This window comes from Trichosurus vulpecula, chromosome 7, assembly GCF_011100635.1.
Source record: "Trichosurus vulpecula isolate mTriVul1 chromosome 7, mTriVul1.pri, whole genome shotgun sequence".
In the NCBI taxonomy this organism is placed as follows: domain Eukaryota; kingdom Metazoa; phylum Chordata; class Mammalia; order Diprotodontia; family Phalangeridae; genus Trichosurus; species Trichosurus vulpecula.
Window position 1 is genome coordinate 10,274,772 of NC_050579.1, and position 70,886 is coordinate 10,345,657.

At 48.5% G+C, this 70,886-nt stretch overlaps 1 protein-coding gene across 1 annotated transcript; it reads right to left on the reverse strand.

Annotated features, from left to right (window-relative positions):
• Window positions 1-10,524: 10,524 nt before the first annotated feature.
• COL6A1 (collagen type VI alpha 1 chain) lies at window positions 10,525-55,688 on the reverse strand. The gene is made up of 35 exons (XM_036768069.1): window positions 55,352-55,688; window positions 54,330-54,459; window positions 49,622-49,822; window positions 44,491-44,650; window positions 43,411-43,539; window positions 43,265-43,285; window positions 43,009-43,029; window positions 42,863-42,907; window positions 41,761-41,814; window positions 39,338-39,382; window positions 39,203-39,229; window positions 38,401-38,427; window positions 38,256-38,300; window positions 37,798-37,851; window positions 36,531-36,593; window positions 34,488-34,550; window positions 34,341-34,394; window positions 34,215-34,250; window positions 33,603-33,665; window positions 30,965-31,027; window positions 25,763-25,825; window positions 25,119-25,181; window positions 23,130-23,180; window positions 22,837-22,872; window positions 22,088-22,150; window positions 21,274-21,339; window positions 19,249-19,284; window positions 18,732-18,768; window positions 17,466-17,474; window positions 16,753-16,886; window positions 15,330-15,439; window positions 13,879-14,062; window positions 13,284-13,464; window positions 12,510-12,539; window positions 10,525-12,257 (listed from the first exon to the last, which is right to left on the reverse strand). The coding sequence occupies exons 1-35, from the start codon at window positions 55,479-55,481 to the stop codon at window positions 11,635-11,637; spliced, it is 3,117 nt and encodes a 1,038-aa protein (XP_036623964.1). The 5' UTR covers window positions 55,482-55,688; the 3' UTR covers window positions 10,525-11,634.
• Between the last annotated feature and the right edge of the window lie 15,198 nt (window positions 55,689-70,886).

Sequence of the window (70,886 nt, forward strand, 5' to 3'; positions counted from 1 at the left end):
AGAAGAGATTTTATTTTCCTTTTACATACCAACTGGCCATGAAATAAACTGTAGGCTCGTTGAGGGTAGGGGCTGGCTCACCTTTGTTGATGTCTCCTCAACACTCAGCCCAGTGCTTCATGCATTCTTTTTGACTGACTGGTTGGTAGAGGATTGGGAGTGTCTCCCTTCCATCTTCATACCCTTGGCTCTGCTGCTTGTCACCTGTGTGACCTTGGGCATGCTTCTTCACCTCTCTGGGGTAGAAAGAGGGGGTGGACTAGGCAGCTCCCAAGGGCTCTTCCTGATCCCCACAGTGTGCCTGGCATCGGTGAGGTGTTGGCCAACTGTGAGTTGATGGACTGATTGAGTGACATCCCTATCAAACTTCTGATATTCAGAAACAGTGCTTGGAATTGGAGGGTATAGACTCACTGAACGGGAAGCGACCTTTGAGCTGAACTGTGCAGCTCCCTCATCTAATGGATGGGGAAACTGAGGCTCAGAGAGGGGCATGTGGCTAGTTACTGTTCAGCTTCTCAGTCTTTGTATCCTCACAAAGTAAGGAGGAGCCATTGAAATGCCTCAGAGCTGATAACATGCGGTCCATTGCAGGCCGCCCCCAGCTGCCATTTGGAATGCTTACCCTAGCCCAGTGTCCAGCATCTATGCTCTCTCCTGATCAGCTTCCAATAAGAATAATCTGAACTTTTAATTTACTGGCAATCTCAAAGTTCCTCAGAGACTTTTCAATCCAAGAGAACATAGAAACAAACAATCTCCAGGACTGGCTTCATCCAGGGGTCCAGCTGTCTGTGGTTCAGAGGCTGCACAGTCCAAGGCTGCCCATCTAATCCTTCCCAGAATTTTGTCCTCATTCTGAGGAATCTGGGTCTTCATGTCCACATTCTTTATTTTTGCTTCCCTCTCCCTCCTCCTGCCTCAGGCTGTTCCTTTCACTCCCTGTCCCCCAAACCCAAATTCCCATCTGATTTTTGATTCGTGTTTCCCTTCCTTCCTTCCACCTTCCTTCCTTCTTCCTTCCTTTCTTCCTTCCTTTCTTCCTTCCTTCTTTCCTTCCTTCCTTCCTTCCCTCCTCCCTCCCTCCCCCCCTCTTTCTTTCTTTCCCATTAGCTTCCAACCACCAGCTTTGCAGAGGTGCTCCTGGACCAAGATGAGAACAGCTAACTTTGTTGAGTTCCAAACCTTTATCAAAGGCTTTAACACAACTTTCTCCCAGTTGCTATCAACTGCCAATAAAAATTAAAAGCTAATCTTCCTTCTCTGAATTCAATGGAGACAGGCTTGGGGCTAATAAGTGCCCTAAAGAATGAAAGGGAAAAGTTAAGTCAAGCCGACTTCTTTGATCCTTTGATCTGGAATCCTGTAATATGTGTTGATGCTTCAGCAGTGCAGCAAGGCTGTTGTATCATGTGCAGCCCTTCTCTAAGCCCTCTGGGAAGGCTGATCCCCAGATCAAAGGCTGATCCCCCCAGGATGCCCTTCCTCCAGATGTACAGCATACCACAGATCCTAAGGACTTGTGACCCCTCAGGCATCCCTCATCCTCAGTCCTTAACTAGCCTGCCTCCTATTCTGTTCACACAGAACTTTGGTAGCATCTTTCACTCTGTTCCTGGTACACAGGTTTTCACTGGTAAAATACTATATCTTGTTATACTTGCCATGGGCACCATTGCTTCTTTGTCTCATCTGAAGTCTAAATCCTGAGGAATGTGGCATTCTATAGCTTTCAGCCACATCCAGAGGAATTTTGGTGTCAAAAAGCTGAGCTTTTTTTCAGGAATAAACTTGGAGTCATTGAAAGTATTGCGGGATTGCTCAATGCAAATCTAGCCCAGGTCCCTCCTCCCATTGGATTCTGGATCTAGTTCATTGTCCATTGCAGTCTCTAAGACATATGTATTTAAGGACCAACTACGTATCCTCATGTGGACAAGAGGCATTTTTCCTCCACTTGGTTTTTCCTGTGTGGATGGTCAAGTTGACAAATTTCATTGAGAAAGTGCTGCAGCATCCCAGGTCCCTTGTTCAGTCAATGCTTCCTCCAGGCATCAGCATCTAGAGAGCCTCACCCCAGAGTCTATGGTCTTCCATATGTGTTCTGTGCTGTGATGGCCAAATCAAGTGGCCTTTCTCAGTCCTCTTCACCTTGATCTCTTCATAGCTCTCAACACTTTTGAACTTTCTCTTTCTCTGCCCCTTTCCTCTCTTCTCCCTCAATCAGGGACACTGCTCTCCTCTACTTCTGCTCCTCCCTTTATGACCACTCCCTCTTCAACTCCTTCACTCCCATGTGTGGGCCTCCTCCAAGGCTCTGTCCTGAACCCTTACTTCTTCTCTCTCAACATCATCTCCCTGGAAGATGACCACTAGAGCCAAATGTCTGGCCCTAGTCTTCTTCTTGGGCTCTTCCTTTCTTCCTTCCTTCCTCCCTCCCCTCCCCCCCATTCTTTTTCTTCCTCATTTTCATGAATGGTTGAATAAGCGAAGAGAAGGGACAGAATCCAAGTGATGTTGTAGACATAGAATCAATGAGACAGCATTTTACTAAAGAAGAAAGGAGGTGAATGAGAATGAAGAGCCAGAGGTGAGTGACCGGAAGGAGGGTGGTCCCTCAATAGTATTAGGGAGGTTTGGGAGAGGGGTGGTGTTAGGGGGACAAAGACAATGAGTTCAATTACAGACATGATGAGTTTGAGGTGCTGGTGGGATGTCTAGGTGGAGATTTCCAGTGGGCAATTGAGGCTGGAGGGTTAGAGCCAGGCAGCAGATCAGTGTTGGACATTTGGCTCTGGGAGTCATCTGCCAGGGAGATGGTGTTGAGAGAGCAGAGGTGGGGGTTCAGGACAAAGCCTTGGAGGACACCTTCACATAGGGGTGAAAGAGTTAAAGAGACAGTGGTCACACAGGGAGGAGCAGAAGCAGCAGTGAGAAGTGTCCCCCGATTGAGAAGACTGAAATCAATGAGAATACAGATCCATTTGGCAGATAAAGAAACTGAGACTCAGAGCTAAAGAGACTTGTCCATGGTCACACAAGTAGTGTATGTCGGAGGCTAGATTTGATCCCAGGATGGGCAAAAGGAGGGGTTAGAGGAGGAGGAGGAGTATCTGATTATATAGATTCATGTAAAAGCATCTGAGAGCCAGAGGTAGAAAGTATGATGGGGAATATTTGGGTGAATGCTTGAAGAAAGAAGAAAAGGAGAGAAATGCTACACAATATTTGATGCACTCTAAATTAAGTACGATATACCTTGATATTTGGTGTTTTCAGTGTGAAAGTGAGAACAATAAACTATCCATCTGTCTATCTATCCACAATCATCTATCTCTCATTTATTTGTCTTGGAAAATGAAAGAAGCCAAAGGTTTCTAGGTTTTCCAGAATGTTCATATGTGTAGATCATGAAAATTTTTCTCTAGGAGTGAGTCAGAAAGAACCGGACATGGAAAAATATGTACACACGCATACACACACACACACACACACACACACACACACACACCCATAAATACACACACACCCCCATACACACACATACCCCCTATCCCCCCAAATGATTTGGCTGACTCTTCAAAGCCAGGGAACAGCTGGCCATCAATGTGGGATCCATGTCAGTCACCAAATTAGAAGAAAGGACAAGGATGGAAAGAAGATGTGGCATGCATTGTTCAAGTTGGCTCCATGCTGCTGACTCTGCAAATGAACAAATGCAAATGTATCCATTCTGATCATTACCAGTTCCCAGGGAAGTTTAGTTAGTGTAAAGTAGTTGCCAAAACAAGGAAGCCCAAAGTGCCCAGCAAATTCTCAGACAGCAAGCACTTGGTCTCCTTGCCAAGCAGAGTCATGGCAGCCAAGGGCAACACCAGTGTAGAACACAAGCTCACTTGCACAACACTCCAGAAGAGGAGGATGGAGAAAAAACAATGGAGAGGAAAACAAGTCTATGGGAAGCTCGGCATGAATCCCCAAGAAAGTCACAACATCCTCCAAATATTCACAGACCAAACCGGGAAGAGGACGACCTAGAGACACAAAAAGGAACAAAGGAATTAGTTTCTTGAGTCATCTATTTTCATCACTGATGGGACCCCCATGTCTGGACCCTCATACCTTAGTCCTGTGAGAAGGCGGCAAGGGCAGATGGGAAGATAAAGGTAGGAAGAATAGCTGATGTAACCAGAGGCAGACAGGAGAAATCCATGTTGTTATTGGTTTTAAAAAAATCATCATTTATTTTTAACATTCTTTCCTTTTTAAATTTCAAGTTCCAAAATTCTCTCCCTCCCTACCATCCCTCTCCCACCCACTGAGAAGGCAAGCAATATGATATCGATTATACATGTGAAATCATGCAAAACATATTTCCGTATCAGCCATATTGCAAAAAAGTGAGAAAATTCTACTTCCATTTGCACTCAGAGTTCATCAGTTTTCCCTCTGGAGATAGCATTTTTTTCATCGTGAGTCCTTTGGAATTGTCTTAGATGACTGAACCAATCAGAGTAGCCAAGCCTTTCCCAATTGATCACCATTACAACATGGCCGTTACTGTGCACAATGATCTCCTGGTTTTTCTCACTTGGTCTTGCCATGTTCTTCTGAAACCAACCCCGCCCTTGTCATTTCTTATACCATAGTAGTACTCTATCACAATCACATGCTACAACTTGTTCAGCCATTCCCCAATGGATAAGCATTCCCTCAATTTCTGATGCTTTGAACACCACAAAAAGAGCTGCCATGAGTATTTTTGAACATATAGTTCCTTTTCCTTCTTCTTTGATTTCTTTGGGATACAGACAGGATACTGGAACAGTGGTATTGCTGGATCAAAGGGTATGCACAGTTTTATAGCCCTTTGGGGATAGTTCCAAATTGTTCTTCAGAATGGATGGATCAGTTCACCACTCCACCAACAATGCATTAGTGTACATATTTTCCCTCGTTCACTCATTTCTGATAGGTGTAAGGTGTTACCTCAGAGTTGTTTTCATGTGCAATTCTCTAATCAATAGTGATTTAGAACATTTTTATGTAGCTATAGATAGCTTTGGTTTCTTCTCTTGAAAACTGCATCCCATTCACATTCAGATACACTGTTTCTTTCCCTCCATCTCCTTTTCTTCTGTTTATTCTTTTCTCTCTAGTTTTATTCTGTTTCTCCCCGAAAGTCTATTTTGCTTCTAACTACTGCCTCCCTTCATCTCCCCTGCCCCTTTTCTTATCTCCTTCCCCTCATATTTCTCTATTGGGTAAGATAGACTTCTATACACAACTGAGTGTACATAAATATTCTTCCCTCTTTATAACAATTCTAATGATAGTGAGATTAAAGCATTGCTTGCTTGTGTACCTCTTTTATTTATGTGAGAAAATTTTCCTCTTTGTACCTGTCTTTTCCCCCTTCTCCTCTTTCTTACCTTTTCTCACCCCTTCATTGGAGATAATTCCAACATAACATACTCACACCTGTGACCTCTGTCTATGTCAACTCCTTCTAACTGCCCTAATAATGATAAAGTTCTTAGAGATTACATGAATAATTTTTCCCATACAGGAATGTAAACAGTTTAACCTTAGTGAATCCTTTATGATTTTTCTTTCATGTCTTTACGTCTCTTGAATATTGTGTTTGTTCTATTTAGCTCTGGTCTTTTCATCATGAATGCTTGAAAGTCCTCTATTTAATTAAACATCCATTTTTTCTCCTGAAGGATTATACTCAGTTTCGCTGTAATCGTAGCTCCTTTGCCTCCCGGAATATCACATTCCAAGCCCTCCAGTACTTTAACATGGAAACTGCTAAAGCTTGGGTGATCCTGACTGAGGGTCCATAATATTTAAATTGTTGCTTTCTGGATGCTTGTAATATTTTCTTCTTGACCTGTGAGTTCTGGAATTTGGTTATAATATTCCCAAGAATTTTCATTTGGGGATCTCTTTCAGGAGGTGATCAGTGGATTCTTTCAATTTCTATTTCACCCTCTGGATCTAAGATATCAGGGCATTTTTCCTTTATAATTTCTTAAAATATGATGTTTAGGTTCTTTTTTTAAAAAAAATAATGGCTTTGTGGCAGTCCAATAATTCTTAAATTATCTTTCCTCAATCTATTTTCCAGGTCAATTGTTTTTCCTGATAAGATATTTCACATTTTCCCCTTTTTTATTCTCTTGATTTTGTTTTATTATTTCTTGGTGTCTCATGAGGTCATTAGCTACCAGTTGCCCAATTCCATTTTTAAGGAATTATATTTTTCAGTGAGCTTTTGTACCTCTTTCTTCATTTAATTTATTCTGCTTTTTAGGGAGTCCTTTATTCTGTGAAATATTTTGCATGCCTCTTTTACTATTTGGCCAATTCTGGGTTCTTTTTGGAGGTGGAAAGGCAGGGCAATTGGAGTTAAGTGACTGGCCCAAGGTCACACAGCTAGTAAATGTGTCAAGTGTCTGAGGCCGGATTTGAACTCAGGTCCTCCTGACTCTGGGGCAGTTGCTCGATTCACTATGCCACCTAGCTGCCCCAAATTCTACTTTATTTAAGGTGTTATTTTTTAAAAAAATTTTGTGCCTCTTTCTACCAAACTGTTAATTTATTTCATAATTTTCTTGCATCACTCTCATTTCTTTTCCTAACTTTCCCTTTACCACTCTTTCTTTTTTTAGCTCTTCCAAGAAGTCTTGTTAAGCTTGTGTCCAATTTGCATTTTTCTTTGAGGTTTTCCCTGTAGCTGTTTTCATATTGTTGTTTTCTTTTGACTTTGTCTTGATCTTCCCTGTCACTACAGTAATTTTAAGGTCAATTTATTTTTTGTTGCTGTTGTTTGCTCATTTTCCCAGACTATCTCTTGACTTTTAATTTTATGTTAAATTCTCCTCACCTGACAGTGGGGAGGTACTGCCACAGGCTTTGAGCTTTTTCTGCACTGCTGTTTTCAGAGCTAGTTGTGGGCAGTCTGCAAGTTTTGGTGCTTCCAAGGTGGTGTGATGCAGAGAGAGGTGTGGTCACTGATCACCTGGTTATCTGCTTTGGAAAGACTGGAAGAAACTTCTTCCTGCTTTAAAACTGTCCCCAGAAAGCTGGTTAATGTGAGGTGGTGATTTTGTGACTTATAGCACTATATGTTCAGAACTAATAGGGACTTTGAAGCCAATTTAGTCAGTTCTTTCCACTGTACATACCTGGTACCTGATTTGGTTATCCAGAGAAGTTTCTTAGTATTGTATACCAGTTCCATGATGGCATGCTTGCTTGGGTTCTGGATAATGGACGATGCTCTTGCACTTTCCCAGTCACCAATGAAGTGAAGCAAGGCTGTGTGCTTGCTTTTTAGCTGGATGCTTTCAGGGATGTTATCATATGTCTTCAACAAGGATAGAAGTGGCATCAAGGTCAGCTACCGCACTGATGGTAAATTATTTTACTTGAAAAGGCTACATAAGCCAAACCTAAAGTGGAGGGAGAGTCAGTACATGACCTTTTGTTTACAGATGATTGTGCACTCAATGCAGCCTCTGAGGCTGAAATGCAATACTTGTACTAATTTAGGCCTGACAATGAACACCAAGAAAACAGAGGTTCTCCACCAGCCAGTACCACATCATCCATATGTAGAACCATTGGTTATAGCAAATGGAGAAACTCTGAATGCTCTGGATAAAGTTCACTTACCTTTGGCAGTATACTTTTCAGGGATGGCCACATAGATGATGAGGTTGATGCACGCATTGCCAGAACTACCTCAGTGTTTGGCAGAGAAGAGCTATTGGGCTGCATTCCAGACTGAAGGTCTGCCGAGCTATTGTGCTGACCCCATTGTTGTATGCCTGTGAAACCTGGACAGTCCAACAGTGCCAGGCCAGGAAACTGCATCGCTTCCATTTGCATTGTCTTAGGAAGATTCTGCAGATCACCTGGCAGGAGAAGGTACCAGACACTGAGGTCCTTTCTCAAGTTAAACTGCCAAACATTCAAACTCTACTGTAGAGACTTCAACTCCAATAAGTTGGCCATGGTATTTAAAGACCCAATGTATGTTTGCCTAAAAGACTATTTAATGGAGAACTCACACAGGGCAAGCACTGACATGGTGGTCAGAAGAAGTGATACAAGGACACTCTCAAGGTCTCTCTTAAGAACTTCAGAATTGATTGTGTGACATGGGAGACACTGGCACAGGACAGCCCAGTGCAGCATGCCTGCATCAAAGAAGGTGCTGTGATCTATGAGCAAGGCAGAATTGCAGTAGCTCAAAAGAAACATGAGATGGACAAATTTAGAGCTGTCTCTCCTCCAAATGTCCACATAAACTATTTGCGCCCGACACGTGGTAGATCCTCCAGAGCTTGTATTGGGCTGATCAGTCACATCAGACACACTAGACCCTGACCCCAATGTAGTGATGTCAGTTTGGTCCTCTTTGAGAATGAAGGACAACGACCAACCTGGTACCCAAAGGTGCCTTCTCCCTGCTGGAGATTTTGTGACTTCCTCTTGCAGGCAGGAGGTGTTGAACTCTAGGACAGCTTCTGTAGAAGACACTATTCCCAGACTGAGGGCTGTTAAAGAAGGGAAAGGAGAGAAAGCCGCTAGCTCAGTTCTGGTCCTTTGAGGGCAGTGGCCTTGGTTAATATATACTCTCCATTAGGCCTATGAGGCAGCCTCCTCTTAAAAACTTTTTCCTCACAGAGGGTCTTGTCCCTCCCACTGCAGTGGCCCAAAGGACTGGACAGCTCTGGTGGGGAGCAGGGAGGCAGAACTGGGCTCAGGAGGGGAGGGAAGTGGATAAGACTAGGTGGAAATCTGAGTGATTCCCTCAGTCTAATCCCAAAGCTGGTCAGCACAGATGGCTGGACAGGTGCAGGGACCAGAGGTTAGAAATCCAAGGGATGGCTGGGCAGCCATCTTTTCTGGGATGCACGACCCTTGTCAGAGTATGAACTTCTTGAGAGGAAGGACTATGTCTCATTTCATCTTTGTTGAAACCCAGCACCTAGAACACATTAGGTGCTTAATAAATGTTTGAGGAAATAGTGACTCCCACATGGCTGGGTCTGGTTTCTACCTATGGGATATTGTGGATCGTAAACCCCATGAGGGCAGGTAATGTTTTTAATCATTTTTCTTTCTTCATGACACCCAGTACAGTACTTTGTGGATCAGCAGGGGTTCAAACCATGATTGTTAAATGAATGAATGTATGTGTGGGTAGCAACCCAGAGCCTTCTTCTTCCCCTCCCTCAGGGAGAGGGGATTTTTAGGACAGCAACAGGGGAGGATTATGATGGGAGAAGTAAGTAATCAGGGCACATCAAATGCCTGCCAGCTTCATCTGCATAATGAACCTGTATGGAGAAGATTGACTACAAATCCAGAGGAAGGGTCAGCTGTTTGGGCTTGACCCTTTGAGGTGTGTAGGACGATTGCGAGGGTACCCTGCCTGGGGGGAGGACTTTTATGTGCATGCGGGGTTAGAAATAATATGGATATTACTCTTTTTGTCTCCCTACTCTGGCTTTGGAGGTCCCAAGGGAATAGAAGCCACTTATGGAGATTGGGCTCTTAGGGGTCAATGACAATTAATTAGTGATAATTACATTCACCAAGGCCATTCACAGGCAGGTCCAGGACTGGGACTCTAGAGCAGCAGAAATGAAGGGTCTATTGAGGAAGATCAAGGGATCAAAAGATTCATCAAGCCTCTGGAGAGGCACCTGGATAATCCAGTGGTGACCAGGCTGCCACAGAGGATGAACAAAGGTGGCATCCACACAGCCCATCCACACTTGCAAGTACCAGGTAGCAGCACACTTTCAAAAGAAGAGGGATCATGCTGAGATTTACAAGGACTGCAGTTTTTTCAGCTGAGGAGAGGATGGGCAAATATACCTAGGCTTGTGCCAAGGGGAATAAGTAGCCGAATGCTACTGCATTGAGAGTCAGTAGGAGAGAGAATGATGCCACTTTAATGGCAGAATTCACACACTTGAACTGGACTTTGAAAGAAGGGGGAGGCCTTCCACTCCTCCTCCCCCCAAGGAAGAGACAGCTAGACTCTGTCAGCAGGCTGTAAGTACACCCAGAGAGAGGCTGGCACATCCTTTTGTCCTGCATAGGGAATCACGGAACCTTGCAGCTGGCACCAGATGGAGCCTTGAGAGGAAGGAGAGTGAGAGGGACCATTTGCACAGGCATTTGGAGCCTCAGAAGGTGGGAGAGGAGACAGAGATGCCAAATTTTCTTAGACCTGGGGAAACGTCCCCAGCCCACACCATCTGCAAGGACCCAAAGTAGATGGAACTACATGGACCGAGGAGAAACCCAGGCCTTGCCCTATGCTGGTACCATGGTCCACGGGAACCATGCCAAGGGACTGCTTGGTGTCTCCAGAGGGGGAAACCTTGAGTGCTTTCCCCAAGTTTTTAACAAATGTGTCTCCAATTCTTCCTCCCATCTCTGTGTTCATAGGTAGTGAGCATGCTGGAATCCCTAATAGACAACTCTGCAAAGAGGTTGTGGAAAAACATTTATTTGGACAAATTACTGATGTGGACACAATGGAGTAGAACACAAGAGTAACAATTAAAGTAGCAGATAAAGGGTATTTTGTTTACAGTGGAAAATGAACCATGAGTTTCAAGGGAAATGTAATATTTGATTTTGGAAATTTTTTCAAAAAGGAAACACAAAAGAAAATCCTTTTGCAGCAGGAGCACCATGGAAATGCTGGATGGCCCCATGTCGGTTCCATCAGAGCCCAGATTCTCAAGCAGATTGTGGGAAGAAGACATGTAAACAGCAAGAGTAAAATGAGCACCTTTATTTCTATGCCTAATGTGACTCCTTGTCAATGTGCACCATTCCGTGCCTTTAAAATTTGGAAAAGAAGCACTGGCAAGAAAGGGAGACATCTCTACGAAGAGCCACCTTGAATGGAGAGAGCTTGCTTTGGCCAGTGGTTCTACCAGCCTTTGGGTTTGCTTTTCCCTGAAGGTAGGAAGTGATTTTCACTGGACCTGTTTGTCCTTGTCATGAGCCATGTAGATTGTCGAGGGGAAGGGTGGGGACTTATGTGAACCCTAAGGCTCTGGAGAGTAAGTGCCAAGAGCCCCCTAGGAAGGGTGGCCATTAGAAATAGCCTATCAGGTAATCCTCCAAAGTCATTTTTCCTCCCAGGAATAACATTGACTGAGCGACTCCAAGACAATATATTTCCCAGAAAGAGAACATGGTGTATCAGGGAATATTGTTCCTTGGCTGATACAACTAAGTGCAGCAGCTTTCTGCTTTAGACATGTGAAAATGGTGGTCACTAGGCAGGGAGTTTGCTTTCCAAGCTGGCCCTGGCTGAAGACAGGGATGAGAAGCATTCTAGGCAAAGGGCTTGCATGCAGGGCTACAGATGGGGAGCTACAAGCAAGGGGGTCTGCAAGCAGGTGGAGGAGATGTGTACAAAGCAGACTCATGCTCTATTTCTCTGATCTTTTTCCTTCTCTTAAACAAGTCCATTGGGAGGCTGAGAAGATCACAAGTCACATTTTATTTCTGTTTTTAAGGGTCAGTGGGAAGAGGATTGGGATGGGAGCATGCCTCCTGGGCTAGTAAGTTCTCATCCTTCCTCCCTCAGCCAAGGGAGATCTTTCTGGAAACTGTTTGGTAGAGGACGCCCTGGAGGAGAGATTGGTAATCAGGAACACGGAAGAGGTGGCGCTCTCCATAGGCCACATCATACTCGGTGGTCTTCCCTGTGACCAAGACACGGATGTTGGGCTCGTTGACCTGTCGGCCCACCACCAACACATAGATTTCAATGCCCACTCTCTGGGCTTCCTGCACAGCCTTCTCAATGGCGCTCTCTGTGATTCCTTGGGAGTTCCCATCGGTGAAGAGGAGCACCTTCTTCTTGGCCCGGTCTGAGGATGCTCGCCGGTAGAAGGAGGTCACGTAGCGAATGGCAGCATTCACATCGGTGGCATCATTCATGAACCCCATGCTGTCGATGTTGTTGGCGACCACTGTGTAGTTGTTGAGGAACTGCAGGGAATTGGTTTCGGGCCTCTGCTGGTCCCTGCCACTGTACTGGACCACAGAGAAGCGCACCTCATAGGAGGGATCAGCCTTTTCAGCTGTGAGGAATCGTTCAGCCAGGCGCTTCACAAATTTCTTGGTGGTCTCAAAGTTGTGTCTGCCCACACTGGCTGAACTGTCCAGCAGGACTGTGATGTCTGCGGGAGCAGTGAACCGGACTGCAGAGGAGGAAGCGGGTGGTCAGGTGGTCTGTTATTCACAGAGACATTCTCTCTTCCTCCCGACACCACCCGGCCCCACTCAAAACACAGCAAAATTAGGCTGATGCTGGTGTGGGACAGTGAATGCAACAAAGCTACAGAGTCCAAGTGCACACATGTGTGCCTGCGCGTGCACGCGCGCATACACACACACACACACACACACACACACACACACACACACACTCCAAAGATGTCAGCATTACTCACTTGGACAAGTGTAGTCTGGGCACTTCTTATCTGCAAGAGAGAGAAAAAGAGCCTTAGGATATTGATCAGCTATCATACCCATCACTTTGTTGTACTTGAGGAAACCTGACTTCATCCAGAGCAGAAGACCCTCCCTGCTCACACCCATGGCCTCCCTTCTCTCATGACCTTGAACCCACTGGTAGGAGAACGAGAAGGAGGAGCATGCTCCCTGCTTGCCCCTCCCACCATTCCCTGACCTTCCCAACATCATCACTCAGCAGGGCTTCCTCCTCTCAATCTACTGCATCCTCCAGGTATCCCCAGCCCATTCCAGTGGCTGCTCCTAACTCACCCCAGGCATTTCCCCTCTTTCTCAGAGTTTGGGACATGGCTCATTCTCCCTTTCCACCCAAAACTTTGGTTTTATAGTTTACGATTTCAATGTACATGTTGATGTCTCTTTAAATACTCATCTGCCTCTCCGTGAAGCCTTGCCTCCTATGGGCTGATTCTAGTCAGGGGCAACATCCCAGATCCAAGGGGCAATACTATATCGCTGCACCATGCATGTCTGGGGCCCTCACACATCAGCACCTGGATGAGGCTGCCCTGATCCCTACTGCTATCCCTGAGGCTGACTTTGTAGTTCCCTAACCATGTCCCAGGCAATGAGTGCCAGGTGTGCTCATCACATGTTTGTTGAATGTGCAACTAAATCATTGGAGAATTGGCTGAAAGACCACTCTGAGAGCCCTGGGTTGCACAAGGCCGGCTCCCCAGGGTGACTCTCACCGATGCAGATTTGGGTGGTGATGTTCTTCAGGAAGTTGTCATCTAGGAGTTCTGCATAGTTCTCCTTGACGAGGGAAATGCCTGTCCTTCTCCCTGGGGTGCTTGACTGGCAAGAGATTTCATTCAGCTGATCCGGGCTTGCGCTGCCCCCAAAGAGATCCTTGATGCCCAGGGAAAATACCTGTGGGGACAAAGATAATTATTGAGCTTTTCCTCTTTAAAGAAACCTTATTCCTTTCTCTTAGATTTTCTCAACCCAAACTAACTTTTCAGGGAAGTCCATTTCTTTCCTGATTCCCATCCCTTCTCTACTTGAATGACCATTATCTGTGTTCATGTCTCCCCTAACAGAATGGGAACTCCTGCAGGACAAGGATGGTTTCATTTCCACCCTTGTGTTGCTAATGCTTAGTACAGCATCTGGCACAGACTAGGTGCTTAATAAAGGCTTGCTGAATTGAGGTGAAATTAGATCTTGGTCCATTTGCCCTCTTCCCCCAAATCTGCCAAAAATCAATGGTGAAGAAGACTCTCTCATTTCTCCTGATCTGTCCAATGGCCCCAGAATTCAGCCAAGTGGCATCCTTCTACTTACCACAACGTCTGCTCCACAGAGAACGGTCAGAGGGGTTGTATCTCGTTCAATGTCTGACCGCCCATCTGTGATGACAAGGGCAATCCGTTCGTTCTGGGTGGGAGGCAGCAGATTATTCCTGGTGTACTGAAGGGCCTCGCCAGTGTATGTGCCTCCGGCCATCCACTGGAGTTTCTTCACTGCCCTGAATTCACAGAGGGAGATTAGAACCCAAGCTCTCCCTCAACGAGAGAGTCTTTCCCTCAAGTTACAATGTCCTAACAGCAGCCACCATCTTACAGAAGACATCCTTGGCCCACAGGGAATACACAATCAGAATTCCCTTGGTCTATCAGCCATTCTATTTTCTCCTTGAATGGAGAATTAAGTGCACAAATTCCGTTTGCCTAAGGTAACAGATTGTCACGGTCCTACTAGGGACCAAGTGGCTGGTTTGATTAGCCCCTTGTACCCCACCTGACCCTTGCCATTTTGGCATTTGTGAAAGGGTGAGGATAAATGCTCATAGGCTGTCCTCATCCCATCTGGCAGAGTGCCTTTGGTTGGTACCAATGACATAAGATAGAGAGATAGAATGTTAACTCACTGGGGGAAGACACTGGTTTCCTTTTGTCTTTGTATCTCAGTGCCTAAAAGAATGGCTGGTACATAGTAGGCACTTAATAATTGCTTGGTGAGTGATTAATTGAAGGATAACATCATTTTCGAAGTGATTCTTTTGGACAAACACTGGTAATGAGGATGCTAGGAAGTCAACAGAAAGCCCTCAGGCTATTTCATTCTTTCTTTTTGGAGAGGGATAGATTTGTGCTTCCCTTTTTCTTATGATGTCTCTATTTGCCATTCACTTGATGACTTCTTTAGGGAAGAAAACAATCAAGGCAGAATATTTGTTTGCTTGACCCATCTTCAAAAAAAATAGAAAATGGTGTAATGGCACCACCATTTGATAATCTTTCTAAAAGGAGGTACATGTACTCTTAAGCACACCATGTTCAGAGTGGGCAGGTTAAAGATACACGATCAAAGGAGAATCGAAAGTCACTGGAGGATTCGGCTCTAGCTCTGAGAGGCTGGCCCCTCGGTCTCTGGGAGAAGCAGACAGCTGGGCCATCTTGCTGTCTCCACTCCCTGAGTGGCCTTCCTAGCCATCAAATCAAGCCTACACTCACACTTGGTCACATTTTTTTCCATTACGTAAGTCTATGGAGGAAAGTTCCCTTTTGGTTCATTCAGGCTTGGGAGAATTTCTCTCCCAGAAGGCCCATTGATGACTCCATAGAGTGACTGGTCACATGGAGGCAAAAAAAGTTTCATTTGAAATCCAATTCAATGTTAATTCAAAAATGAATACTCTTCCTTCTGCTATTAGCCTTCAACAGCTGGTGGGGCTCCAGATCCTGGTCTATTGGGCAGCCACGAAGTGGAGAGCAGGGGTGGGGGGCACTTACTCTTTCAGGTCATGGGCGTTCTGGATGTTGCTGTCACTCAAGCTCACATGCTCCTGCATTAGGTTATGGCTGTATTGGACAACGCCTGCATGGGACTCGCCAGGTTCAAACTATAAAACAGTTTATGAAGAAAATGGACAGTCAAAACCAAGCTGAAGACATTTCCCCTGAGAAAGCGAAGGTCAGGGAGTCACCAAGCTTTCTCTCTTTCTGCTTTCCAATTGCCCATTTTTAATTTAAAGACCATTTTTCTTGTTTATATTTTCCATGTGAAGTTAAGAATTTGGGCTGAATGTAAGGAAACATCCTAACAGTGAGAAGCCTGTCCCCAAGTAGAATGAGCTGCCTGTGGAGTTAGCTCCCTTTCCCTGGAGGTCTTTCAGCAAAGTCTGGGTGGCCACTTCCTGGAGATGTTGTAGAGGGGACTATAAGCTCTTTGAGGGCAAGCCTTGTTTCATTCTTGTCTTTTGCCTCAATTGCCAGCATGCAGGAAGTACTTAATTGCTATTTGATGAATTTAATGTGTCCAGTAAAGGTTAGACTAGATCATCTTTGAGGTCCTCTCCAGCTCTGAGATTCTGGGATTCTATGGTGTTCTGCACTGGTCTGGACCCAAGGTTCTCCCATCCCAGTGGCAGAAGCCATATGGGATACTTTGTGAAAGGCCATGGTAGCTCAGATTCTCCCGTGTCCATGAGCTTCCCTGAATTCTCCGACTCCCTTCCTTCTTACCATCCACCATTGTGCATTCAGCCCCAGTTTTGGAGGGAATTGGAGAATCAGTGGGGAGGAACACGGGGGTGAGGATCTCTCCTTTTCCCTCCTTTAAATGAACGTCTGATGGTGGGATGGCTGATTCATTCAAAGTGTTTAGCAATTGGCTTAGAAGGCCAGAGCTGATTTTTCTTCTGGGCATGGTGTCATGGGAACACTTCACCAACATGGTAACTATCATTTAAATGGTGGTTAAAACTTGTGCAGGTTAATTGCAATGTCCTGTAATGACAAGGCAGGGAAGTGGATGCCCTGACCATCACCGTGTATTTTGTGAAAATGACATTTGGCCTTATTATGAGTAATCTTCTGGAGCCTGCATGCAGTTGGATTGATTTATGCATATCGCTTGACATACGGGAAACATGCAGGCTAAGAAATCTTGTCTGACATCAAGGTTCCCTAGGAAAAAGGAAACCTCTTTGTGTAACAACAAAAGGGAACCTGTCAATGGGGTCACTTCAGAGGGCAAAAAAAGCTTCCCTCTTATGAGTGATGCCCCTAGGTGGGGTGGACTACCTCGGAGGGCTTCTGAGGCAGTGTGCTGTCGAAGTACCTCTTGTCAGGGTGGGGCAGTGGAAAGGCCCTGAGGCATGGTGTCTGGGCTCCTTCCACGGAGCTCTGACTCCTGGGGATTCCTGGCCCTTACCTTGACTAACTCATCTCTGGTCAGCCTGTCGATGACCTTGACAATGAAGTCTTTGGCAATCTCAAAGTTTTGAAGACCAATGCTTTCTGAACTGTCCAATACGAAGAGGATGTCGATGGGGCCACACTTACATTCTGTTCCAAAACAGGAGACACCAGAAGTGTTACCACACCTGGCAAGCCCTCACGAGGCTGTGCCCTGAGGTAGCTTGAGATGAGTCACCCTCCGAGACTCAAACCACACTATCCTTGCTGGGGCTATTTATCCACTAGTTCGAGATCTATACATTATTTATCTATTGGTTTGAGATTCCCAGCAAGCCTGAGACATAGTAGAGATGGAAAGGGAAAAGGCTTTCCTCTCCCCTTGCCCCCAGTATTATAGTAGACCCTACTTGTGGTGATGATGACATTTTCTATTGATTTGTTACCCTCTTGTAATTCTCTGTCATTCCAGATACTGCTCTTATTAACAGTTGGGAAGCCTGTCCCAGAGATGCTGTCATTGTCTCCTGGCCTTGGCATCATCATAAGGTTCTAATGTATGGATCTGAACTGTCTGTCCTAATTTATGTCTGAACCCAACAAGCCCTAAGATAGCCAAACATTGAACTCCTGCAGCCCGAATGGGGCCGACCACACTGCAGTGGCTGAAGAATAGCACAAACATAGAAGGCACATTTTAAAAAGAGTTGCAAAGTGTTCATTACTCACCACAGCAAGCTAGGGGAAAGAAAAGGAAAGAGAGGAATTAAAATACAATGAAGACTTCATGCGGCTCTTGACCAGAAAACAGGTTAAGCCCTTCATCTGAAGGAGCATGGGCATTTTTCTCTGCACCTGACCTTGACATGGGTCTCCCAGGAGTAGAGGTCCCTACTTTGAAATTCTAGGATTATTCTGCCATAGCCTGGGGAATCTTCCCATGGGGGGACAGGCTATTTGAAGAAGCTACTGGCTTCAAAGGGAGTGCTAAGTCCCCTCAGAAATAAACGTCTGGTTTGGGCTGCTAGGGAGGCAGCAGAATCGAGGCAATGCAATGCTTTGGCCTTTGCCTGTGCTTGGAGTGTCTGCATTGGACACACTGGGTAGGTTCAACAGACATGGGAATAATGGCAGCAATGTCTCCACCAAGGCTGCCAGAGATGTCAAACATATGGTGGCCCAAACCAGATTAAAGTGTAATCGGGCAATATTTAACAAAGTAAATAAAAATACAATAGAACACAGTTAATGTTCACATGTACTTTTCTGAGTCAACGTGTGGCCCACAGGGTCTTATCTATATGGTTTAGTGATCCTTGTTTCCAGTTGAGTTTGACTCTGTTGTTACCACATGGGGCCGCCATTTTGACTGAATTCAGTGCTCACCCACTTGTCACTGGGCACTCACTAATTGATGACCAACCGGTGATTAACTAGCAGGATTATCAGAACTGGTTGAGGGAACTGATCCCTTTTCATTGAACTTGCTGGTCCATTTTGTCAAAACCATCCTACTGGCATCTATAACATGCCAGCCTAGGTTACCCTTGTTCAGCAGGGGACAGGGGAAAGAGCACAGGACAGAGAGTCGGAAACCCTGGGTTCACATCCTGGCTTGGACACTTCCCGGCTGAGTGACCTTAGGCAAGTTCCCTTACCTCCCCGAGTGTCTGATCTGTAAAGTGGGGATATGAACATTTCTGCTACGTGTCTCTGGGGATGCTGCACTAGTATTACGGACATGCAAAGACATAACCTAAGGATGTTCTAAATATAAAAATCTCTGGAAGTCCATTCTCATGGAGACTGATTTTCTCAAGCACAGGGCCTGTTCCAGTTTGGTTTTTGTGTTGCGGCACAGAGTGTCATGCCGAGCACAACGGCTATAGCTTGACTGAGGGATTGGCTTGAAGAACAATGCCCCTTCCCCTACAAGAACCAAACATACCCAGACACACTTATCCGAGTTACTCCAATGCACAAGTGAATACTCACAGCACATTTTCATGATTATGTCCAGGATTTCACATTCCTGAGGAGGAAAGAGAAAAGAAGCATCAGTCTGTAGGCAGCGGAAGCCCTGGACACCCCAGTGGGAAGGTGGCCACTTGGTTGATTGCAGGCTGTGGGGTAACCAGGCCTAGCCCGAGAAAGAATGGGAGGCCAGTGAGCCTTCATCACGAATGTAGCCCCAGAAGGCACTTTAGAGCTCATGTGGTCCAATGCCCTTACAGGCTGGGAAACTGAGGGCCAGACAGGGGAACTCCTATGGTCTCCCTACATCCCTCCACCTCTTGGATTCTCAGCTCCTGGGACTCTGTCACCCTCCAGCTTGGTTCAATTCTTAGACAAGCCCTGGCTCTGGAAGCAGGGTGGTGGGTTTAAGTTCCTTGGTGACCTAAGGTCAGAGTAATTTGGCCAGAGTGAGCCCTCTCCCAAGTTCTGTGGATCAGGCCAATAGAAGGGAAGTCATCATGGGAAAGTGGACCAGTGAGGGGCTCGATTTACTCACATCTGGTCCTGGAGGCCCTGCTGGTCCCGGGGGTCCCTGGTTGAAACAAAAATACATTAAGAAGAGAAGACAATGAAAAAAGAAAGAAAATGGGAGAGGGAATGATCAAGGAGAACGTGCCATTGGCCTTTGCCTCTCTAAGGCTGAGTCACAGAGGTGAGTGGGGCAGCCTTTGCCTTCCACACTCAGAATCTGAACGATGGCTTGTCTGCATCCCCCCAGCCAGGGTCCAGAATGCTCCTGCTGATGGATGCTTGGGCAGTGATCTGGATCACCAGCCGTCCCCCTCAGGCTGCAGAATTCTCCCACTTAGTGGCTATCCTCAGGTGAATGTGCATCCACACCGAAGAAAGGCTGAATGGTAGAAAGAACTGCTGGGTTTCTACACACGGGCACAGGCCCATGTGGCTAGGCCAAGAATAAGCCAAAGGCCTGGGATTCCAGCCACCACCCCTCAGTCTGGGGGTGCGGGAGGCGACCTTTACCAGGGCTTCCCATGTTGTCCATCTTTCTCCCAGCTGCAGGGGGTTTGCTGAGCTGGCTAAAATGAGATCATGCCTGGGGGCTCTTTGCAAACCTTATGGTACCATATAAAGCCAGTTATGGTGGTGGGGGGAGGATGAGAGGGTTAGCTCCACCGACTCCCACAACTCTCCCCCTGCTCAGCTCTCACAAATGGGTTCCATGGGTCACAAGGAGGAATGGGCGAGGGTGGGTTGGGGGCACACACTGGATCCTGGCCCTGGAGCTGGAGAAGACACAGATGCCAGCTAATCTGACCCTCTCACTTTTCAGATGAGGAAACTAAGGCCCAGAAAAGGGAAATCACTTGCCCAAGGCCATACAGCGAGCCAGTGGTGGAGGTGGGATTCAGGGTCAGCACATTCTTCCTGCCCCCCCAGCCCCAGCAGTCTCTGTTCCAGAAGACAGACCGAAGCACAACCCCTCCCTCACCTCCCCTCCCCAACCAGGGTGAGGTCTCATGCCTGTAGGCTGTGCTGCACATGCCAGGGGGATGCATCCAATATCAAGTCCCCGAAAAGTGGTCCTGATATCCCAGGGGTTTGGGTTCATTGAGGCTTTTCCTAGTGGAGGGTACTGAGGGTGTCATCATTACTGTCCTTTGGAGGGGCCCAGAGATTTTTGGATATGAAAAGAACAATGCCCTTAGTTTAAAATGTTGGGGGCCCTGCTCCGTGGTGTTGCCAAGATGCTGGGGAGAAGTTTTCATGTGTGAGTCTTCATAAGAACAGTAAGTAGCATTGACACTTATTGCAAAGGCTTTAAGGCATTAATTATCTCTAGAGGCCACAGGCATCACTACTCATCTTTTAGAGATAAGGACACTGAGGCTGAGAGGTAGGGGGACTTGCTGATAAGCATCTGATCAGAATTCAAACTTGAGTCTCCCTGACTCCAGGCTCACACTCTGCTATCCCCCCAACCCCAGTCACTTTACAGGGCTCCACAGTTATGCCCCAGTCATCTCTCCCCAACTTTCCACCCCTCACAGGCTGGCAGCTCTCATTCCCATCCCTTAGATTTGTGCCTTCCCTTGGTCGGTGGTCCCCATCTGAGGTGTCCTTGGGAACCCTACAGGTCTGACGTCCTAAGGCATCCAGTGGAAAATCCTGTAACTTGGCTTCTGGCGTGGTTACTGCTTAATAGAAATTCTCTCCCAGTAGCCCAGCCAGACAGTCCACGCCAGAGGGACACGCTTTGCATCTGCTGACTCGGCCACGTCAGCCAATTCACAGAAAGCTAGAACATCCCTTCTAGATTTCACGCCCCCGTCTTAGCTGGCGAGGGGCTCCCAGACAACGTCTGGCTCCAAGGCCAGGAACCAGAACTGGTCTATTTGAAGCTGGGCTGGATGTCAAAGGGAGGAACCCCAGAGGCTGCCAAAAAAAGGGAAGAAAAAGCAAAAAGAGACAGCTGACCACCCTCAGCTCTTCCTGTCCTTCCTCTTCCCTCCCCTGAGCCTTCTGGATATTCTCGTGTCCTTTGTGCATCAGTGCTACTTACGGCGGGACCTTCTGGGCCTCTGTAACCCTTGGCCCCTTTAACTCCTGGTGGTGAGATGTCATTGTTCTGGAAGAAAGCAAGAAAATACCATCATTTATATAGAGAATGGTGAATCCATCCCACAAGAAGGTCTTTCTGCTCCAGCTAGATTTTGTGTTAGGCCAGAGGGTCCTAGTATTTCTAAACTGGTTTGTAGTTGAGAGGAAGGATCACACTCCCAGTAGCTGGTGTTTCTCTAGGAGGACAGAAGTGTCGGTGCCCCAGGAGACAATGGGAAGGACAATGGTAGGTACAAGTGGGCCACGGTATGTTATCAATGAGGGCTTACACACTAAAGGAGAAGGCACCATCAAGAACAGATGTGGCAGAACTAGGCAGTGGGCTGATCCCAGAGAAAATATGTGTGTGTGTGTGTGTGTGTGTGTGTGTGGGAGGGGGGTTCATAGATGGACAGATGGCCCAGGGAGTGTCCTGGCCCCCAGTTGCTGAGCCCGAGGAATGATCCTGTGAAGGCTGGATTGGGAATCATAGAGAAAAGGAGCCCAGGAGGAGAAGGTATAGGTGGGCTGCTGTGTGGATCACCTGAGGGCATGAAGACCCACATGGAGGAGTTCTTAAGAGTCATCACATTAGCATACTGAGAAAGAGATTGCCTGGTCCTTGATCTTTAAATTATTGGTGTCTGGAAATGGCCAGAGTTTATCTTTAAGTCACTGGTTGGGGGTGTGTGTGTGTGTGTGGCTTCTCAGGATCCTGTGTGTGTTTGGATACCTCCTAGCACCAGGGTGGCCGTCACTGTCTGGTCATTACTTACGTCCTCACCAGGGTCACCAGCCTCTCCTTCGTCTCCCTTGACCCCGGGATAGCCTTTGGTGCCCTGTTCATGGTGAGAAAAGGGCTCTGGTTAATGCCAGGATGGGCCTTGAATGATCCCATGATGTGACAGCTGCCATGGCCTGTGGCCGTGGGATGACGCTGTTGCGTGGGACCAAGGACTTCATGTGTGGTCAGGACTCCCTTGTCAGAGCAGGAAAGCAGAGAGGGTAGATAATTTGGCAAAGGGAATCTGGAATCCATAGTGTTCATCTGGAGGAAGATTAAAGCCCAAATATCCCAGAGTATGGGCAGTGGAAGATGATCCCAGCATGCCCGCATGTTCCTAGAGCTCCATGGAGCCCAATTTAGCTCTGGTCTGGGGCGGGAGGGTCCCTAGATGCAGGAAAGGAGCGGCATGTAGAGTGAAGAGGTGGATGAACTTAGCTCTGGAGACTTAAGTCACAGTCTCCCAGTGACCTTGGCTGGGTGGGACCCATGCAATGGAAGGGAATCTCCTGGAGGGCAGGATTGGGTTCCTATCTTGGCATTCCACTTTGGGTCATGGTAGACCAGAACCTTTGGCTGGAGATAAGTCCTCCAGAGCTGCCCATGCTGGGAGCCACTTTTCAGGGTTAGATGCTCCCAAAATCACAGAAGTAGAAAAGAGCCAGAGTTTCATAAGAACCCCCGACCCTCCTAGATAGGGTGTCTAGGGGGAGCCAAGGCCTGAATGTGGCCTATACTCACATTTATGCCCGGAGGACCCCTGTTCCCTGGATATCCCTGAGGGAGAGAAAAGGAGAGAGGAAATGTTTAGCCAAATTGTGAAACAGACCTTCCAGGATGGTGTGATTAGGCCCAGTGAGTGGGGCCGGCCTTGGGGGGAGGCAGACAAGGGGGCCACAGAATTGATGGGCTTGCCCAAGGTTACTGGGCTGCCAAGCCTTTTGGTTAGAGGTGGGGAAGGGCAGAAAGATTATTCTAAATTTTACAAAGAAATTTTTAAATTCTGAATTCTACAAAGAAAAAAGATTACTTACTGGAAAACCTGGGAAGCCTTCTGTTCCATTCCCAGGGGGCCCGTCTTCACCCTAGAAAAAACAGACACCCAAAAAATGTCTGAGAACTCCCTGTCACCTGAGGGAGAAGTCCTATCCTTGGTCTTGACTTTCTCTGCAGCCCTCCTAGGGGTGCTAGGTCCTCTACCTCGAATCCACACCCCCTCCTATCAGCCAAGGAAGAAGCAATTCTCCAGCTGGGTGCTCACTATGCCCAGATATCTGAATATCCCCTTTGCCTCAATCCAGAAATTGGCTTCCCTGGCCTGCAGTGAGGACAGAGCTGTCTGCTTTGCATGACCAGGGCCTCGATGGACATGCCTCGGGCAGACGGATCCATGCTTACAAAGCTCTGAACTCTCTCCCACACAAAAATGTCAAGTAGTCTAAAGTTTAGATAAACCACAAGTTATAAAAGAAGTCACAGCATCTGCCCTTTGAAGAGGGCTGGAACATCCATGTGGCCCCTTGTCAGCTCCCTGATCCAGCTCCAAGGTGCCACATGGAGAGGTGGGGGTGGGGGTGGGACGGCTTAGCCCCCTTGTTCCTCTCTGTGTGTCTTGGTGCTGATTCGTACATTGACTATGAAAATCGTGCCAAGCTCTCTAGGCAGGGCTGCTGCACCATGGCAAGCTTTTGCTTGGGGAAGCATGGATTTTACCCATGGCAAACCCCAATCCCATTCACATGGGCCCTGAGGTCATGGGGCTTCACAAAGGGGCCAAGATCTCTATTTCTTCTCATCTAACCTTAGCCCCTGGGGGCTGAGATCTACGTCATTGCTTCTGTCCCACCTGATTTCACATGTATGTAGTCCTTACTACTAACGGTCAAGAAAAGATGGCTGCTTCTCTCCTAAATGGAGACCCTCTGGATGGGAAAGGCCACGCACCCCTGACCTGCATCTTCTTTCCTGAGGTCACAGGGAATTATTCCTGCTGATCATGTTATTTCATGGATGACACCCAAGCTCGGGAGTGACCAGCTCTGTGGCCAGTCCGCTTTATTTAGGGTGGTAGTGGAGGGTCTTTACATATGTAGAATCTCCCCTATGTGTATAATAATGAGAAAGTTTGTATGTGGTGGTGCTGTCTTTAAGGTCAGAGTCTAGAGCCAGAAGGAACCTCAGAGGCCATCTTGTCTTTGCAGATGGGGAAACTGAGGACAATAGAGGGTCAGTGACTTTCCTAAGGTCACAGAGCAAATTCCTGGTAGACTTGGGATGAGAACCCAGGCAACTAGATTTCCAGCCAATTGTCCTTCCTGCTCGTTTCAATCAACTCAACTCTGTCTTTTGCCCCAGACAGTGAAGTGCAAAGTCAGATGATCCCAGTTACAGGAGCCTTGAGGAAACTGCCTTGATCCCAAGCCTTAGAAGCTGGCCTGGCTGAATTGGAAAGGGAGAAGACGGGAAACCACTCTTCTCCTCCCCCACCTCTCCTCCCTCCTTCTGTCTCCACCCCTTCTTCACCATCCATCTTTGCCCTAGGGCTTCCTGGCTTTGGGTGACAGGGCCCTTCTTGGAAGCCTCCCACCCGGTCATCCCATGTGCTGCCGGCACACTCAGTCCCTTTGGAAGCCAATAGAAGGTGCACACATGGAAGAGATTCTGTATCTGGGAGTGGGGCATGTGGGGAGGAAGAGTTTAGTCATCTGGAACTGAAGATGGAGGTGATCTGCTTTTGTGTTTTTCCTAATGGAAGGTCCAAATGCTTATTCCATCCTTCCCTCCAGCAGTCCTTTCTGTCTTTCCTTGACACTGCTGTTAGTACCTACCCACACCCTACCTAGATCAGTGAGTGGGGAGCCTCTCCCTCCAGGCTGCTGGACTCTCTGCAATGTGCACTCCTTTCCCCAGCCATTACACGAGCTCCCCATCCCTCATCTTCCAGTGCCCATCCAGGAAAACCAGAGGCAAGACCTTCCCTCCTGAGCTGGTGGCGGCCCTTAGTAACCGATGATTTCACTCACCCTTTCACCCATCAGCCCAGGATCTCCAGGGGGACCTGCGAGCCCGGGGGCTCCTCTGGGACCCTGAAAAGTAGGAGGAGGAAGAATCACCTTAGGGTAATTAGATTAGCTTTCAGGGCTTGGGGTCCCCATTAAGTTCTCATTCATCCCAGGAAAAGGAAAAATGAGATCCAGAGAATAACTAGGGTGAGAAAATATAGTTGTGTCTTTCAAATCAAAGTAGGAGAGGCTTAGAGAGGACTACGGGAAAGAGGGAGAAGGTCACATTTGTCCTGGGAAGGGAGGCTATTCTAGGGATAGCAAATGGGGAAGAATGTTTGGGGAGAGGAGAGAACCCCTTGTGTAGGATCCAGCCCCAGAATGTTACCTAGGATAGAACTCCCTATTCAATAATGGTGCTGGGAAATCTGGAAAAGGATCTGGCAAAAACTAGGCTTAAACCAGTATCTCATACCATACTTCATTCTGAATAGAGGCATGACCTTAATATTAAAGTTCTGCTATAAAACTAAATTTAGGAGAGAAGCAGTTGAGTTGGGATAATTCAGCTGCCCACCCTTGGAGAACGAGGAATTGTCTGTGACCTCGATGACATTCAGGGACAGAGCAAGGCTGGGCCAGCTGACACCTCCCCAGACACTCACCTCGATTCCTGGAGGGCCTTCATCTCCTCGGTAGCCCTTTGGTCCAACAGGTCCAGCCTCACCCTGGATGGGAACAGAACTCAATAAGTTTCTGAGGTTATGCTGTCCCAGTCAGGATGCCTCCCAACCCCAGGAGACACCGTCTTTGGCAAAATGGCTTCTGTTTGTGGTTTTGGGAGGATTGTTTGTCCAGGGAAACATAGTCAGATGCTCTTGGGAAGCCCTGGATTCCTTCAGGACTGACAATCCAGCATGACAGATGAGGTCCTAGACTGCTTTCTGTAGCCAGGGTTCTGGTCAGGTGGCATAGGAGTCAACTTACTCCAAAGGACACTGGCGTATGAAGCCCATTTGGGCATTTGGGCCTGTGCTGGTGTCATGACGGGGGCGCCCTTCTGGAGTCAAAGGATCTGGGTTCAAATTCCTCTCAATTCTCCCTCTCTAGAGTCACTGGGCTCTGCTCACTCATCGATAAGGTGAAGAGGCTGGCCAGAGGGCCTCTGAGGTTTCTTCTTGCTCTGAGCCTGGTTTTCTGGAGGTCTCCATCCCTGCCTATAAACATTGCTAACCACTGAGCTTTAGCCTAGATGCTTCTAGTACCAGCCAGGGACCAAAGGGCAGATCCTGTGCCTTTTACTGCAGATGCCTTCCAGCCAACAGGTGCAGAATGAATGCCAAGAGAAGGCTTTGACAGGGAGAAGATGGGACCCGAAGAACCCCGAGAAGATGAGCACAATGGACTGGCAGAGTGGGCCTAGCCCGTAAACCTACAGCTAGGCTCTGGGTTTTACTCCTAGACCCCTAGGGCTCCCAAACAGGAAATTGTTTGGGGTGAGGAGGCATTGTGGGGTCAAGAAAGCCTGAGTTCAAATGCTGCCTCTGATTCATACTGGTTGTGTGACCCTGGAAAAGTAACTTGGCTTCTCTGAGCCTGAGTCTCCTCATTTGTAAAATGAGACTGATGGTGGCTCTGACCCGGCAGGGCTATTGTGAAGCTCCACTGAGATAATGGCACCACACAAATATGAGTCGTTTATTGGCTGGATGTGGGAGATCAATTGGTGTGAGGACCTCCTGGAACAGAGACTCCATCCAGCAGAGGTCATAGGACCCTCCTAGCTCCGACATTTTGTAATTCAAGCACTGAGAGTGCAAGATCAAAGATGGAAGAAGAAGATCTGGACCTGGACCCATAAGTGTTACCTGCCTGCCCTTCCTGACTCCCTCCCAGATCATGAGCTGGAGGAAAATCAGAGGCTCCTTATTCTGCTCAAGAGGAAACAGGCCCAGGGAGATTAAAGTGACTCCCTTGGTTACACAGGAGGGTCCACAGACCACACAACCAGGATGCTGTGGGAGTTTGAGACCAAGAAACTAGAGATGCTTAACTTGGTAAAGGGGAAGGCTCAGAGAAGGCAAGATTGTGTTTAAGTCTCAGAAGGGATGTCCCGGGGAGGGAGGATGTCCCAGGGAGGAGAGATGTCTCAGAGAGGGGAGATGTCCTGGGGAGGAGAGATGTCACAGGAGGACGGATGAGCCTCGTTTTACTTGGCTCCAGAGAGCAGAATGAGAAAGAAACGGAGGTGGGAAAGAGGTGCATTTGGGCTGGATAATGAGAGCTATGCCAAAGTTGGGTGTCTGCTGGAGGATGGGGCATGGAGGTCTCCCAGCAGAGGTGGCCTGGCACCCTGTGGTTCAGGCACCAAGAATGCAGAAGGTCCCACAAATCCAACCTGTTGGGGCCAGGAAGCGTGCGTCTCAGGGTTTTAGAGTTTGTATTCTGAGGTAATAAGTGAAAGGCAAATGGCCTCCCATCTGACAGGGCTCCTGAGTCACTGCACAGAAGGCCCAGAGCAAAGCTGGGCAGCATCACCAGAGTTTCCCACAATACTGAGGCTGGTCCTTGGGCCGTCATGGAAGGAGCCAGGAGCGTGTCAGTTAGAGGCTCTCAAAACTGAAGCCAATGCAAATCTAAGGGGCAGGAAGGAGGCACCTGCAGAAGGGCAGGGCCGGCCCCCTGCAGTGGGTCTCTGCCCCTGGCCACTGATGCTTGACTTTTCTCTTTTTTGGGGCTCTAACTTGTTCTAGATTCTGCCTCGTTCTTACTTTTCTTCTCGTGAAAAGAGCTTCTCTCGGAGGTTGGATCTCCTTTGGCCTCTTCCCTTCTTATGTTTTTATCAGGGGTTGATGTTGAGACAAGCAAAGGAAAGCAGTGAGTTTGTGAATTTTCTTTAAGTAGAGATCAGAAGACAGGGCCTGAGGACCATGTTGAGAGCCCTGCAGGGTTTGATTTAACAGAAGCTTCGGCCTGAAGACTTGGGGACACCATCCCCCTCGGACACCAGGGTTTGGCTGCATAGGGTATATGCTGAGGCTGTGTCTACACATGCAGTCATTTTTGAGTAAAAGATCTGCTCCATTCAGATGGCTCAGTGGATTGGAAGCTCCTTGAGGACAGGATTGTCAGGAAACTTGCGTGACAGATGAGTTTAAGACTTGGGGCAGGAAGAGCAAAGAGAAAGCTATTGCAATGGACCTGCAGAGACGTGCTGAGGGCCAGCATGAGCACCTGGGGGACAGATGGTGTGAAGGCAGAAAGGATGAGATCTGGTGACAGATCAAGTGGGTAAGGTGAGAGTCAGAGAGAAGGCGGAGGAGCCTGAGGCTGAGCTTGGCCACCCGGGGCTTCTGGGGCCCTAGGCAGGGAAAGGTGAGCTGGAGACAGGAGTCAGTGGGGGCTTGGCAGCCAGGGGCTCCAGGGTGATAGGAGAGGTGAAGGACATAGATTTCAGAACATGGAGGACAGCTGCACCTAAGCTCAGAGGCAGAAGTCAGCTCCCCAAGCCGGCCATCCTGACCAAACCTCTAATACATTCCGTGCTCAGCTCTGGGGCCCCTTTTCGGAGGGAACTTGACAAGGCAGAGCAGAACGATGAAAGAGGCACTTGGACTAGGGAGTGTGCCTGAAGAAAGGGAAGGTCTAGCACTGGGAGAAGCAGGCAGAGGGAGGGTGCTGCCTTTGTCTTGAAGAGATGTCCAGAAGAAGAAGGGTTAGCTTGGCCCTGCTGGCCTCAGAGGGGAGAATGAGGGGAAGCCACAAAGATTCAGAATTGGGTTTACATCAGCAAACACTTCAGGATGATGAGAGCTATCCCAGCATGGAAAGGGCTGCCTTGAGAGGTGGTGGCTGCCCTCATTGGAGGTCTCCAAGCAGAGGCTTGATAAGGGCTTGCCAAGTATATGGGGGGGGATTCCCACTCAGACACAGGTTTGACCAGGTGGCCCAAAGTCCCTTCCAACCCCAAGATTCTGGGAAATCCCCATAGCCATTGGCTACTGTGGCCAAAAATAGCCCATCTGACACCCCATCGGAGGATGGTGCCTCTTACAGAACATTCCTGCTGTTAGTCTCCTGGCCCCTGACTATTCCACCTATGATGGAGACATGGAAGGTGTTATCCTCATTCTGTGAAGGAGGAGGCCAAGGCTTAGGAAAGTGGTCTTGTCACTAGCAGTAAATGGCAAGGCCGCTGAACCAGTCTGATCCAGGCCTCACATGGAGGCATGGGGGTGGGGGAGGAAGGCAGGGGCATTTCCATTGGGTGCAGGCCCAGTGGCCTTCAGAGCTCCCTCCAGCTCTGTCAGTCTGGGTTGGCTCCTTATTCCAATCCTGGCTCTTCTTGGCTCCAGACCCAACACTATCCTTTGAGGCCTAATTTCCTCTCTCCTTTAGACTTGAAGGCGGCTTATTTTCAAGTCAAAATCTTAGCTCCTTTGGACTCATTGGACAGTTTCAGCAAAAGGAGACAAGGGATGAACAGGCCCCTGAGGTGCCCAGACTAGGAGAGGGAGGAAAGGGGGGCTTGATTACTATGCAAACCACTCAAATCACCTCAGTGGATTTGGAACCAGCTTTCAGGCTGATGAAGGTGGGTAGGCGGGAAGCTGTTTGCATGGGCCATCATTCAGGGACCTTCCCTAGGGAAAAATTAATTCTTTCCCTTCATCTGCGCTGCAGGAAGCCAAAATAAATACCCACAACTTAAGCTGCAGCCCAAACTCCAAGTTCAAAGAAACTGGGACAGATGCTTTGGAGCCAGGGCCCCAGCTCCCTGTCACCGCCCTCACAATCCTGCAAGATGTCTGCCAGGGCCCAGCATACTCATAGCCCACGTCTCCTCGGCACTACACATAGCTCTGTTTAGAATTAGATGCCAGGGTTCAGGAGCAAGGCTGGCCACCTCCCACATGGAAGTGACCTGGCCACAATCACTTCCCTTTTCTGGGCCTCTCTCGGTTTCCTCCTCTGTGGAATGAAGGGGTCAGACCTGATGCCCTTTGGAGTGACTGCAGGAGAGACTGGTGCCTAGAGCTCTTGGACAGCTTGGAAGTCATAAGCCCCACCTCTGCCATTTTTATAGAGGAGAGTGAGGCCCAGGGTCACACAGCTAGCAAGTGTCTGAGGTGGGATTTGAACCCAGGTCTCCAGGACAGCAAGTCCAACACTCTATCCATTACACAGACCTCTGAGGACTCTTCTGGCCTGTCACTTAAATGCGAGAGAGAAGTAAAGTCCAGCAGTCCTGAAGAGAGACGTCTAATAGAGTATAGGAACATCTTCCCTCCCACGTAGACTAAACAAATGTCCCCAGGCCCTCTGTGCCCTGAATTGTCTTCCTGGACCTGTTTGGTCCTTCCTAATCCTTCTGGCCTGAGGGAAAAGTCCACAGTCTGTCCACACATGCACACATCCAGCTTTTCCAAACAGGAAATGAAAAGGAACATATGTGCGATCAAGCCAAACGTCTTTCAGAGCCCCCAGAACAATCTGGAGTGGCGAATTCCTCCCAAATATTTAGGTTTCCACATCTGTTGACTCTCTGACCTCTGCTTTAGCCCAGGAGGGTCAGGAGTGAATAGGGTGCTGAACACCTCCAACACCTACATTTGGGGAGAGTTCTCACTGGTGAATTTTTAAGAACTGCTCTTGGAAGGCCCAGCCGATAAGGAAGTCCGTTTCTAAAGCCCTCATTCAGCTGAGAGGAATAAAGGGACCAGGGAAAAATAGAACTCTGGCAAGGGGGTGGAGAGCAGAGTGGACCAAGAGTCTGGGGGAGCCAGGCTCTGGACCTGTTGAGATTGTCACCATTCACCATGGGGCAGCATCTAGATATAGAATGAGAGAGGGGTCCGGGGTCTTACTGGGTCTCCAGGGACTCCAACGGGTCCTTCTCGGCCTTGGTCACCTTGTGGCCCCTGTTCACCCTGGAAGGAGAAAAAGAAGGTTCTATAAATCCATACCAACCTCAACCCCGATGCCAAACCAACCCCAATAGCAGCACCAAACCCAGACTCTACAAGCTCTCCAAAGTCAACCCCAATGTCAACCTTCACCCCAACTATCAGTCATAATATAACCCAAACCCCAACACTAACATAACCCCAACTCAACCCCAACCCTAAACCAAACCAAACAATAGCTTCAACACCAACATCAACCACAATACCAATATTGGCTCCAATCCGAATGACAAGTGTAACCTCAACGTCAAACCCAACCCCAACACCAACCATAACACTAACCTGAACCCAGCTTCTACACCTACCCTCACACCAACAGTTATACCAACCCCGACATCTACATCTACACCAACACCTAGACCCACATTACATTCTAGTCCAGCTTATAGAACAGGCAAAAGAAAGAAGAAATGTTAAAAACCCGTGCTGTGGTCTTGAGGGAAAGCTTGAAGCTATCTCTTAAAAAACAGGTTTTCTGAATGAGTATTTATACCAAAGGTTCTTAACCTGTTTTGTGTAAAGGACCCCTTGGGAAGGCTGGTGAAGCCCATAGAACCCTCAAAATAATGTTTTAAAATGTATCAAATAAAATGCCTAGAATTTCAAAGAAAACTAAATATATTAAAATAAAGATATATTTTTTTCAGGTGGTTCATATACCCTTTGAAATCCGTCCACAGACCTTGGGTCGAGAACTCCTGATTTAGGCCCATGTGAGCCAGGATCGATGGATTCAAGGCCAGCATGTTACAATGAGCTCTTGACCTCCAGACTGATGATTCTTGGCATTTACTCAGGGAGCTTTTGCTCTCTCTTCAAACCTCGTGGTGCCTGATGAGGGACAATCCCTGACTTTGGCACCTCCTCTAGTCACTGAAACTGGGTCTCTGGCCCTTAGTTTACTTCTCTGTACAATGGGGACTAGGTGATCTCACTGGTCCCTTCCAGCTCTCACACTACAACCTGCTCCCAAGTGTCTGTTGCTACAGCCATGAAAGCTGTGTAGGCCATGGTATGGAAGACTACGGTGGCACCAGAGTTCATGTCACGGCTGACAACAGAACCCAAGAGAGAACTATCTTCAGCTCTAGTCACCCATGCCATGCTCTGCTTGTCCCTCTTGATTTGACCTTTAGAAACCCAAGCCCTGTTCCCATGCAGTGGAGAAGGCCTCCAGGAGGCAGGCAGCCCCCTCCTCATTGTCAGTGGCATTTTCCAAATAGCCAAATTAGAGCAGGCTGGCTCCCAGGAAATCCTCCATCTGCCACCACGTCCTGCTCCCCTCACCCCAAGGACATAAATGTTGCCTTGGCTGGTCTGAGTTATGGGACACTGAGTCCAGGGTCCCATCGTCACAGTGGCCCCAAAGGACACACTGTGGAACACATTCTTGTTCTCCTTGGCCGTGGTATCCCTCTCTTCCCATAAACTTCAAGAGCATCCTTCATTTCTTCCCTCCCTCCTACTACAGGTTCTGTTTCTAATTAATGGGTCACCACATAGACTTGGGTTTGGAGAAGCTGGAGCCTTTAACCATTTATGGAAGCCTGGAGCTGAAGCTTGGTGAGTCCTTCCTCCCCCTAAGAGAAAAGACCACGCCCAAACCAGGAAGAAGGCCCTTATTCCTGCCCTACTGGCCAGGGACTGTTCTAGCTTCTCCCTGCTCTGCTTCTCCCTTTCTCTGTCAAAGTGGTTGGCTGAGACATCCCTCCAATTTATCTGTGGGCATCATTATGAACGAAATCATCTTGGCTGCAAAGTCATCTCATTTAGCCACTTGAGGGGCAGTTAGGGAGCGAGTTGACAAGGCAACTCAGTGTCCTGGTGATGGTTGCTCTGATCCCCTCTTTCTACACCTCAGGCAAGGGGCTGAGCCGCATTTTCCAGTCTCCATGGACAGATGCACAGCATGGCCACCACACCCTAGGGCCATATTGACTTTGACCAGATCTGTGGGCCCACTGTCTGGAACTATATGTTAGACCCAGGGATGATTCAGTACCCAGTCAGACCCACAGAATACCTTCCTGCTGACTCCCAGAGCCCTGCTGGGAACACAGTGCTCTCCCTAGGGAAGATGTGGCTGACATCTCCCTCCCACACAGCCCTCCCACCACTTCCATGGGATGGGCTGGCTTTCTGGCCTCCTGCTCACGCCATCTAGCGCACATGCCCCACGAATGCCAGGGGTCGGCACTGCCCTCATCTTCCAACCCTGAGCTCCCTGCCACTTTCAATGGCTTCCCAAAGCTGAGAATTCAGGCCCACTTGGAGGCTAATCTTCCTTTCTAGAGGCTTAGACATAATATTGTTGTGCTTTCCCACACCTGTATACATTTGGGGGAGGCAGCCAGGTCATACCCTAGGGTCCCAAAGGTGATTCAACTGCCCTGTGGATGTGATGAAGCAAGGGCCTTACTGGTTTATCTAGGTAGGGGGTGGGGCACTTCTGTCATTCATTTAATGGGATACCAATTGTTATCTAATGGTGTATCTGATTTCCCTAAATCGGAAACAAATGATTTGAAAAATGCCTTACCGCGTCGCCTCTGGGGCCCCGCACGCCAGGAGTTCCTCGGGGGCCTCGTTCTCCATTGCCACCCTGTTCAAAAGGAGGCAACGCATTGAAAATTCTGGGTATTCAGGACCACCTGGGAGTGAGCAAAGGACTGCGCTCTGAGTGTGACTGTTGTAGGGGCATTGGGTACCGATCTAGCCCAAGTCCTTCGGCATGTTCCACTGCCCACTATGTCCAATGAGACTCTTATTTCAATATCTTAGCTATATTTTCAAGGTGTACCATCACACCTTTCATTTCTTAGGCCCAGGTCTGGGATGCCGAGAGGCAGATGGGATCCATGTGGTAACTAAACCACTACTGATTCAATCATCTGGGTGTAGTGAAATATCCAGTCAAGACAAACAAGTATTGGTCTGAGTTTTCCCCTTTTCCAAAGCCACCATGGCATCATGTAGACATGATGTCCATGAGAAAATTGCCAATCAGTGAGGAAAGTCAAAAATCTGGACTCACATCATGGACAAGTTTAATGTCATGTCTAAGCCCCAAAAGATCAGACAGCCCCTGCCCTGGGCTTAAATGCAGTGACCTTGATGGGCACATCTGTCCCACAAAGGAGATTAGTCTTACCCTTTCTCCAGGGGGGCCATCAGGTCCAGGATTTCCCTAAGTTGAAAATAAGTAAAGAGGTTCATTGAGGATCTGACCATAAAGCTCAGCCTCCCCAGACAAGAAGCAGAGATGCGAGACACTTACCTCATCACCTTGTTCTCCTTTCTCTCCAGCGGGGCCTGGTTCTCCTGGTTGACCCTAGGATAAAGATGGACATGAACAGATGAAACGCCACCACATATTGTTGGCTTGGAAAAATCCATTATGTTTCAGGTTAGGTCCTGCCCTTACCTCCTCTCCTGGGGGTCCAGTATTTCCTGGTCTTCCAGGTTCTCCATCTTCTCCAGGTGAACCCTAGAAAAAGACCACAGGGACCTTCATTATGTCTCATGGATGTGTCTTTGGCAGCAGCATGGTGGCCTTCATAGAAAGTAATCCAGAGCAGGAAAATCCTCTTTCCTAGGGAGGGGCTCAAGAACCATTCAGGTTAATGACTCCCTCTTGGCTCTTCCCATGTCATCAGAGCACAGTTCATTTTTTTCTCAAGGTATCAAAGACATTATCTACAGGGCTCATGTCCTCCCAGTGCATTTTTCCAGTGTTTGCTCTATCTACGTTCAGGCTGAGCTGTAATGTTTTGATTAAATAGACCTTTCCATTCAGCCAAAGAGCCAGTCACCTCAATGAAACCAAGACTGCCTTGTTTAGTACAGTGTATACACAGGCTTTCGACCTTTCCTCTCTCTCTCTCTCTTTCTCTCTCTGGGCATCTGAGAGCATCTGAGTACTCACGGGTAGGGTTGTGTAAATATGGCACTGAGGGCATTGTGCGGCCCTGCTTCTGATGGAGATGGAAGTATTTAAGAGGTGGTTCCATCCAGCTCCCTCTGCTCAAGGGAATGAATTTCTGCTCATTTGGGGCAGCAGTGCCCCATCTTCCCCACCCGGCCTCTTCTCCCTAACATAATTTATTAGGATACAAAAAGCACCAAAGGGCACAAGATTTCTCCTCATCTGGAGCTGAGCCTCTTGAACCAATTTACTTTCATGTTTCCTTTTTGAGCCTGTGGTTTTATAAAGCCAGACTGCTCAGGAAGCCTCAGCATCCCCTTAGGCTGGGATTTCAACATGGGATTTCTAGGCAGGAAACTGGAAGCTGGGCAGGCAGCGTGACCTGAAGGGTCAGTGTGGTCACCCATGAACACATAGGGCACCACTCTCCTGTCTTACCAGATCCTTTGCAGCCTCTCGAGGGCTGTAAGGAGAAAGAGAAATCACATGGGCCTATGCAGAGGTGGACTCTGCCCACTTGGCTGCAGAGAATTGATGATGCAAACCGGGGCATTTCTACTAATTTCCGTCTCTCGCTACTCCTCTAGAAAGTTCCTGGGGATGAACAAGACTGGAACTGATTCCTCTACACCTCCACAGTGCAGAGTTATGGCCCTGCCCGATTCCTACCTAACTTTTGTGTTCTGGTCTCTGGTACACGGTACTGGATCCATCGCTCCTGATGATTCTGCATATTTTCAGGTTGTGCCCAAGGGAATGATCTGATGTGGGAAGGGAGTTCTGGAACCTCCTCCATTCTTGAGTCTGGTGTCCTGGGCAGCCCAGTAAGGGGACTAGATCTTGTTCATAGCTTGGGCTTAGCAGGGCTGTGTCTGCCACCATCCCAAGAGACCCCATATCTGTTGTGCTCTATTCTGAATGGGGCTAATGCTCCCTAAAGCTCAACCAAAAGGTCATGGATGACCTTAGTTGGTGTCCCTCTGGGGAAACACCAGGGGCCACTATGGCCCCACTATGGCCCCAATTCCTCTGGAGCCTGGATGCCATCAAACCATACATAGACCATTGGCATGTTCTTACTGGCCCATCAAGGATAAGAAGGAAGAGAAAGTTCATGCATGTCTAGAGGACAAAGAGACAACCCAATGGCAAGAGCTGCCCTAATGAATAGCTAAGGAAATTAATAGCCAAGGAAGGCTTCCCTGGGAAACCTTTTATTTCTTCAATAAGTGAGAATTTACGGGGGGGGGGCAGGGCCTGAAATTTCATGGATCAAGGAAATTCTTAGAGACAAATTCTCTCCTCTAGGACAGAACAGCAATGCCTATGTGACTTCTAGTCTGAGAGAGTTGCCTGGAGCACTGAGAGGGAAAATTACTCCCCCAAGGTTATACAGTCAGGATGCATTAGAGTAGGATTGGAACTCAGGTCTTCATAGCTCCACAGCCAACTCTTTGTTCTCAGCTGGGAGGGACTGCCTGCCTCCTGAATCTCTTGGCTCCCATGGGGTGAAGCAAACATGGAATTGAAACCATGGCTTACCTTTTCTCCTTTGGGGCCAAAAGAACCTGGGTCTCCCTTGGGTCCTGGGGGTCCTTGTATTCCCTGCAGAAAAGGACATGACCTTGAGATCCACTTGAATCCACCCCTTGATGAGGTCGGGAGCTCCCTGCTGCCTCTAGACTGAACTAGCCTGGAAAGACAGGTGGGGCTCTAGATGCTCCTTCCAGGTTGATTTCAGAGTTCTCCACTTTGCTCACTTGCTGTTACTACCCAAATAGCCTACTTGCCTCTACCACCTCCATGCTTTTGTACGAGCTGTTATCTCCACCATCCCTGGAAGGCCCTTCCTCTTGGCCTCGGCCTCTTGGCCACTTTAGCTTCTTTGCAGGCTCAGCCCAAGGGCTACCTTCTCCATCAGACCTGTCTTGATGCCCAGAGTGGGTGATGCACTTCCCCCAGGGGATATCCCAGGTATAGTTAACTCCATTTTACGGATGAGGAAACTGAGGCCCTGGGCAGTTAGCTGACTTGCCCAAGGTCCTACACTGACTCTCTCTAAGGATTAATAACCAAAAAAAGTCAGCAGTGGTGTAAATACTCTCAGTCTGGGGAGAGTTTTCCTATGATTGAAACAATGGGTGTCGATGCTGGAGGCCCCATGGAGAAGCGTGAGTAAGTCCCATTTAAAACCATATAACTTGAGCTTGGTACCAGCAGACAAAGCCCCTGGATGTTATTCTGCGGTGAATTTGCTACTTCACTGGTGTGGAAAGGCCCATATTAAACCCTGGAGCTGCACACCTTCCTCCACGGTCTGCCAGACACCCAACCAGCCTCTCTGCAGAGAAGCCGGTGGTGGCCTGGTGGGTCTCCCGAGTGCTCCCAGCTTCCCCTGGCCCTAAACTCTGCCAGGGAGAGAGGGTGTGGCCGGTGGAGCCCACCCCCCGTTGACAACCTAGGCAGCCCCAGATTGGCCAGAAAGGGGCCAATTGGATGAGGAATTTCCTTCCTTGTAAGCTGCCCAGGCCCTAGCACAAGCTGGCTTGGAGAGCTCCTCATTCCCCGCCATGATGATTTAAGTTCTAGGGAGGAAACCCAGTCCTCAGAGCCGTACTCTCTCTAAAAACACCCTGGGGTCAGGCAACACCTGGTAGAAAAGAGAGCAGGGGGGCAGGAGGGGAGTTAAGGAGGTGGCTCCTCCCCTTGCGAGAACCAGACCCTGGGACCACTCATTCTTCTCTAAGCCCTGTTGTCCCCGGTCATCTCTTTGTATGAGAGTGAAGTCAACCTTCGAGAGAGAACTCACATCGAATCCTGGGGAGCCCTTGCAACCTGGTAAGCCAGGGTATCCGGTTTCGCCCTGTGGAGAGAGGGAAAGAAAAGCTTCTTAAATGACCGGTTCACTCCAAGGAAGACCCAGCTCCCCACACCAAGTGGTCCCTCAGTTGCTTCTCACAGCATCTGCTCCGGAACATCCTAAATGAGGTCAAGCCTTTCTGGATGGGTCATGGAGTAAAAGGATAACCGTCTCGGGAGCCTTTGAAGCAACAAGCTGGCGGACCGGGACTCCTCCCCCTCACCATGTCAATGGATTAGAGCGGGTCTGCCTTTCTCACAAACGCCCATGTCTACATGCCTCCTGCCTAGACTGTGTGCCAGGTGGGTGACCAAGGCTAGGGAGTGCCTGCTAGCAAGTCCTGCACTGGGGGATTCTCTCTCCTTTTGATTTTATACAGAGCTGGCAGCCCCCAATGAGAGACTGACCTTCTGCCCGTCGATGCCGTCAATGCCTCGCTTGCCCTTCTCACCCTACAAGAGAAAAAGGCACAAATACGTTCAGCAAAAGGTGCTGCCACGATGGAACAGAAAAGAGAGAGGCCGCGAGTGACCAATATCCCAGAGAACTGACCTTGTAACCTTTAGGTCCTCGGGAGCCCTGTGAAGACAGAGAAGAAGAGGATTGAGGACAACCTGCAGAGAAGATCTTCAGGACCCAGGGTCTCCTCTGGTTCCACAGAAGCTTTTCAAGAGGGAAGACAAGCTTCCTGCCTCTTGAGAAGGGACAGATTTGAAGCTGGGTCCTCTGCCTCCAAATTTTGCTCTCTTTCTTCCCATTCACCATTGGAGAAAAGGGAGGAGGCCCTCCTTGGCGAGCCTCAGGCTTAGATTCTCTATTCCTTGGTGGCTTATGATGTGGTTTCTAACTGACACACATCTGAGACACATCCCAGGTCTGTCCCCCACTGGGAATAAAGGAAGGGGAATACAAGAAGAGGAGGGAAAGGCAAAGTTTTGTCGATTTTCTTTCCCCTCACCCGCCCTTTTTCCACTCATGATAACTGCATCCTCACAATGATTGCATGCACAGGTAGCAGCCATGGACTTATGCTTAGTCCCAGCGAGATCAAGAGAGCGACAAGGCTCAGATTCACTTTTATTTGGACTCCGTTCAGCTTCAAGGGGGTCGGACCTAGTGCCCCCCTCCAATTTCCGGCCTGCATGTGTTCTGCTGAGCCATGATGGGGATGCGAGGGATGGGCAGGGGCTGAAAGGGCTGGGCAGGAGTGCTGCCAATGCCAAGGGCATCCTCAGATGCTTCTGCCGCTGCTCTTCTGGTCAGAGAGGGCAATACAGAGCCTTCTAAGGCTGAGCCACGTCCAGGGCCAGGCTGAGGAGAGACAAGGAGGATGACAGAATGGTCCAGCACTTACCTTTTCTCCCCGTGTTCCTTTTTCTCCCTAGTGATCACAATGAAAAAAGAAGGAAATGGTTATTTGCAAACCAAAAATGTGAACACAATGATACCAGAGAAATGGTGGCTTCTGAGAAAGGAGATGCCTACATACCTTCATTCCTTGGTAACCCACAGGTCCAAGATCACCTTGTCTTCCCTAGGGAGAAAGAGAGTGTGACACATATTATAAACCTTCCATGGGAGAGCCTCATGCAAGACCCTGGAGAATGAGATCTTCATATTGCTGCTAGCTTAAGACCCAGCTTTCCTAGAAACTGAGGTGGGGGTTCATGACTAATTAGCCAAAGAGGAAGAGGCTGACACCTGACTAAAAGTGGTGGTGATTATTGTCCAGTGATGCCAAATGAACAACACTAGAGTCAAACCTTAACTAATATTTATTATTTAAAATATTAATTAAATTAATTAAAATTAAGATCTAATACTAATTCTCAAAACACTTAATGATTGGGGTTACTCTGTGGGCTAAGGGCTAATCATTGTTTTACCATTGGGTGGAAAACCATCCTAAAAGCAGTGGTTTCCATTCCACCTTTAGCAAGCAGACAGCAGTTCTTTGGTGATCTACTGACACCATTCTAAATATCAAGCCCAACTACAGAGAAAAAGACAAACAACATAACAACACATCAGCTAAGAGTTCTGAATGATTTGGACTTTTTATCTAAACATTTTGAATCAATGTTATTAATGATACTTTGCTTTATCCTTCTCTGGTTTAGGCATCAGGACTATATTTGCCTCACAAAAAGATAATGTGCTTTCTAAATCACGTTTCTACACGGCTAGAAGTTCGTCTGTCCTGTAGACACCCATGGGGTTGTGTCCTCCATGGGAGAAGGGAACCTTCTGTTGCTGCTCCAGGATACAGCAATGGGAAGGGTGGGGAGATGCTACTTTGGGCAAAGAGGTTAAATGTCATGGTTTCTGAGGGAGGTGGGAGAGAGAAGTCCAAGACAGGATTCCAAAGGATCGTCATGGGATGTGGCTGGGTGGAAAGAGCAGAGATGACTCGGTAAAATGTGTGGGAAAGCTACACCCCTCAGATAAATAGACTTCCCAATGAAAAAGGGAAGGACAAAGGATACCCTTTTCCCTCCCAGGAACCACCTGCTTGGTAAAGAGTTCTCTGTAATGCTGAGCCTGTTTATTGGAGGTGGATGCTCCACTTGGATTTCCAAGGGCCCTCCCAGGTGGAAGAGGCTGAGTCAGAGCATCCCACCTTTTGGAAAGGCTAGTTATATTGAGCTTGGCATGGCAATGAGGTCTTGTGGTCACTGGCATTCTCAGGCTGCTCCGTGTCCTGCCTCCACCTCCCACCCCTAATCCAAAGAGAGATGAAGTCTGCCTGCTGTGTGGAAAAAGATCCTGGGTGGGAGAAGGCTCTGAAGGCCTCATGGGAACAACTACCACCTGGCTCAGTTCTCCTAAGTGCTGGAGAGGCCCTAGCATTAGCTGCCACTTCTTTGGCTTGAGATTAATGGAGATTTCTGCTGTCATCAGCATGTATTATTGCTCACTTCTCATTGAAGATAAGATTTGCCTTTCCAGGTTGCCCACCACTGAGACTGATGATGGCTACTGGGATGGTGAGAAGGCCTGGATTGTTCCTGCTAGGGGCAAGGGATGGCATTTGCACTTCTCCATACCAAAGGTTCAAGACTGTTTTAGAATTGGCCACCAGCTAGCTTATTGGGACCTTAATCTGTTTGGGTCGTCCTTTCCCAATAGAGATCGGACTTTTCTTTTCAAGGGTCTTCTGGTCTTTAGGCACAGGGAGATGGTCCAGGGTCTTGACCAGGGCCCAGGGAAGAGGAAGCCTTTGCTTGATTAGCCCTGCTTATTTCTGTTGGCCTCAGAATTCTTCCACCATCTTATACATCCATTGTTTTCACTGTGTCCTGTGTCCCATGTTTCATCTTTCTGGGAAGACATGGTCCTGGAGGACAGAAACCCTACCAAAGGCCAGGGAACTGTTACTATCCAAAGGATACAGGGAACCCCAGAAGAGTAATAGTGAGAAGAGCTGCCATTTCTATGGTGCCTGAAGCATTGCCTAGAGCTTTCCCCACATTATCTCACTAAATCCTCATGATGTCGGTCTTGTAGTTACTATGGATTCCGTGTGCAAATGAGAAAATAGAGGGGGTTAAGTCTTGTCCATGATCACAACCTGGTAAATGTCTGAGTCAGGATTTGAACCCAGATTTTCCTAACCCCAGGTCTATCAGTCTGTCTATCGTGCCACAGTGCTCTCATGGACTCATAGGACCAGAGATGCAGAGCTGGAAGGGACCTTGGGTGAAATATATGATCCTAGCTCCAGGGCCGGGAAGGATCTCAGAGATCATCTGGTCCAACCTTGTCATGTTATAGATGAGAAAATTGAGGTCCACAGAGAGGAGGATGGCCCTCCTCCCCCTGTGGCTGTCCTGAGCACTGAGGAAGCAAGGTTCTTGGAGAAGCAGCGGCCACAGCTCCCCGAGCTCCCAAACAGAAGATCTGTGTACTTACTGGCTCTCCAGCTTCCCCCTTCTCTCCAGGAAGCCCAGGTTTTCCTCTTTCTCCCTGGAATGTAAAATGCAGGTGGAGGTGAGAGAGGGGTTCGAATGCACTCTCAAAGAAACATCAGTAGCCTGCCTCCCTCCCAAGTGACTCACAGGAACTTGTAACTATTAAAGTCCTACTGGATTCTAGATTTCAGCAGGCTCCTCACCTCTGGAATGGGGAGGGGCTTAGAGATGCCCTTCCCTCCCCATTCTGGTGCCTACCTCAGACCTCATGGAGCCCTTGCCTTGGTCTGGCAGTTCTGCGATGCCCCCATGCTAAGGGTCTGCTCACTCTCGGCACTTGTGGCTCATCTCCCTACTACAGCCCTGGCGAAGGGTCAATCGATCAGCCATTCAAGAAGCATTAAAGGAGTGCCCGCTCTGGGTGAGGCACCAGGGGCTATCAAGAAAACAGTGGAATGGTCCCTGCCCAGATCAGAGACTAAGAGCTGGGAGGGATCTTACAGGTTGGCTGGTCCAACTTGCTCATTTTACAGATGAGGGATCTGAGGGTCCTGGGCTGACTTGGCTTGCCCAAGGTCACACAAGTGACCTGAGGGCAGGTATCAGGTTTTATCTAAAATTTCTCTCTCTCTCCTTCCCTTGACCCCACACAGGGACCCCACCAAACACACTGTAGCCATTTGATAAAGGTTTGTGGAATGAATGAAGGACCCTCTTGTCTCTGCTACACAAACTAATAAAATGAACAAACCAAGGTATCAAGAGGCCAAGAAACCTTCCAGAATCCCAGGGTTTCCGAGGTGGACAGGGCCTTCAAGAATCTGCCTAGACCTGAGCAAGGAGCGTGCTGACACCACCCCCAACAAGAGACCATCTAGGGCTCCTTGGAGACCTCCAACAATGGGGAGCTCACTACCTTTCGGGGGTAGCCCATTTCACTTGGGACAGGTCTTGCTGTGAGGAAGCTGTTCTTGATTAATAATAGGAATCTCTGTAGCTTCCCCCCATCGTCCCTCATCCGTCATCTGGGTCCAAGCAGAACAATAACGTCTCCCAGCCACATTCCCAAGGGTGGGATGAGCAGTCGAGGGTCATTTCCTTACCTCATGTCCGGGGTCACCCCGCTGCCCTGGAGGTCCTCGGGCAGGCTGTAAATCAAGCATAAAAAAGCCTCTCGTTAGCACAGGGCCTGCTCACCAAGATGGAAGCCAACAGTGGGGTGAGGGAGGGTTAATGGAGTCACACTTACCTGGCACTCAAAAGAACAGCACTGAAAAGGAAAAAGAAGCAGCAAATTCAAGATGTTGGAAATGAAAGGTAGAAACAGCCCCAGGTCCCCCAAAAGTCCCTTAACGACTGTCCCAGATGGTCCCCTAGCCTTGCCAGTGCCTCTCCTGGGGGCACGCTGCCTCAGACGGCTAGGACCCTCCTGGCCTGCTCTCATGGCAGGTGTAGATATGATGAGGGGGAAGGGAGATGGCGGAGGATGGGGATAATGGACTCACCACTTGCTCCACATTGTCTTTCTGAAAAAGGAAATAGAAAAGTTGGGTTAATTTCCACTTTTGCATTGGCTCGAAGGCTCTGAACCTCATGTCTGAGGCTCCAAGACACGGAGCCCCAAGAAAGGAAAGATGAACAGCTCACTCACAATCATCTTGATGATGGTGTCGATGGTCTCCTTGATCAGCTCAGTTGAGTCACGGTTGAGATCCCAGTCGGCCGCAGTAAAGTTACGCCTGTAGGTGTGGTCTGTGGCAATGATGCTCAGTCTGGCTTCCTGGAACCCAGAAAGATGCGGACCAAGTGAGACCCAGCAATAAACACTAGTGTCCCAGATCAAACAGTAGTCTGGATCTGGAAATTGAGCCTCTCCCTTTGGCCTCTGATGACCTTGAGGCAAGGACAGCAAACTCAAGGTCATCCTCTGTAGGTCTGCTCAAGTGTCAGGTGGGGATGTGGAGGGGTGATGCTCCCTAGAATGTCTCTGTCACCCTATTGAGGGTCCAGACCCCCTTGGCCAATTGTTGGCCACTCCCAGATCCAGGGGATGCCACATTTACTCATCCATTCCCTTTCTACCTTTTCTTCCTCCCCTTTCTTCTCTTGTCCAATTTCCCTTTGCAGCTTAGGGCCAGAAAACCAGAATGGTGGGTAGAGAGTAGACCCTACATTGGAAGTGGGTGAAATGGGCATTTTTGTACATAGAGGGCCACACGAGGGCCAGAGCCCTGGAATGGGTCCTTCCTTCCCCAGCAGAAGCCAAATGGGATACTCAGGGTGTGGTCATGGAGACTTTGCCTTCTCCCTATTCTGGAAGGGGTGGGGGATGGGGCAAGAGGAACTAGTGGAATTCCAACAACCTGAAGTTATGAACCATAGAATGCCCCTAAGCCAACCATACCCCACCCCCTGCATTTCACAAATGAAGAGACTGAGACCATGAGAGGGGGAGGGACCTGCCAGGGCTAGTTGGTACCTGATCCAAGCTTGGCATTTAGGTCAATGCCTACCCTGGCATCCCCCCAGCAGCTGGGTCCCAAGGATCCTGGGTCAATGCCTGCCCCAGCAACCTCCTGGCATTCGGGTCCCACAGGCTCAGGACATAGGCATGGATGTGCCTGGCATCACTTGAGATGGTTTCCCTCTCAGCACAGGGCTCTTTTGAGCCCAGCCTCTGCCTTGGGACCTTCCCTAATTTTCACTCCTGTGGCCATGGCCCAGGACCTACCAGGTGATCAGGTGTGATGGCCACTGAGAAGACCTTGATGCCCAGGTGCTTGGCCTCATTGACGGCATCTTCCAGGCCACCGCAGGGTTCCTTGTAGCCTTCCAAGGGGTGGCCATCTGTCACCACGATAAGGTACTTGTTTTCCTTCAGGTGGGACCCCCTGGGGTGATTCAGAGACACATTCATGAGACCCCAGGGTCCGGGGGAGGGCCCCACTAGACAAATGAAAGCCTAGTGGCTAAAAGACCCAAAGTACATGTGCAGTGCTAGGGTATGGGCACTGATCAACACCTTACATGATCGACCTGGGCTCCTGATTCCACAGTGTCCAAGGCATGTCAAGGCTGGAGATGCATCAACAGGGACCCCCACAGGCCCAAGCCGGGACCAATGTACCAACTCCAAGGGTCACTGCAGCAGGGGTGTGTTTCAAGCTAGTGCCACCAGTTCAGGGGAACCTGCCTGCTGTGAAGGCTGCTCCAAAAATGACTCATGGAGCACCTGAACTGTGATCCAGCCAACCGGTTGGGCTTCTAAAGGCCCCATGCCTCAGCTGGCCAAGCTGCTACCAGCCCATGGCCATGTGATGGGGAACAGAGGAGCAGTACAACAGAATGACCTTATCTTTCCTTTGCCATCCCTGAGGATGGCAGGGGTGGGAGAACATGAGAGTATTAGAAAGATGCCCAACATTTATCAATGAGGAAACTATCTTAGAAGGGGTAAAGGGATACTGAGGGCCCAGAGGGCAGTAACAGCTTTAATTGAGCATTCAGGAAATCTAACAAGAGGCTCAAAAATGTCCAAGCATGAAGCTCTCTGTGATGCCTCATCACAACAGGGAGGGGATGCCAGCTCCCAAAGGCTCTGCGGGCTGGGCACAAGCTCCGGTAGGTCTGTAGAAGCCAGAGAAGCTTTAGCAGTGGTTTTGGACAGGACTGTGTGACTGTCCACTGAGAACTAGCCAGGTTAGCCCCCCGGGGTGACTCACAGACCGGACACTGGGTCATGTAGAGGGCTTTAACCTATGTCATGGGAAAGTGGACCCAAGCAAACAAAATCACATATTACTGAGACATTAAAGTGTGTGTGTGTGTGTGTGTGTGTGTGTGTGTGTGTGTGTGTAGAGGGACATTTTTCTTTGTAAACCTAGGACCTACCACAGTGCTAAATGCATAGTAAGCATTTAATAAATGCTTTTTGATTGATCGGTTGTGTGTATATGTACTCTCCTTTTTTCTCTCTCCCCCCTCTCTCTCTCTCTCTCTCTCTCTCTCTCTCTCTCTCTCTCTCCCTCTTTCTCTCTGTCTCTGTCTCTCTCTCCCTGTCTCCCCCATCTCTACATCCCCATCTCTAAAGCTCTCCTCCTCTCCCTTCTTTTTCTCTATCTCTGTCTCTCTTACACACACACAGACACACACACACACACACACACACACACACACACCCCTATCGAGAATGATAACAGTAATAATAATGAGTCCTTAAAACCTTTGGATTAAAGATTCCTCAGTTATTGATTCACAGTTTTTGAGATGGGCTTTGAAACACAGGATGGTTATGCAATTACCAATTAATGGGGAAATCTGGAAAATGTCTCAATATTTTGCAATCCTTAAGGGTGATTCTGTCTCAACTATTTAAGTCCTCCAAGTAGATGAGTTTATATCCTGCCTTGCTCTCCCCTCTCCATTCCCAGACCTTGTAATCAACAGCATTCTTTCCACTCTATGACCTAGTTACAAAACATAGTGGTAGAAGAGAAAGGTTTGGTTGTCACTATTCCCTGGGAAAGAAAAGATTCCAGTTACTACAAGACTTTAAGAGAATCTTGAAGATTTAGGTGAGCTGGGTCATGCAGGGCAGAAGCACTCTCTAATTTCTCACTAGTTTTTGGAAATAATTCATTTTAAAAAAAGGATGTTAAACAAGCAACTGGGCTGTCTTGTTCACTAGGAGCAAAATTGATAAAAGAAATGGCAAAAAGGAATAGTGTTGTATGTTAAGGAGATACACTCATGTAGGAAAATCCAGGAGCTTAAGAGAAGTGTGGTGAGTAAGGATTAATCAAAGGAGAAATAGAAGGCATATGTGGAACATACTACAGACTGTTGGGACAGAAGGAGGTTTGGGAAACTTATTAACCTGCCATGGAAGTGAGACATTGTAACAACGGAGAACTTCCATTAACTGAATCTCTGCAGGAGCCAGCCCCTGCCTCACCCAGCCCACCCCAACACTGCTCTGCAGCAAAGCAGATGGCAAACTCTAGACCTGCCTTAACAATGATTTCCTTCTTCATAATGTAGAGGAAGATAAAACGGGACCTATTATTTTGGACCTGATTGTGACCTATGAGGAGAAATTGGCTCCTGAAAGGAGAAAAGGTGTGAACACGGAGGGCAGTGACTGACGCTCCCGCTTAGAACTGGTGATAGAGAAGGACAGTGGATCCTGATCTGGCCCCTCGACCGAGGAAGCAGGGATGCCAAAGTTCAGAGAGGGAGATGTTAGGTTCCTGGAGGCATTTGGTCCATGAGGGATGGGAAGCCCTCTTTAAAAATGAAGTCACAGACAAGAACACTTCTGATAAGGAGGGAAGGGGGAGATGTTGAGAGAGATCAGTGTTGGTGTACAGGGACTAACCTCTGGCCAATTTACATGAAAAAATACATTTTAGGAGTCAAGATTTGGCTGGAAATTCCAACAACAGCCCAATACTTTAAGAATCCTGTTGGGAGCATATAAGCCCACATTAAACTAAGGCTAACACTGACTATTCAGGTTAAAATGGCTATTTACATCCATGGGAAGCTAAAAAGTCAAAGGAAAGAAAGGACCACTGCTCCGATGGATGGGCAGCAGGAAGAAGGTGGAGAAATTCCATTGTAAGTCGCTTTTAATTTATCTACCAAGGAGAATATATTTCACCCAGATGAGACAAACAGAAAGGGGAGCTGAAGGCCAAGCTCGGTTGGGTGGTGGTAAGAAAGTCTCTGGCTTCCCTTTCCAAGTTCTTATCCTGAGGCCCAGGCAGCTGGCCCACCACAGCAAGTCAATCAGCTTAATTAAGCACCTGCTTTGTGGCCGGCACTGTGCTAAGCCCTGGGGATACAAGGAAAGGCAAATACATCTTAGGAAACTGAAGGGACTGAGACATTTCCAATTATCTCTGAAAAGTACAGAATTGGGAAATGAGCCAAAGGGGTGAGATGGCCAAATATTGACCCAATTTCCCAAAAGAGAAAAGGAAGGAAGGGGGAGGAGGCTGTACACAACAGGACAGTTAACTCTGATTCATGACAAAGTTGTAGGATGGATCCACAAGTGCTTTGAGAGCATTTAGAAGGGAAAGTGGGGATCATTAGGATTCATTAGTCAACCAACTAACCAACCAATGAGCATATTCCATGTCAGTCACTGGTCTTGACACTGAGGATGAAAGGAATAGAAAGCAACAGCCATTTTTGAGCCGTAAGCATTCTAAAAGAGCAGATCGGGATAAACTTGTGAGCTCTTTCCCACGGCAAACCTCAGGCATGGCCTAGATATGGAATGGCCAAAGCATCTGATGAAATCTCTTAGAGATGTGGGCTACGTGAACATGGTTGGGTAGACTTGGACCTGGCTAAATGGCCAGACTCAAGGGTCTGATGGCAGCGTTGAAGGAGGTCTCTAGTGGAGTGCCTTAGGGATCGGTGCTCGGTCCTACGCTGCTTAGCACCTTGATCAGTGACTTCCCAAAAGGCCTAGATGGTTTCCTCCTCAAAATTTCAGACCATATATAACTGGCAGGAGTAGCTAACACACCAAGTGACAGAATTGGGAAAACTCTGCACACTTGCACATTTAATAGAGGCAAATGTAAACTGCAACGATGGTTCAAATAATCAATTGCATGAGTTCAGGATGGGGAGATGTGTCCGGATAGGAGCCCACGTGAGAGGTCGGAGGATTTCAGTTCCCTGCAGGCAATGTGATTAGGCCACCAAGGAGTCTAATGTGACCTGGGGCTCCAATGAAAGAATCAGAGTTTGTATGACTGCGGGTGTCACTTAGAGCTGGCAGAGACCTAGGAGGACATCTGTCCCCTTCCCCCATTCACAGAGGAGGGAACTGAGGCCCAGAGAGGGGGAAGGAATGACCAAGGTCCCACAGACAGTGAAGGAAAAGTCAGAATTTATGCCGAGATCTTCTGAGTTGAAATCTCACCATCTGTCTCCCCTGCTGAGCTGTTCCCCCAATCCATGAAGGCATTTGAGAGCCAAACTTGCTCAGTAACTGACTTGGGCTCAAGGTGAGGAGTGGGGGAAGGTGGATGGATGCCTTCCCCTCCCCCACCACACCCACTGTTTACTGTTAGCGTCCCAGGGACAGTGATTTCCTCCCTCCCCCATTTTACAGGGATCTACAAGATCAGGCACAAAGGCCAGCTATTCCCAGCCCCCATCCACTCAGCTCCCCAGGCTCCTGGAGGATACCTTCCTCCTTGGGGGTGGTTGCAGGGTGGCTTCCAATCCAGGAGCCTGGCAAAATTAGGCCAAAAGGCCCATCCAAACTCTGAGGAAAGGAAGGCTTCCTGAGGGCCAGGCTTGGGTTCCATGTGTGCCGGCAGCAAATCTAGCCTAAAACCACATTCTTGTGCCCTGTGACCTTGTTCAGGATCCTCAGAGGGGATGGTGATATAGGGATGATTGAAAGGGCTCCTTTGGGGCTCCTTATGACTTGTGGGACCAGTACCAATTTCCTCTTCCTCCACTTGGCTTCTGCTTTGCTGACCAGGCCAAAGCCCTTTGACCTAACTGGATGTTGAACAAGTGGCATTGGGAGCTTGGATGGTCCAGTGGAGAGGTATTACCTGTTCATTCTAATAGCCATTTACACACAGTAAAGCTTGGGCTTCCCTTTGGGCTCTTCAGTGAGTAGACCCCAACTTTCTCATGAAGCAAGAGGGTAGAGGATCCATGTGTAGACCCTCCTTTCCCCCCACCCCGAGGTGAAGCCCAAGGTGGCTCAGACAATGGACACCAAGGTCTCCAGGGCACACTGACTACCTCTGAACCTGCTCCTGGGCTGTATCTCAAGGCTATTGGTGGCCCCTTAGGGCCCCTCATCCCCTGCCCCGACTCACCCAATGAGCAGCTCCTCAATCCCCTTCTTGATGGCACAGTCAGTGTGAGTGCCTTTGCCAATGTATTTCACACTGCTCACACTAGACTTCAGGCTGTCCCGTCCACTGGGCATGGGGGTCAGCCCTTGGATAACCTCCACAGCATCGCTGTAATGGAGAGCTCCGGCGTTCCATACAAGATTGCGGTCACATCGATAGTACCTGGCAAGCCAAGCGGACAAATAAGATGACCATTCCACGTCCCAACCCAGCGGCTGCGCACCCTCACCTCCTCCCCACCCTCTGCCTGTGCCCTCTCCTCTCTGCCAGGCTCTCCTCTTCAAAGCTCAATTTAGACTTAGCTACTCAGAGAGCTTGTGGTCACCCAGGCTCCAAGTCTGAGCGAACTAGTTCAGTGGGAAGAGGTCTTGGCCTCATCATGTACTTGACAGGGCAACACAGCAGAAGGGGATCTGAAGAACACACAAGAGGCAAGCTTATCAGTCTTCCTCCCAAACCTGGAAATTGTTCCTTAGCATCTCCGGAAAAATAAATCCCACCCCTCAGTCCTAGGTTTACCCAGCTAATTCTCTTCTCTATCTTCCCCAGAGCCCTGGCCCAGTGTGGGGGGCAAGGAGAAAGGCCACCCACCCTGAGAGTCAGGCATGGTGGGCTGTATCCCTGCTTCTTGAGGGCCAGCCTAGGGTTTGCTGGCTGCTGCTGCTCATTGCATCAGAAAGAAGGAGGGTCCTGCCTAGAAAACAACTACCTCCTGTTTCATTTCCTCACTGGAACCTCAGGCTTCTTTAATTGTGGTGGGGGAGGCACAAAGTCCTTCATTCCGTAAGGAGAGAGAATGCCAAAATTTCAAGTCTGGTAACTTAAATTCGTACTAAAGTATAAATGATTGAAATCAGATTTTCTGGAGAGCAGGTTTTGATAAGGAGGGAGAAGATGGTAGTAGCTTAGAGTGGTGGGGGAAGGGGTGAGAAAAGCCACCACTGGGAGTGGGAAAGAGCTCCCAAAAGGGGAGTGGGCATCATCCAAAACAAATCTCCCATCTTGTTGTGCTTTACAATGGACATTAAGGTGGGATTACCTAGGAGAGTAAAGACATGTTCATGGAATGAACCAGTCCTGGTCGATGCCCCTGCCAAGGCTGTCTTTCAGCGGACCGACCGCTCCCTTGGGTCATGAGGCCCTGTGTTCTCATGAGTGTCCTCCCTCCCTGACTGCTCCTTCTCTGTTTCTTGCTAACTTCGTCTCCTCCTCCCTAAGAGTGGGCATTGCCCAAGGCTCTGCCTTCCTTCATCTTGGTGAGCTCATCTGTTTCCATGGCATTGGGGATGACTTCCATCCCCATGACCATCTACAGCATCAGTGTCAGCCTGCCCCCCACACCATAGTCCTGTAGCCCATTAGATGGCTTGGTCTGGATGGCCAACTCTTGGCAGGCTCAGCCTAGCTGGACCTGAACCCACCACCATTTTCCCTTCCTAGCCTGCTTTAGTTCTTGGCACCATGGCCCTTCAGAGTCCAAGCTTACAATATGGAGTCACGTGGTCTCTTCCTCCCCCTCACCTCACAATCCAGTCTTTTTCCGAGTCCCATTGTCTTTCCCTTAGAGCTATCGTTTGCATCCAGAGCTTCATCCACAGACGCACTAGCTCCACACTAGCCCAGGCCCTGCTCTCTTCACTTAGACCACTGCAATGCTGGCTCCTGCTCCCGATCTCTCCCCTCTCCATTCCATCCTCTACACCGATGTTTGGACAATCTTCTTATGCTCTGCTATGATCACATACATGTTACCCTTTTACTGAAAACCTTCCAATTATTTCCTCTTTTCTGTGGAATAAAGGACCAACTCTCAATCCTGGCATTCAAGGCCTTCCCGTCCAGTCCTTATCTCATGAAGCTGCCCTTCATGCATCTCAGTTCCAGGACTGTCCTCTGCCCATCCATTCTCACCCTCCCCTTCCTTGCCTTCCTTCTGCTCATGTTGTCCCCCAGCCCTGGAATAGACTTTGCTTCCCCTGCCCTGATCTCTACCTTTACATCTGTCTCTGCGTGTCCCCGCCATCTCCCGGGGCCAGTTTAGAAGACATGTCCCTTTGAAACCCTCCATGCTGACTCCTGTCCTATTTATGTAACACGTATACACCTGCATCTATGCATACATACACATATCCATGTATGTGCACATTACATTGCAGATTCTGATTTTCTGTGGCTCCCTCACCCTCCTGTCACCTCTTGTCAGTCTTGAACAGAAGCCCCTCAAGGGGAGAGTCTATACTGAAGGGGGGCCGTCTACACTGAAGGGGCTCAGAGAGGTGAGGGGACGGCTTGGATCCTGGAAGCTGTGCAGCCCCGTCCCAGTTCTGTCTCTTCTTGCCTGGGTGATAGTGGTCAGTCTCTCCAGCTCTCCTCCCCTAGAAAACGAGGGGATGAGCTCAGTGGCCTCTAAACCTCTTCTGGCTCTGGATGTAGGATGCCTTAGAACTCCCTCCCACAATCCTCATGCACACAGGCTGTGGATCGGCTTATTTTACAGGGGGGGTTATTAAGGAACTTTCTGGAGGCTCAGGCAGCAAGTTAGTGGGAGGGGGGCCTGAACCTAGATCTTTGGTCTCCAGGTCAGTCATCAGAGCCCCGAAGGGCCAGCCCCCTCCTCCGTTTGCAGGCTTCTTACAGATTACTTCCCACTCCGCTCTCTTCAATCCTGTGACTCTAGCCTCTAGCTGCTCCCTGAATAAGACCCTCCATCTCCTGGCTTCGGGCTTGCTCTCTGGCCATTGTCCCCTTGGCCTGGACCGCTCTCCCTCCTCTGCTCTGTACTGACATCCCGGGCCTTCTCGGAGTCTCAGCAAAAAGCCTTTCTCAGTCTCCCTTCGTGCCACCACCCTCCCTCTGAGACCATGTCCAGTCTGGCCTGTGGACCTCTGGTTTGTACCTTGTTTGCTCAACGTCTCTCCCATCAGACTGGGAGATCCTTGACAGCAGTGATCATCTCTTCCCTTTCTTTGCACCCTAGAGCTTAGCACAGTGCCTGGCACAGAGTAGGTACTTAAAATACTAGCTGACCGACTGGCTGACTTCTGTCTCACTGAGAATCAGCTGCTCCAGTTGAATGGGCCAAGCCAAAGCAGGTGCTGCCTGTACTTCAGGGCTCTGTGAGGCCGCTGCCGGAGTCAGGTTAGGGCAGGGCCTGGTTCCCGGGACGCTCCGATTTGTCTCTGGCTCCTGCTTGAGTGCCCTGGAGACACCTCCCTGGGCACAGCTGTTTCCAAGTGGATGATTAAAATGTGTCCCTTGAACAAGTGTCTCAGAGACACCTCCCCACATTTCAGCTCCAAGGCCCCCTCTTTGTGAAACCTGGCCCTCCCGCCATGTCCCTCCAGCCAGAAGGGCTCTCTCCCTGCTTTGGGCTCAAACAGCTACTTCTGTGTCTGCACATCTTTTGTCTCTCTGACTGGACCGTGCATGGACCTTGGCTGGAGAGGTGGTGGGGACCTCAGGATCCATCTAGCCCACTTTAACAGAGGAGGAAACTGAGGCTCCTGGGCTTTTGGTCATTTGACCAAAACCCCACAGATAGGATCAGTCAATTAAACGAGTATGTCTTCAGCACCCTGATGTGCCAGGCACTGTGCTAGGCACCAGGGGTTCAAAGGCAAAAGGGAAGCATCCCCTGCCCACACCTTTTGCATAGACTGTTCTCTACCCGGCATCATAGTTATCAGGCAGTGGGTGTGATCCCCACATCCGAGGCTATAAACTCCTTACTCAGGAGTCTAAACATGAATGAATGAATGAGTGAATGAATGAACAAATGAATGAGTGAATGAAGGAATGAGTGAATGAGGGAAAGAATGAGTGAATGAGTGAGTGAATAAATGAATGAAAGAGTGAATGAAGGATGCCCATCCCCAAGCATCAGAGACAGGCTCATCACATCCCTAGGAAAAATACCTGCTTTGCTACTAAGTTTGGGCTGGGATCTGGCCCCACTCCGCACCCCAGGCTTCCAGCCTGGGCATCAAATGCCTGGGACAGAGAAGCGTCCAAATCCAGAGACCAGACAGCTCAATGGCTAACAGTGCAGGGGAGCCCAGCATTACTAACAAAGGGGTGCCCTCTTCAGGACACTCTGAGAACTGCAGGTGCCTACTGCCACCCCTCTCCATGTTTTCGGAACCCATCCCTGGAAGACAGTGTATAGGGCCAGGCTCTGGAGCCTGAGATGTGCCCCCCAGCCTGTCCCTTAGCTCTCGGCTTTTAGACACACCCTTCAGCTTTTGTGACCAGGCTGTGCCTCAAGGAGCCATGTCAAGGTCCGTGGGATTAAAGTCTAGTCTCCTACCTCAGGGACCAGATATCAAAGTGACTGGCCTGCTTCTCAGTCAGAGGGGCTAAGAGTGACCCCAGAAGCTGCCCAAGAGCTAGCTAATGACCCTGGAATCTGCTCTGTACCTTGGCACAGAGCCCTGATTATAGAGTCAGGCTTCACCCCTCCAATCCCTTCATTTCACAGGTGAGAGAACTGAGGACCAGAGGAGAAAGGATGTTGCCTGAGGGCACCACCAGTAAGAGGGGTGGGTGCTGAGACTCAGTCCTGGCTCCTGGCTCCCAGACCGGTTCTCTCTTCCCTGTACCATGTTGCTGTGTACCCCCAAGGGTAAAAAGAGGAAGAAACAAAAAGAAAATTGTCCAGTGTGGATTTTACCTGTCTACCAAATTGTCAATAAACTGGTTGGTAAAGGCCTTCACTTGATCCACGAGGCTCCCGTATGGCTTCAACCTCAAGGCCACACTTTCAGAGGTGTCCAGAACAAAAAACAGGTCCACAGGGCAGTCTGTTTCCAAAGAAAGGTAAGAACAGGGGTCACAACTTTCCTCCCTGCCCTCCTGTCTCCCTTTAAAGGATCAGCTGACAGAGTGGGAGGACCCTAAGAGGGAAGAGGAAAGAGAGAAGCCTCAACCTGTAGCCTGTGCCTATGTGCCAGGCTCTGACCATCTGCTCTTTTCCAAATCCAAAGCTTCTACCCCAACTCTCAAAAGCCCCGGGGGGAGCTTCAAGACAGAAGAGGGAACAGGTTCCCTAAGATGCCCCCATGGAATGGACTGTGAGGTGGGAAGGAGCCTAGGCTGTCCTGGAAGGTCATTTGTACCAGTGGGGTGGGCTGCCTGGTTGGGACTCAGGGGTCTGGGATGGGGGAATCTGGAGGGGAGACATGGCAAGGAGAGACATGAGGGAGCCGCCTTATCCCCTTGGAATTGTCGAGCTGTCTCAGGTCTTAGCGAGAGGTTCATCCATCTCCTCCACCCCTGGGACAAAAACCCCAAAGCTCCAGTTCAGATAACTGGGAGAGCTGGAGAGAAATCACCTTCAGTCTCCCGCTATTTATTTAATCAGCATAGTTAAAAGATAGCATAGATAAGGGGCACTTTATGAATATTGGCAATCTCTTCCTCCTTCTCCAGCCCTGATATCTCTGCTAAGTCCTGGAGGAGAGGAAAGAGGCCACTTGTGTGAGTACTCAGGTGTTCCCCAGAGGCACAGAGGCAGAGGGGCAGCTTTGGCCATGAGGGTTCAGGTCTTCCTCCAGAGGATGGGAGAAGGGGCCATCTAAGCATCCTCGGAGCCCCTGCTGATTCCTGAGCACGGCTCTCCTACTTGGGCCCCCCAGGCTGCCCTGGAAGCAGAGGCCCCTGTAAGTCGGTGGGAGGACAGAGAGAGGGACCTACCTTGGAAGGCGATGGCTTTCTGGGAGACATCCTGAGCAGCTGCCCAGCTCCAGAGCAGACATCCCTGGAGCAGCAAGGAGATCAGCTGGCTCCGGCCGCCACTATTGCTTCTGCTGCTACTCAGCCTCATTCTGCCAGCCTCCAGTGGTAGCTCATCTAAAGAGAGCTGGGGGTGAGAAGGACAGAAAGGAGAAGGAGGAGGAGGGAGAGACAGATAAACGGCGGACCGGACTCTGCCTCCTCTCGGGGGGCTTTGCTCCCTTTAACCCCCGGCACCCAGCAGAGAGCTGCCCTCCTGGCTTTCTGCCCTCTGCCTGAGTTACAGTGGGAGGCAGCAGGCAGGAAGGGAGAGACAGGGAGAAGGAGGAGAGAGGAGGAGAAAGAGAGAGGGAGGGAGGGAGTTCAGAGGCTCCGGGCGGGCTCTGCAGCTGGGGCTCAGGAGGGGAGGGCACTGGCGATGTCAGTTGCTTTTCAACTTGAGGTCTGAGAATGAGTCACTGAGAGGCTCCCTCTTTCCCTCCCTCTTTCCGTCCCTCCGTCCCTCCCTCTCTCCTTCCTTCCTACCCTCCTCTGGGGCTAGGGTCTTGCTGCTGCTTGAGCCACTCCCTTCCCCCCTCCCCCCAACTCCGGCCTTCTCCATCACCTCTCTGGGATAGCGGGGCCAGCCCCACTCCACCCTCCCAGGCCCGAGAAGGCCACGCCTTTCTGAGAAGCTGGGCTTGCTCGGGACTCCCAGCCATCCTCCTGCTAAGCAAGACACACTTGGATGTAGTTATACTAAGGGGCCATCTAGTCTCAGGGAGTATCTTCAGAAAGGTTTGGACTGTTCACGGTCCCAAAGTGGTTATTCAGAAAAGTTGAACCTGTTTCCAGAACCCTGCCTTATCTGGAGGTTGGCAGCTGTCTACCATCTGCTTCTGACTCTCTGTCTCTGTCTCTCTGACTGTCTCTGCCTCTCTGCTTCTGTCTCTGTCTCTCTGACTGTCTCTGTCTCTTAGTTTGTCCACTTTCTGTTTACTCCTCTTTTTCCAGTGTTTTCCAGTCTTTTACATAGTCTGATTTCCTACAGTGATTTTCCATGCCTGGCAAGCCAGGCAAACACCCAAACAAGAGGCTTCCTTTTCACTAGGTGAAAACCAGATCTGTTTAACCTTTTCTGGCCTGCCCAGTTCCCCCAGGGTGGTGGCCCAGATGCCTTTGCAGGGTCTCCCCCCACCACAGAGGAGGCTAAGAGGGGACTCAAAGAATCACTGGATGTGAGATCTGGGGGGGACCTCAGAAGCCCTAGTCTGGGTCTTTGTTGGTCTCCAGGGGCAAGTGACTTGCCCAAGGACACCTAGAAGGTAATGGACAGATGGAGAGAAATAGAACTCGGGCATGCTGGTAGCCAGTGCCATGCTCTGCACCTACTTCGCTGGTCCCAAACATCCGACAGCAACCCAGATGATTAAGATACTCAGCCCAAGGAGGTGTTCCACCACTAGGGCTTTTTCTTTTCCTTCTCTGAAGAGTGCCCACAGAGCTGTGCCAGGCAAGGCTGTGCCCAGATGTGTGCCCAGCTGGACATGAGCAATTGGAATTAATGTCCAGATAAGTAAGTACTGCCAACAGGGAAATTGGATTCATAGTATTTTTTTAATGTGTACAGGGTACTGGGAGCTCCCTGCCTTCATGGAGTTTAGTGTCTAGTAAGAAGCTAGTTTACAGACAGAAAATTCAAGGACAAAACAATACATCAATACATTCTGAATACCTCAGAGATATAAGCACAGTCCTCAGAATTGGCTAGGATCAAATACCAACTTCAGGCCAGGAATTTAGGCTCCTTCACATTCTGCCTTCCATTCCAGGCTGTTCCGATATCACTCCTTCACACACTGTGTTTCTCCATCCATGACAATCCATCTCTCACTTCTAGGCCTTTGAAGATTTTATTCCCCAGGCCTGGCATACCTTCCTGTTGCCTCTTTTGATCCCTGGATCTCTTCAATGCTTAGGAAGAGCATTTCAGGCATGAGGGATGGCTAGAGAAAATGCCTGGAGCCTAGAGATGGAGGGTGTTGTTTGTGGAACAGGCAGGAGGCCAAGGTCACTGGTTCAAAGAGGATGTGCTATGTAGCAGGGTGTAAAAAGACTGGAAAGGGAGGATGAACAAGATTCTTTAAGAGACCTTTTGAGATTTCCCCAAGTTGTTCCGGTGACAAGACTCTCTTCCCCAATCGCTTTATATTTATTTTATTTCCCATTTAATGATCTCTTTACATGTTGTATATACACAGTAGTATGAATGTAAGCTCCCCAAGGTCTAAGTCTACTTCATTCCCCTATTTATACCTCCAGCACCTAGTACAAATCCTGGCACACAACAGGTGCTTAATAAATGCCTGTTGAATTGAATTACCTACTGGGATGATTAATAAAAGCAGGTTTCTTGGAGGGGGTAGCATCTGAGTGAGATTTTCAAGGATTTGCAGGCATTCGTGGGTTTAAAATTACCACCCTATGCTGATGATTTGCAAATTTATCTTCCTCTCTCCCACAACCTCCAATCTCAAATCTCCAACTGCCTTTCAGACATTTTGAACTAGATGTCCAATAGATACCTTAAACTCAACATGTCCCAAACAGAACTCATAATCTTTCCCCTAAACCCTCCCTCTCTCCCATTTTCCCTAATACTGTAGAGGGCACCATCATCCTCCCAGTCTTTCAGATCCCCAGTCTTGAAGTCATCCTGGACTTGTCACTCTCAACACCACTGCCACCCCCAGATTCAACATGGTGCTAAAGGCTGTCTATTTCACTTCTGAAGCATCTCTTGTCCATTTCACCTCTGCAACATCTCTTGTCCATTTCACCTCTGCAACATCTCTTGTCCTTTCACCTCTGCAGCATCTCTTGTCTATTTCACTTCTGAAGCATCTCTTGTCAATGTCCCCTCTGAAGCATCTCTTGTCCATTTCACCTCTGCAACATCTCTTGTCATTTCACCTCTGCAGCATCTCTTGTCTATTTCACCTCTGAAGCATCTCTTGTCAATTTCCCTTCTGAAGCATCTCTTGTCCATTTCACCTCTGCAACATCTCTTGTCATTTCACCTCTGCAGCATCTCTTGTCAATATCCCCTTTGAATCATCTCTTGTGGATTTTGCCTCTGCAATGTCTTTCCTCTGTCACACCTGGGGCAGACCCTCCTCTCCTCATGCCTAGACTATTGCAATCGCTACTGGGGGATCTGCCTCCTTCAAGTTTCTCCCCACTCCAATCCATCCTCCACTCAGCCACTAAAGTGATTTTCCTTAAGTGCAGGTCCAGCCATGTCACTCCCCTACTTAGTAAACTCCAGTGGCTCCCTATTACCCCCAGGAACACTCTGGCATTCAAAGCCCTTCATCACCCAGCCTCCTCCTCCATTTTCAGTCTTATACTCTTTGATCCAGTGATACTGGCCCATTGTCTACGAGACCCTGCATCTCTGAGCACTGGGCATTCTTTCTAGATGTCTCTCATATCTGTAAATACTCTCCCTCCTCCACTCCAACAACTGACCTCCCTGGCTTCCTTTAAGTCCCAACTAAAATTTGACTTTCTACAGGAAGGCTTCCCCAACTCCTCTTAATTCTAGTGCCTTCTCTACCTAAATTGCTTCCTCTTTATCCTATATGTAGCTTGCTTTCAATAGCTTTGTTTGCATATTGTCTCTCCCATTTGATCATAAGCTCCATGGGGGCAGGGACTGTCTTTCGCTTCTTTTATTATCCCCCAAACTTAGCACAGTGCCTGGCATTTAGTAGATGCTTAATAAATGTTTATAGATGGATTGATTGAACAGGGAAATATTGAAAGTATGGCTGAATGGATATGAAGTCAAGCCTTGGGTTTCAGTCCTGATTCTGCCCTTCTATGAATGACTAGTGTGAGCTTGTCCCTTAAAACTTGGAGGATTATAGGAAGAGGAACGGCTGTTATTAGGGCTACAGATCAGAAGCATGGCCCTGCCAGCTCCAGTGAATCACCTGGCAGCGGTGGGAAAGATGACAGACAGAGAGGGGTGAAGATAGAAGTAGGAGGCTTGCTCAAGTAGGTGACAAGGATTCCTGGGGCTTGCCATCCCTTCAGGTTGGATCCTCTCCTGAGCCACAGTGTGAGCTCCCTCAGAGCATTTGTATTTGAATTCCCAGCACTTAGCAAACACCGAGTGATTAATAAGTGCTTTTCCCATTCCAATTAGAGCTCTTCTTGGGTGATGGCCCTGGGAAGAAGAGGAGGATGATAGACTCAGCAGGGCTTGCCACCTGATTGCATGAGAATGATGAGGTAGAGGGCAGGGTCACAGCGCACAGCCATCCCTTCGCAGCACAGGGTGGTGTCTCATTCACCTTCCATGTCCCCTCAATGGGATGAGTCAGCGGCAGAGGGGCTGGGGGCTTCTTTCTCATCTCCTCACGCCCCAGGGAGCTCCTAGACAGCAGGGGCTGCTTTTTCTTCTCATGGTATCCCCAGCCCTTAGCACAGTGTGTGGCACACAGTAGGTGCTTAACAGATGCTTGCTGGTTGACTTAGAGGCTATCAAGTCCAGCAGGCACCTGGGGCCCAGAGGCAGCTAGCTACTAAATGTCAGGGGCATGACTCAAACCCAGGTCTTCTTGACTCCTAGTCTTAAGCCCATCATCATTTTCTCTGTCCTCCTCAGTCCCAAATCCATTCTCCTTGGGAGAGAAAAGAGAAGCAGAGGAAGAACGAAGAGATGCTAAGTCCTCACTGGGCTGTTCTCAATATCCCCCTCTTACCCCACCCCTATCCCCCAGAGAGCAGCCCATCCTCCATCTTCCTGCTCCCAGCAGCCTCAGCTCATTCATCTCGTCCAGGTGGCTCCTGTGGCTGCTCCTCTGCCATCAGCCTCTGCTCCGGCCCAACCCTGGAGGGAGAGGGTCAAGGACCCCCTGAGCCCTCTGGCTTTGGCTCCCCCTCCAGACCCTGATGAGTCCAGGTCTCCCTGACTGCCCTTTCTTGGGCGTTGTCTCTTGAGCATTCCAGCTCCTCTCCCTCCAGATTCTTCATTCTGAGTGCAATGGGACCACCCTAATCACACAGGGTAGGCGTGCTAGGCCTGCCCCTCCCCCCATGATCCGGTTTGGTGGAAGCAGGGCAGCACTCTCCTCCCCTTCCCTCTCCCCCTATCTCTTCTAGCTTAAAACTTTTGGCCAGTTCAAAGATCTTTCACATGTACACACAGAGATATGCACAGAAACATGCACACAAAGACATAAATACAGAGACATATATATAGACATACACACTCACATTCACAGACCTAAAGAGACCCACAATACACAGATGTGCACACCGACACACATGATCTCACACATGTGCACATAAGCACACATACAAAATACATGCATACAGAGACACACACATAAACAGACACTTGTATTATTTTTAAAGTGTACTAGTAAATTAAAGCTATCATCATAAATTAAAGCACCCATCATAAAAATGGGCAAAGGACTCATGTGTACAAAAAATACTTACAGCACTCTTTTTGTGGTGGCAGAGAATTGGAAATTGAGGGGATGCCCATCCATTGTAGAGTGGCTGAACAAGTTGTGGTATATGAGCATAATAGAATACTAATGTGCTATAAGAAATGATGAACAGGCAGACTTCAGAAAAACCTGGAAAGACTTACATGACCTGATGCTGAGTGAAGTGAGCAGAACCAGGAGAACATTATACACCGTAACAGCAACACTGATTGACTTAGTTCTTCTCAGCAAAGCCATGATGCGAGACAATGCCAAACGACACATGATGGAAAATGCAGTCCACCTCCAGAGAAAGAACTTTGGAGTCTGAATGCAGATGGAAGCAGACGATTTGTGCGGTCTCTCTCTCTCTCTCTCTCTCTCTCTCTCTCTCTCTCTCTCTCTCTCTCTCTCTCTCTCTCTCTCTCTCTCTCTCTCTCTCTCTCTCTCTCTCTCTCTTTTCTCATGGTTCTTCCCATTGCTTCTAATTCTTCTTTCAACATGATTAATGTGGAAATAGGTTTAATCTGAACGTATATGAGGAGTTTATATCAGGCTGCGTGCTGTCTTGGGGAGGGGTGGGGGAGAAAGGGAGGAAAATTTAGAACTCAAAATCTTATGGAAGTGAATGTTAAAAACTAAAAATTAACTTTTCCAAAAGAGTACTAGTGGCCTCGGATTTTTACACGTCATTCCCCAGTGTGCACTCCTACCCTGTGAGTCTTCCCAAGCCAACCAACCAATTGATCGCAGCTGACGATGTGTCACTAATAGCAGTTAACACTTGCATATCATTCAATCCTCACGACAACAGTGAGGCAGCTACTGCTATCATTACCATCTTACAAATGAGGAAACTGAGGCACAGAGAGGTTAAGTGACTGGCTCAGTCACACGACTAGTGAGCATCTGAGGGAGGGCTTCAGTCCCAGTCTTCCTGATTCCAATTCAATCCCTCTATCAACCGCACCACGAAGCCGCCATCACGTTGACGGCATTCTTCTTCCCGGTCTCCCACCTCTCTTACCAATCGGAGGGGATTAGGTTTATCATCTAATTTCCAGCATTAAAATGAGTCATTGCAAAATCTAAGCCTGGCTGGCTGTTAGGGTTGGTTTCATTTACCTTTTTGTGGTTGTTCCTGGCTCTGCTTTCTTCCCTCTGTGTCAGCTCAACCAAACTCTCCAAGGGTTCTCTGCTTTCATCAGATTCCTCGCGGGCTGTCGCCCCATCATGATCCAAACTTGTTTACTCGATGACTTTGTCTCCCTGCTTTGCTATCAGAAAAGGCGCTTCTATGAGCATGAGAGAGAGAGAGAGAAAGGGAAGGGGGGAAAGACAGAGAGAGACAGAGAGGGACGGAGAGACGATATGGGGGAAGGAGGAGAATTTCTGGATTTAGAATCTACAGGTGTCCAGTAGGCTGTGACCAAGGGCCCACATACACATAGGGCTAGTCTTTTAAATTTTTTTATTTTTTTATCTTTAGTTTGCAACACTCAGTTCCACGTGTTTTTGAGTTCCAGATTTTCCCTCCCTTCCTCTACATGGGTTTAGTCTTGACAAGTAAAAATTCTCCCTTGTCCTCTGCGGAGAAGGGAAGGAGTTGATAATAGGTGGAGAGATAGGGAGTTTCAAGGCACTGAGAGGGGAACTCACAGGAAACAAGGTCGTTAGTGGAGAGTGATGATACAGGATGATCCCTTTGAGGTCAATGTAATGGGATTAAAATGCAGTGGGTCGTCTCTGGCCTGCTAGCCCGGGGCTAAGCAGCTACATTGCCCCGTCAGGGTTCTAGGGGTGCCTCTGAGGGGTTAGGGCAGCAAGTCCTTCTTTCAGTGGTGTCCCCTATCCCCCCAGGTCCATTTCACCACTTAATATCAATCAACTTTACAAAAGGCTATTTACTCTAAAGTCATAGCAAGAACAGAGGTAGAAATGTCTCTCCCCCCCTCCCCCACAGCAGGGGGGCACTCTTCCAGAACCACCTCAGGCTCTGGGGAGAGGAGGCTCAGACTCTGGGCAGTTTCTACAAAGCATCCCTGGGCTGGCTACAAAACATGGGATGGACTTTACACCCTGACCTCTGGTACCTCCTCAATTTCCAGACCTCTTGGACGGCTTGCTCACCTGACATTTCAAAACTCACAAAGTCGAGGTCATAGCCTCCAACTTCCTTCCTTAAGAATGAGAGAATAGGGGTGGAGCCAAGAGGGCAGCTGGAAAACAGGGACTCGCTTAAGCTCTCCCCCAAATCCCTCCAAACACCTGAACAAATTCAAGAGCTACAGAACCCACAAAATAGCAGAGGGAAGCAGGTCTCCAGTCCAGGACTGTCTGGATGGTCCCTGAGAAGGGTCTATCACACTGTACTGGGAGTGGAGCACAGCCGAGCATGGACCTCACCAGGAATGAGCAGACTGGGAATAGATTAGGTGGAGCAGGCCTTAGGGCATGAATAACTCAGCTGTAGCAGTTACCAGACTTCTCGACCCACAAATGCAAAAGACAACTTAGCAGGTCAGTGGGAAAACTGCTGGATCTGGGTGAGAAAAGTGCCGGTCCAGCCCCAGCCCTGGGGGTGGTGGAGGTGGGGCACTGGCAGCAGCAGGAAGCTCTAGCAGCTGCTTCCAGAGCTCCTGCAGAAGCTGCCTCCAGCCCCAGGCCCACTGGGTGGGAAGAATCAAGTGGTGGATCAGAGTGGGAGTGCAGGGAGAGCTTTGCTGGCACAGAGGCAGGGTTCTCTTACTTTGTTCTGCTTGGATCTGGGTCGAGATCCTGTCTGGTGGTTCTTGGAGGAGAAGGAGCGCTGGTGTGGCAGAGCTGGCTGTGTAGAAGTAACTCTGAAAACAGCAGCACATCCCCTCAAGCTTGGGACAAAGTACTCTCTGCTCTACAAGCAGTCATACCCTGACAAAAAGCTCAAGGGTCAAGTAGTTGGCTGGGAACATGAGGAAGCAGTGCAAAAGGACTGAAACTATAGAATCTTTTTTTGGTGACAAAGAAGATAAAAACATACAGCCAGAAGTCAACAAAGTCAAAGACCCCACATCAAAAGCCTCCAAGAAAAATATGAATTGGTCTCAGGACATGTAAGAGCTCAAAAAGCATTTGGAAAAGCAAGTTAGAGAATTAGAGAAAAAATTGGGAAGCAAATGAGAGAGAGATGCAAGAAAATAATGAAAAACAAGTCAACGACTTGCTAAAGGAGATCCCAAAAATACTGAAGAAAATAACATCTTAAAAAATAGACTAACCCAAATGGCAAAAGAGCTCCAAAAAGCCGATGAAGAGAAGAATGGCTTAAAAGGCAGAATTAGCTAAATGGAAAAGGAGGTCCAAAAGACCACTGAAGAAAATACTACCTTAAAAAATAGAATGGAGCAAGTAGAAGCTAGTGACTTTATGAGAAATCAAGAAATTATAAAACAGAACCAAAATAATGAAAAAATAGAAGACAATGCAAAATATCTCATTGGAAAAACCACTGACACAGAAAACAGATCCAGAAGAGATAATTTAAAAATTATTGGACTACCTGAAAGCCATGATCAAAAAAAGAGCCTAGACATCATCTTTCAAGAAATTTCCAAGGAAAACTGCCCTGACATTCTAGAACCAGAGGGTAAAATAGAAATTGAAAGGATCCACCAACCGCCTCTTGAAAAAGATCCCCCCAAAAAACTCCTAGGAATATTGTTGCGAAATTCCGGAGTTGCCCGGTCAAGGAGAAAATATTGCAAGCAGCCAGAAAGAAACAATTTGAGTATTGTGGAAACATAATCAGAATAATACAAGATCTAGCAGCTTCTACATTAAGGGATCAAAGGGCTTGGAATATGATATTCTGGAGGTCAAAGGAGCTAGGATTAAAGCCAAGAATCAACTACCCAGCAAAACTGAGTATAATGCTCCAAGGCAAAATATGGATTTTCAATAAAATAGAGGACTCTCAAGCTTTCTCAATGAAAAACCCAGAGCTGAATAGAAAATTTTACTTTCAATACAAGAATCAAGAGAAGCATGAAAAGGTAAACAAGAAAGAGAATTCATACGGGACTTACCAAAGTTGAACTGTTTTGTTTACATTCCTACATGGAAAGATGATGTGTGTAATTATGAGACCTTTCTCGGTATTGGGGTAGTTGGAGGGAGTATACATATATATAGACAGAGGGCACAGGGTGAGTTCAATATGAAGGGATGATATCTAAAAAAATGAAATAAATTTAAGGGGTGAGAGAGGAATATATTGAGACAGGGAGAAAGGGAGAGATAGAGTCGGGCAAATTATCTCACATAAAAGTGGCAAGAAAAAGCAGTTTTATAGGAAGGGAAGAGGTGCCAGGTGAGGTGGAATGAGTGAACCTTACTCTCATTGGATTCAACCTGAGGAGGGAAAAACATACGCACTCAAATGGGCATCTTACTCTACAGGAAAGTAAGGGGAAGGGGATAAAAAGGGAGGAATGCTAGAAGGGAGGGCAGATGGGGGAGGAGGTAATCAAAAGCAAACACTTTCGAAAAGGGATGGGATCAAGGGAGAAAACTGAATAAAGGGGGACAGGATAGGATGGAAGGAAATATAGTTAGCCTTTCACAACATGAGCATTGTGGAAGTGTTTTACATAATGATACAGGTGTGATCTATGTTGAACTGCTTGCCTTTCTAGGTAGGGTAGGTGGGGAGGGAAGAGGGGAGAGAATTTGGAACTCAAAGTTGTAAAAGCAGATGCTCAAAAAAAGTTGTCTTTGCATGCATCTGGGAAACAAGATATATAGGGAATAGGGCATAGAAATCTATCCTGCCCTACAAGAAAGTAAGGGGAAAGGGTATGGGGGCGGCAGTGTGGTGACAGAAGGGAGGGCTGACTGGGGAATGAGGCAATCAGAATATATGCCATCTTGGAATGGGGGGGGGAGGGTAGAAATGGGGAGAAAATTTGTGACTTAAAATCTTGTGGAAATCAGTGTTAAAAACTAAAATATTAAATAAAAATGATTAAAAAAATGAGAGAATGAAAGGCAAAAGACTAGAGCAGGTATTCACAGGTAGATTGTTGGCCTTAGGGAGGAGAGGGTCTGAGGACTTTCTGCTTCCAGTATTGTCTCTCACTGGACATGGTCAGCAGAAAGAGGCCATGAGCAGGAAGAGAAGGGTCCAGCCAAAACAAAAGAGGCAGGCTTAGACCTTTGGAGGCTTCCTGGACCCTGTGTCATTCCATAGCTGCATCCAGACAAAGAGGCTCCAGTCCACTCTGGAACTGAGGCCTCTTGCAGCCACACCCAGGACCAGATCCACAGCCAACTGAAAAGGCTTCTCCTCAGTTGATGGCCAGCAACCTGGAAGCAGTTCCAGAATGTCTACCTGGGCTCCAAAGTCTCTCCAAGACACTTGCACTGCACATTGTCAGAACTCTCAGAAGCAAGCTCCCCAGCCATGTCGCGGGATTGTATCAGAGGCTCTCTGCCCAGGCTTGTAGGCAAAGCCCAGGTGGGTTTATAGCCCAGGAATTCACTGTGGATCTGTTTGGTTTTGAGAACACCTTCACCCACCTTTGGCAGCCAAGGGTGAGAGTGGAGGATTAGAGAGGCAGGGTTTGCAAAGGGTGATTAGCAGGTTATATTAGGAAGGCAGAATTTATGATTTCAAAGAGAATCTCATATGTGCCTGAAAGGTTCGGAACCACAGGATATAAGGAATTCTCTAGGCAGAAGTCAGGAGAACTAAAGCATGTATTTACACTCCACAGTAACAGGCCCACAAACCAGCGTCCCCATTTTGATATTTTGATCAAAAGCTTCCAGGCCCAATAAGTCCACCTCACAAGAGTAACTAGGAGGCCAAGGAGAAGCAAGATAGTATAAGGCAAAATCGTATACATGCTTCCCCTTTACGGTAAGAAGATTACCCACTGGCCTCCAGTCCTGGCTCAGCACTCCTCGCTCCACGTGGGTCAGCTCTGCTACCGGCAGCTCAGCTTCGGCTGTATGCGTCTCTGGCACCAACCGGAAAAGGAAAAGGGGTCTTCAAACTGTCCTCTCCCCTCTATTTATAGGGTTTTTGACATCATCAAGTGCTGCCTGAATGAGCAGGGCCGATTGGTTCTTGAGCTGGCCCCTCCCCCTAGCGCTGACTAGGTTAACACCCAACAGGGCATGGCTCTGGAGTTAACACCTCCCCTCAGCCAGCCCCATGACTCATCACACAGGAAGTTCTCTGCTCCCAGGTATGGCCCAGCAAGGCTCAATGAGGTAAGCTGAGGCACTCAAAGAAAACAAAGGCCACTCTGGCTACACAGGTGGGTATGGCAGAAGGTCAAGGTAGTAATGGTTGTCCTGGCTTGGGGTGGGGCTGGGGTCTGAGGCAGTCCTAGATAAATAAAGAGTAGGAAAAGACTTTGAGGATGTGGAGGAGATGCAGTAATTGAAGGTCATGGAGCCTCCAAATCAGTTGCAGTGCCAGGGAGTGATATGGATAGAGAAACAGAGAAAGGGGTTTAAAAATTTGAAATCGGGAAGGCAGAGGAGATCATAGGCAAGATTATCTCTGAAGGGGCCACACAGGCTCGAGGCTGGTGACCAGGGACTGAGAAGGGCTTTCTGGGGTTCAGGGGATGTAGGGAAAGTGAGAGGCCAGGGCCTCAGCGGTGGAAGAGCCTTCAATGTGCAAAGGTAAAGTCCCAGAGGATGTGGCAAGGAGGGCTGCCAGCTAGATGCTGATGTCACTGAGGAAGTGGCAGAGCATGGGGGAGATCTGGAAAGGGTGGCCAGTGGGATGCCTCAGTACTGCAAACTGCTAAATGGGCTAAAAAAGGAACAAGGCGGGGCATGGGTGAGGAGTGCTGCATACCCCCCAGGCTGGGGGCTGTGTTGGCTAGGGCTAATTTGTTACAGGGGATGGTTCTCTGGATCAGAGAGGGAAAATAATGTTGGAAATGAACACATTGTAAATACAAGAGAAATCAGTGAAAAAGCTAAACCAGTAATGGCACTGGAAGAAGAAGGTCTTAGAGGAAATCAAGTGATTCCACCACTAAGCACAACATTGGAGTTCACTGGAGGCAAGATGTTCTTAGAAAGGTGGAGAGGACAGTGGTGGGTGTGGGGCAGAGGGCATGTGTGTGTGTGTGTGTGTGTGTGTGTGTGTCTGCATGTGTATGTATACGTCTTAATGTGTATGAATGTGTGTATGTATGTCTCTGTGTGTATGTATGTCTGAATGTGTGTGTGCGTGCATGTGTGTATGTATGTGTCTGTGTATGAATGTGTGTATGTGTTTCTCTGTGTATGTGTGTGTATGTATGTGAGTGTGTGTCTGCATGTGTATGTATATGTCTGTATGTGTGTGAATGTGTGTATGTATGTCTCTGTGTGTATGTATGTCTGAATGTGTGTGTGCATGCGTGTGTGTATATGTATGTGTCTGTGTATAAATGTGTGTATATGTATGTGAGTGTGTCTCTGTGTATGTGTGTGTGCGCGCGTGCGCATTCTTGTAGCAGGGGCCAGCTCTGGAGCTGTGGGCTCAGAGAATGCCAGGGGGCCAAGATCTTCACCCGCATCTGTCACATTTCTCATGCCGAGGAGGCAGCATGAAGCGCCAGGGCTTCTACAAACAGGCATGAGCTCATAGGTAACAAGGGCCCAGGAGACCAAGGCACTCAGGGAAGGGGATTGCTATGTTCCTCCATGGGCTAGTGCTGGTGCCGGGACCTTGGCTCAGCCTCTGGGTTGCCATGACGCAGGACGCCATTCCACTTCCATCTAAACATTCTGCAGATTGGGGGCATCTCCCCCGGCAGCAGCCTGTGAACATGGATGGAGTTGGCTGAGTTCGGTGGTCTGTGTCAAGGTCACATAAAACACAGGCCTCCAGGCACCATCTTCTCCCATTGCCTAAAGGAGACCAACCGATGCTTTGGAAAATGCTCTAACATTCTGAGCTGCCCAAACCATGGCATGGCCAGCTCTGGGAGCAATCATGCATGGGGGTCTGTAGATGAAGGCTGGATGGAGATGTGGCGCATGACGTTCCCGTTCAGGTTGGCAATGGGCACGAACATCTTTCTGGTTCCGAGAGGCTGCAATTCTCTCATCCTAAGGAGGTGGAGTGAGAAGGGCTTTGGAGACTACTGTCGTGAGTCGACTACTCCTTGTCCAGCATCCACAAAGTGGTATCTGATTAGATGAAAACTGAACCAACATCCTGAACATTCTTGCCCGTGAGTGCATTGGGCTGTACCAAAGAAGATGAAATTCAGTAGAGAAGAATGCAAAGTCTTCCATTTGGGTTCAAGAAGTGACCTCTACGAGTACAAACTAGGGAGGCAAGGGGAGGCAGCAGGCATTCCTAGAGGGTCTGGTGTTTCTAGTGAGCAGGAGCTACCAGGAGTCAGCAGGGTGCTAGATGGCCCATCACTGGGAAGGCCCCAAAAAGCTTCATGTGTAGAACTAGGGAGCTTGTGGCCCCTGCACCCACCTGATTTACCAGGTCATGGACCAGGTTTGGTTGTGGAAGCCACAGTTTAGGAAGGGTAATGATCCAAGTGAGAGCATCAACAGGAAGGCAGCCAGGGTGGTGAAGGGCTGAGGACCCTGTCCTATGATGATCCTTTTTAAAGTACTGGGGATTTTGGAGAAAAGGGGAAGAAAGGCTGAGGGTGAGGTGGGGAGGTGAGGGGTGGAGTAATAATTGTTTTCAAGCATTTGAAGGGACGTTGTGTGGACAAGGGATCGGCCTGGCTCTGCCTGGCCCAACAGCAGCACCAGGAAGGGGAGGGGAGTGTTGTGGAGGATGATTTAGGCTTTCTAACCAGGAGAGCTGTCCCAGCATGGAAGGGGCAGTCTCAGGGGGGTGGGGGGTAGAGGGGTGGGGATAGGTAGCTTCCTCTTCTCTGGAGGTTTTTAAGCAGAGGTTGGGTGACCTCTGAGCTGACGTACAGGGAATTCTGCTGAAGCATGGGTCGGTCTATCAATTTCATCTTTTAAAAATTACTTATTTTTAACATTCATTTAAAATTTTTTTGAATTCTGAATTCTTTCCTCCCTCCCACCCTTCCCTCATTCACTGTGAAGGCAAGAAATGTGACGTCAATTATACATGTGAAATAATACGAAACATGTTTCCATATTAACCACATTGCAAAAAAAGCAAGAAAAATAAAGAAAGTGAAAAAAGTCTGCTTTGATCTGTATTTAGACTCCATCAGTGCTTTCTCTGGAAGTGGAGAGCATTTTTTCATTACGAGTTCTTTACCTTGGATCACTGAATTGCTGAGAAGAGCTGAGTCATTCACAATCAGTCATCACACAATGTGGCTGTTACTGTGTACAATGTTCTCCTGGTTCTGGTCACTTCACTCTGCATCAGTTCATATAAGTCTTCCCGGGTTTTTCTGAAGTCTGCCTGCTCATCATTTCTTATGGCACAGTAGGATTCCGTTACATTCATATACCATAACTTGTTCAGCCATTTCCCCAATTGATGGTCATTCCCTCAATTTTCAATTCTTTGCCACCACTATAAGAGTTGCTATAAATATTTTATACATATAGGTCCTTCCCCCCGCCTTTTTTAACCTCTTTGGGATACAGACATAGTAGTGGTATTGCTGGGTCAAAGGGTATGCACAATTTCACAGCCCTTTGGGCATAATTCCAAATTGCTTTCCAGAATGGTTGGACCAGTTCACAACTACCCTGACAATGCATTAGGGTCTCAATTTTCCCACATCCCCTCCAACATTTATCATTTTCCTATTCTGTCATATTTGTCAATCTGATAGGTGTAGGCTGATACCTCAGAGTTGTTTTAATTTGCATTTCTCTAATTAATAGTGCTTTAGAGCATTCTTTCATATGACTATGGATTTGGAATTGATTTCTTTGATTTCTTCTGAAAACTACCTGCATGGGTTGGTCTGTCAAGAGTTCTTCACCTGGGATCCATGAAGAGATTTCAAGGGTCTATAAATTTGAATGAAAAAAAAATGACTGTCTTCATGAAC

Coding starts and splice junctions, on each gene's coding strand:
- COL6A1 (XM_036768069.1), bottom strand. CDS start 55,481: ATGAGGCTGAGTAGCAGCAGAAGCAATAGTGGCGGCCGGAGCCAGCTG. Junction 39,230..39,337: donor TGGGTTACCAAGGAATGAAG/GTATGTAGGCAT, acceptor TGTGATCACTAG/GGAGAAAAAGGAACACGGGG. Junction 12,540..13,283: donor CACCACCCAAATCTGCATCG/GTGAGAGTCACC, acceptor TCTCTCTTGCAG/ATAAGAAGTGCCCAGACTAC.